General features: G+C 45.1%; 2 long non-coding RNA genes and 1 gene segment (V, D, J or C); 2 read left to right on the top strand and 1 right to left on the bottom strand.

The window, feature by feature from the left end:
* The first annotated feature begins 13,033 nt into the window (after positions 1 to 13,033).
* On the top strand, positions 13,034 to 14,776 carry LOC140709714 (uncharacterized). Its single transcript, XR_012090450.1, has 2 exons — positions 13,034 to 13,141; positions 14,384 to 14,776. It is a non-coding gene; the product is annotated as an uncharacterized lncRNA (long non-coding RNA).
* A 12,917-nt stretch (positions 14,777 to 27,693) lies between these two features.
* LOC140709708 (uncharacterized) lies at positions 27,694 to 32,646 on the top strand. Its single transcript, XR_012090449.1, has 3 exons — positions 27,694 to 28,274; positions 29,301 to 29,409; positions 29,834 to 32,646. It is a non-coding gene; the product is annotated as an uncharacterized lncRNA (long non-coding RNA).
* Positions 32,647 to 51,331: 18,685 nt separating this feature from the next.
* On the bottom strand, positions 51,332 to 55,326 carry LOC119621608 (T cell receptor beta variable 7-6-like). The segment is given in 2 exon segments: positions 51,332 to 55,082; positions 55,223 to 55,326. Coding segments are annotated over 2 exon segments (522 nt in total).
* Between the last annotated feature and the right edge of the window lie 16,763 nt (positions 55,327 to 72,089).

The following is a 72,089-nucleotide window of genomic DNA, read 5'->3' as shown; positions in this document are numbered from 1 at the left end:
TCACCCACAGAGAGATGGAAGATTCTATTGCAATATAATCATTGTACTTCTATTTATAACAAGTAATGTATAACACTATATATTATGAAAAATCAAAAGGAATAGTTTCAATATTAAAAATAAAACACTTCTTGAGTTAAAGTCCTCAGGAAAATTATTTCAAATCAAATGAGTTGGACAACAACGAAAACACTCAGAGTCTAAAAATCAGATTTCCTGAGGGAATCAAGGTGAACTGGCAGCAGTGGTGAATGCATACCTGTGTGTATCAGAACAGCAGCAATGGCAAATGGAAACAAAATAAAGGGTACATGTGGCTTAAATTAGGCAAAAGAAATGAAGTCTTATTGTTATCATGATTGTATTTATCACGTAAGGACCACAAAAGTTGCAAAGACCTTTACTTCAAACAGGAAGAGAGGTTTGATATTTTGTTGCAGAAAACCTCCAAGGTGACAGGGATAGAAGAGGCTTCAGAAGAAAGATGTTCCTGGTGATGTAGCCTCAGACCTTCCAGATGCCCCAACATATGCAGAAGAGGCATGTTTCCTGCCCTTGACAACCTCATGTATGTGGGCAGCACTGCAGCCTCCAAGACCTATAGAAGATGCATGTCTGCCCTGAAGGCCGAGGCTGAGACACCCACTCCTTGCTTGGAGAAGTGAGCTGGCTGCGAGGACTCCTAGAGCACAGTGGGCCCTGATTGTTTTCACCACCTACATTTGCAGTCACTGTGTTTCAGAAATGAATCTGTGGTCTCTTTCTACCCAAAGGACAGCCGAAGTCCAAATCCACCTCTTTCCCATGAAAAGTGAGGAGCAAAGACAGGCCTCTGTCAAGGGTCTCTGGGAACTGCAGGAGAGCGAAGGATGAGGTTTGTGAACAGGAAGGAGGTGACTGTGCCACGCTGTGGCTAAGCTGCTGGCACAGAGATACACGGCCGAGTCCTGCTGCTCTGTTCGCTGGATCGTCAGAGTGGAGAAGGATCCCTCAGGCCTCTCTGCAGAGAACCGATTATTGGGCAGCCCTGATTTGTCTGGTTGATCTTTATAATTGAAGTAAGTCAGAAACTCCGGGCCCTGCCCCAGGGCCTGTTGGTACCAATAGAGGGCTGCATGACCCGAAATTGGATCACACCTGAGAGCTACATCCTGTCCCTTCTTTATTACTTTGTACCTGGGAGACTGGGAGACTCTAGCACCTGTGTGATCTGTGGAAATAGAATTTGGCAACAGAATAAGGAAAACATTTGTAGTCATCACTCACACACAGACACACACACGCACACACGCACACACACACACTTACATACAGAAAAAAAAATGAAACTACTTTGTGTTCTGAGGACTCACCTGTCCCTAGGAAACCCAGGACCACCCAGCAGAGGAGCCTGGTGCCCATGGCAGGGTCAGGCCAGGACGGGGGGTTACCAGATCAGTGTCACTGTGAGCAGGAGCAGAGGATGACGGACGTCCTTGTCCCCACAGGGCAGTTCCCACAGTGATATCACTTCCTCTCTCAATCCCCAGGAACTCAGGGTCACAGCATTTATACTAGAACACACTTGGGTGACACTTTAAATATGTATAACCTCCGTTTTAACAATATCAATGTATGGCTCATCGTTTTGGGCTCCAGATCTGTCTGTACCCGGAGGCCTCACACTGCATCTCTGAGTTCATCTTCTCATCCTACAGCCACTCCTCTGTCTGCTGGGCATGTCCTGTAGGATGCACCAACACTGCCCCTAACATAGGGCACAAAGAGGTGAGCTCATTGTCTTTCCTGCAAAACAGGATCCCCTCTGCCATCCCCATTCATGCCCCAGACTCCTCCATTCCCCCAGTCACTGGTGCCCAATGGGACTGTCACATCACATGAGTTCCCTCATGAACTGCCCTCATGCCTTTCTTCTGGGATCACTTCCCACCTTTGTTAACTCTAACTCAGAAAAGATACCCATAGAAAATCATCTCAAGCGTAGAGTGACTTACTAATGCTCATCTATTCCATGCTCTGGACTGGGTAACTGGAAACTTCCATATGAAAAACACCAGGACCTAAAAAGTTCTAGCATCTAAGACTTGTTTTACCATTGTCCAATTTAAGACACTGATGGAAGAAAAGTACTCAGTTTACTGTTTAGGTCCAATTTATACAAATGAAATTAACATTCTTTACTCTGAAATCATGTGTTCTCCTTTGAGTAAGTTAAAAGGTCACACAAATCATGAATTAAACCTACCAGGCTAGACTGGGCCAAGAGAAGACAGAGCTTTTTTCTGGAAAGTCTGTTTCTGGGGTTAGTCAATGTGGTGCAGGAAGGAGGCTGGCATGCGAAGTATTTTTGCTTGTTGGAAGATGCTGGGATGTGTGATATCCTGGGGACTCAGCTGATCTGGGGGGAAGGGTGGTTAGGCGTGCAATATGAGGGACCAATTGTTGTCAGCAGGAGTGTCCTGGGAAATTGTCTTTCAACCATCTGAGACATGTTTTGGGCTCTTTGGCCCTCTCTGCTCTGTCTTGTTTGGGGGCCAGGTCTCTACATGGAGAGAAGGTATCTCTACCACACAGTATTCTCGCCATCTTCACAGAAATGCAGGGTAATTTCTGCAGATATGAAGATTCCACTTTGAGTTTGCTATCAAATCATTGAGCTGATCAGCTACAAATTCATGAAGCATATTTCTCATATTGCAGAGTTCAAAGAGAGACCAGAGCACTTGCTTTGCTTATAAAAGAACTGGGTCCAGGAAGGCAGCAAGAGGTGAGCTTCCCTTCAACTCCACAGGTCGCTGCACTCTGAGCAGGAGTCTGATGTCCCCGCAACTCCAGCAGGACGGAAGCTCAGGAAGGAAACAGAAGCAGGAGGCAGAGCACTGCCTCTGGGTGGAGTGAGATTCCAGGCACAGGATTAAAAGAACAGTTAGTAGCCAGTGTCTAGAACATCTGCATACAAGTTGTGTCCACAGTCACCTGGGCAGCACAGGTGTCCCCCGGAGTGGAGTCCACGGACCATGGCAGGTTGAGACAGTTGTTGATCTGGTGCCTAATCTGGGAGAATCCCTCCTGTGCTGGGTTGTATTAAGTCATTATGTAAAATTTGTATTTTACCAAATACAATTTGGTAAAATTTAGAAGATGGATATAAAACCGTCACTATAACAATTGGCAGGTCATTGTGGTCAGACAGTGAGAATCAGTGACCATCAGATACAGAGGCATCCAACAGACCTTGGAAGTCCTGTTTTTTCTGAACCCTGTGTCCAGTTCATCTTCTCAAATGCTGGCCAACAGCAGCCAGGCTGCCCCCAGTGTTTGGCAGTGCACCTGCAGGGGTGGCCCCCACACAGAGGGAACAGTTTCCCCAGAAGCAGGTTTCCTTGGCCTTTTCCTGTTCTCCCAGCTCAAAGTCCCACTGCATGGCCTGGCCTGCTCTGATCCTCTCATGTCCCTGCCACTCCAGCCTGTCCTGCCCAGACCTCCAGAAGCCCTGGCTACTGACTGGCTCCTTCACCTTCTGACTTCTCTCCTCAAGACCTTGTCTTCCTCAGCTCCTCCCATGTGCATAAAGTGTAATTCTGATCATAAATCTCTTACACTCTCAAACTTGTAGTGGCCCTGTTTTATTGATGCAAACCTAATGGAGATTTTCTTACCAGAAGTGGTTTCAAGGAACAACCTTTAAGAGTGGAATTCTAGAGGTAGATCTCTGATCTGTCTTGATTTGTTGTGGGGGAAGACCCTGAAGGAGAGCACAGAGACCTGCAGGAGGTCAGGTGCTGCAGCCACAAGAGGAAGCCTTGACCCAGGTGTGGTCGCCAGGATAGTGATTCCCCATCAATTTCCAAGACTGACCTGAGCCCAGCAATCAAAGGGGTGGGCTTTCTTTTACTTAATGCTAGATCTCTGCCAGGTTACAGTAGATGTAGTGTGTTCCTACTATTGGTTCATCCACCCACTCATCACCCACTCAGCCTGTCATTCACTCATCCATTCTCTGTGAAATGGGTCTCGCCACATGTCAGGCACCGATATTGGTAAATGCAGCAGGCACAGCCTTAGCTCTCATGGGCTAAAAAATTAAGCACAGAGACCGGTTGTGGTGGCTCACGCCTGTAATCCCAGCACTTTGAGAGACCGGGGATCATGAAGTCATGAGATCGAAACCATCCTGGCCAACATGGTGAAACACCATCTCTACTAAAAATACAAACAAGAATTAGCTGGGCGTGGTGGCGCATGCCTGTAATCCCAGCTACTTGGGAGGCTGAGGCAGGAGAATCACTTGAATCAGAGTATCAGAGTTTGCAGTGAGCAGAGATCGTGCCACTGCACTCCAGCCTGGCAACAGAGTGAGACTTTGTCTAAAAATAAAAAAATTGGGGGGAGCACAAAAATAATCAGACAAGTATCTGAGAAAGCCCAAGTGTGCCAAAGGTTACTAACACACTTGATTCTTTGAGAGCTTATGAGAGGAAAGTTGATCCGAGCTGGGAGGCATGGGAGTGCTTCCCACAGGAGGGCTGATCATGCTGAGATCTGAAGCACAGGTAGGAGCTGGTCACTAGAGAAAGGAAAGCTCACCCGGCCGGGCGCGGTGGCTCAAGTCTGTAATCCCAGCACTTTGGGAGGCCGAGACGGGCGGATCACAAGGTCAGAAGATCGAGACCATCCTGGCTAACACGGTGAAACCCCATCTCTACTAAAACTACAAAAAAAACTAGCTGGGCGAGGTGGCGGGCGCCTGTAGTCCCAGCTACTCGGGAGGCTGAGGCAGGAGAATGGCATGAACCCGGGAGGCGGAACTTGCAGTGAGCTGAGATCCGGCCACTGCACTTCAGCCTGGGCGACAGAGCGAGACTCCGTCTCAAAAAAAACAAAACAAAACAAAACAAAAAACAGAGAAAGGAAAGCTCCAGCCCAGGGCAGAGAAAATGGCCTTTGAAGTCTCTGTGATGGGAAGGAAGGAGTCACAGAAGAGGGGTTCCCCTCATGGCTGCAGTAGAGAGGGGCAGGGAGGTAGGGGGTGGAAAATGACTGCTGAGATGGGAAAGGTGGGCCACAGGAGGGTGGGGAGTGGGGGAAACCCTAGAGAGAGGAAGCAACACGGTCACCAGGGAGAGACAGGAGTCTAGATGGATGTGAAATACAAATCCTGTTTCATCCTGGGGGCCTCAGACTCAGGATGATGAGTTGAAAAGTAGGAGCTGGGGGAGCCCTAGCCCAACCCCTAAAGGAGAGCTCGGAGGATAGACCAGAGAGAGCAAGAAAGGAGACATCTGAGGACCTGGGATCAGCCCAGGCCTGGCTGAGACTGCCTGCAGAGGCACCTGTCACAGAGCGAGGCTCATACTGTCTGGGCCAGTTAGGGCCACTTGGGGTTCCAAGGTTCCTGTTCCAGAAAACTCTGCCCAGGGCATCCCTGAGTCTTGGGTGGGGGAGGAGGGCAGAGCCTCCCTGCTTTCATGTGCGGAGAGGAGACAGCTTTGTAACGCTGTGGAGTAACTGCTGGCACAGAAGTACACAGATGTCTGGGAGAGAGCAGCCGACTCCAGCCTGAGCAGGAAATCCTCTGTGTTTCTTCTGGAGACATTGTAGCCATTGGGGACTTCTCCTTTGGTAGTGATACCAGCAGTAACTGAGTAATAAATCAGTCTCAGCCCCATGCCTGGGTCTTGTCGATACCAGAACATGTAGTCATGGTTCATATTCTGGGCACACTGCACTATCATGCTCTGTCCTGTCTTCAGGACCTGGAATTTTGGTGTCTGAGTGACACCAGCATTCACTGGACCTGCAGAGAAGAACAAAGCTGATGCTGCAGCCCCAATGGAAAGGGGCTGGGCCGTGAAATCCACACAACGGTCCCTGCCCAGGACCCACCTGTCCACAGGAGAGAAAAGGCCGCACAACACAGGAGCTCAATGCTCATGGCAGGTGCTACAGGACGGAGGGGTCTTCTGGTTCTGTGCATTGATGAAAGGGCAACAGGACTCTCAAGGGAATCATTCTGAGATGTCATTCTCCCTGCCTGGGCCCCAGAGCCTTCTTGTCAGGAGAGACCACGCCCATTCCCCAGATGGTCAAATTCAAGATAAATGCACCAGTGAACAGCTGAGAATGAGAAGGACACATTTGTCTGAATTGAATCAAGTCTACAAGATTTTCATGACTTTTTGTGAACAGTTTGTAATTCAATGTCAATTTTATTTCTTCAATAATATAATACATAGCCTGGTGTTAGTTACCTATGTAGTGCTGTAGTCTAGAGTCTTAGGGAAACTCCTCTTGTCTTCCTGGTGTTTTTGATTCCTGTGTCCCAAATATTCCTTCAAGTATCCTTTTCTAATTTGCTTAATTGACCATAATCCTGTTTAAAATCCTTTGTCTATATTGGTTTTCTCTGTTATCAAGTTTCCAAATCCTAGGGGCAGGCTCATCAACATTGGACAAGGTTTGCTCTGTGTCTTCTCAATTCACTGACAGATGGGACTCCTGACAAACCCAGGTGAGCACCTTCAGCTCTACCCAGGGCTCTTGCTTTCCATATCTGGGGTGAGACCACAGCAGACAGAGCCACCTCACGCTGCTGACTGCCATCTCTGTGTGGATGATGGTGACCACCCAGTGCTGCCCATGATCTGTGGGTACAAAGGTGGCCTGATGCATGAGGGACTTGGGGAGAGAGGTCTGACTTTAAGGTAAGGAAGAATGCTCTGTTTTTATGTGAGATGTCATCTTTCATAGGGAATATCCCTTTGTGCAGGGTTACTGCCATTAATTTAGTAATAAATAAATTTTAGTAATAAAAAAGAACTCTAATAACCTATCTCGTGATTCCTTCAGGGTTTCACAAGTTTTCCCTGGGGGTTCTCCTTGTCTATTTTCTGAGCTCATCTTCTTCTCCTAGACCCAGCCAACACCCTTCCTCCAGGTCCCTCTGTCTACTGAACCAAGCTGCAGGAATTGATTCCTTCTGGCTACCCTCATTTCCATGGTTGCTCAATTATGAGTGGGGTGGTTTGGGATGGCACAGGGCAAAACAACATCAAGGGCATTATTCTTCCTAGGGCTCTGATTCACTCTCAGAACTATATGCTTCATGGTAGAACCTCATGGTACTCATCACATGTGGATCAACAACCCCCTATCCTCACCTCTCAGCTTACCACCAAGTCAGAGACTCTTAGAGTAGAAAAGGCCTTAGAAATAATCTTATTTCCATTTCCAGGTGTGTTTTGTAAGGTGAACTTGTTACTAACACAGCAATTTGTCCTTAATTTCCAAAGAAATTACTCCCTCAGGTGTGCATCTGTGCTGAGACCTAAAAAAATCCATTAGGAGAAGGGGGAGGGTTGCATCACAGTTTCACAGCTTAGAATTTGATATTACATGTCCTTTGTCTTGGACATCCTGCGGCCACTCTGCCGTGTTCCCAACTGACCCTCCCCACTGCCTGTGCTTCCTTCTCTGCTGATTCAAAGAAAGTAAGATCCTCCTAATTTTAGAATGCAGGAACATTTACCAATTTCTGCCCCGTAAGAGTCTCTCTTTGAACTCTGAGATATTTATTAAACAAACTCTGACTCTATTGGCCGTGCCATTTTTTGCTTCGCCAACAGTCTTCATAAGGTAAAGGTGAGGTACTGATGTTTACTTAACCTTGAAAATAAATTATCCCACCTTCCAACTACTTACAAAGCAAAACTGGCTAAAATCAGATGGGATTCTAGTTAATATTGTTTTCCTCTACATTTCACATATAGGAAGTGACCACTTAGTTGGTTCTCCTCCCTCCCTCATTTTAACAACAGCTCCTCACAGAGCTCCCTGGCCTAGTTTATCTACATCAGAGTCTCCGCTACATCTTGTGATGGGAATAGTTTTATCAAAGCTCAGATATTCTGGTTCCAGGCCACTAATTGCTTACCCACTCTAGTACCTCCCCACTGCCAACACCATGATGCATGTACCTGCAGTGCTATAGGGTACACAGAGTCTCTTAACCCTGGTGTCTGATCTAAAGACAACCCCAGATGGTTCTAGACTTCCCCACCCTCAAACTCCAGTGACACATCTATCAATTCCACATGGAAGCAAGACGACTGCCCTCCATCTGGCTCCACCATTTATTAGCTCTGAGACCATGGGCAAGGCTATTTGTTAACTTTCCTGGACTCTAGCCTCATCTAGAATCATCTATAAAACAAGACTAACATTCCTCTCAATGCTTTACACACATGAACTGAGATACTGTGTAGCATCTTGTAGGTTTGATAAAAGTCTATCCTTTTATCCCTTCCTGTCTCCTCATGCAGGAGAAACCAATGGAGCTCTCACACTGGCCCTGCTAGGACTATGAGTGATGGAAAAGCTGGAATCATCAGCTGAGTGCTGGGGTGAGGAGAACCTGGAAGCGTAAAGATGCCATTCGGTCACTTTAGAAAAGATGTGGCAGAATTTAGGAATCAGGCAACAGAGCACGAGTGTACCTGTCTACCCTCATTATGCAAAGTGAAGCAGCTAATAGAGCAAGTTAGATCTATATCAACCAACCTGGAACAATAAAGACCAAGGAATATTAACAGAAAACAGTGTGCATGTGGCCGGTAAATTGTACAGGTGAACCCATTTTCTGTAGGTGTACTTGAGTAGAAAGTTATGCATGAACACAGAAAAGAGGGGTGAAAGGAAGCAAACCAGAGTGTTAATATTCATTACCAATAGAAGGTGGGATTGGGTTCGAAAGCATTACTGACATTTTTGTTACATATATATTATTTAATTTGGTTATTAAAAAATCTTAACCGCATGCAAGATTTAAGTTTACACTTTTCATCAGGTGTCAGAATTTGTAGTGTATAAATGGACAAAGTACAGAAAGCTTCTGTCTATGGAACTCCCTATAAAGGCCCATTTATTTTTTGTAATAAACTGAGGAAAAAGTGTGCTCTGTAAAAATACACGAGCTCCTGGTGAACACAGCCAGTCTCTGATTGCTGAGGAGGGTGAGCATCGAGGTCAATACATTTGATGGTGAGGTCAGTTTGTGCTGATTATGAACTAATAAGGCTTCTACCTCTGAAAGCCTGATCACCACAGGGAAATGGGGGATCTCACTCCTTGTTCTAGAATAGGTTAGAATAGCCCCCTGATTGGAAAAGAAAGAGAAATGAGAACCCTCTAGTGCCTGCATTTCCAAACTCAGTGAGAGCTTGTTTCCAGTTACACATTGTTCAAGCTTTAGAAATGCTCTTTGTTTCTGATCCAAGTAGCAGTATTATTACGATGTCGATTGTAATGATATTCCAGCATTTATCAACAGCACACAGCTTTCTCAAATACAGCTTTAGTGAGTGGGTGGAAGAAAATGCTTTCCTTAGGGAAGATTTTCTGACTTTGGTCTGTTTAAGATTCAATTATTAAAAATAGCTAGTCTATTTTTGGTCTTTATTGCCTAAAGAGTTAAAACTGCATTCCTCTTTAAAGCATTAATGTAAATCATTCTGGCAAAACTGGGGCTTCGGTCTATCTGTGAGCCATCCTTAGTGATTGTATATTGGATTATTTCCACCCAGAATGGCTCTCACAATTCTTCAGGGACTAACACATAGCCCCGCTCTGTAAATGGAGCCTCTGTCTCACAACCACCCTTTCCTGACTGGCAAAGGAGGGGAACAAGCAAAGGTCTCTGCTCAGCGCCCTGCACCAAAACCAGGTGTGGGCTGGAGGAAGCTGGTGACCATGAGCTCTGTGTCTCTGGCATTGCCCACCAATTCATGGAAATGGACACCCATAATATGGCTCAGTGTATCAGGCACCGTGGCCTCAAAGTCACCCAAAGAGATATTTGTGCCTTAAGAAAAGTCTCCCTAAGAGAATGGGGAAGCCATTTGTTTTCTTCTCCATCACCTTTTAATGCCAGTGTTTGACATTATGTTTCTGATCACTCTCTCAGAGTGCTTAGGTGCCCTGTGTCTGTGAGACTCCCAAATCCAGGACACCTGTGAGGGAAGCAGATTGAAGAAGGAGACTAGGGAGGAGGGCGATGGGCAGATAGGAAATTCAGTCATGTAGAAAGGCTTGGGATCCAGTGACTCATCCATGACAGGGATTTCTCAAGTTTCCAGGACTCATTTGATCCTAGGAGATGAAGGGATAGAGGTTCCCATTTAATGTTTCCAGACATCTATGTGGGAACTCAGAGGGCCTTTCAATATCTGTTCTTTATTCTTTCAAGATTGGTCAGTGGCACCTGGAACCGTTGTTGGTACTGATAATAAAATGGGGAACAAAACATCCACAATTTGTAAAATGATGCATTTTACAGTCTAGAATGCAAGAGAAGTGTCAATTAAATTGCCACACAAAGTCAGGAAAAATGACTATGGTGCTAAATCTAAGAATATTAATGCATATTATAAGCTGTGAGCATTTACAATAAGGAAGTGCAGCCTAGGAAAACTGTTGAAAGAGTGTATGCCTAGAGATGGTGGTAGATAAACTGAGATTTGGAGAAAGAACAAAAAAGAAGAGACTTGTGTTGACACAGAGAATACAGCATGGAGTGGAAAGGCCTTAGGTGGGAGGAGCATGACGCATGAGGAATGGCCTGAACTGAGGCAGCTGTGGTTGACATGGAGGTGAGGGTGCAGAGGAAGGGAGAGGACAGCTGGGAGCAGACATCATGTGGAGGAGGCTGAGGACTGACATGAGCATGGTGTGGGGAAGATGGAGTTGTGAAGGCCGACAGGGAAAGAACATAGACCTGTATTGTCAATGCTGTCTGCAAATATACAATTTCAAAGGAACTTTCCCTTCTGAGAGCAACTGAGGAAGAGGACTTCCGAGGCCAGAGCCGTAGGAGGGGCCTGGAAGAGAGACTGCCTCCTCTCACACCACAGTGATGTGCGTCCTGTAGTCCAGCTGAGACTGGCTTGGGAGAGAAGTTCAGCACTGAGCAGTTTCCTATACACAGGACTGCTCAGAAATCTGAAGGCCCCAGCCTTGTAGGTATTGGGGAAACTCCTATGGGACAACGTCTTCATGAGATCATGGTCTCATGAAGACCAGGCCACCTATGTCTTCCACTGAACTTTGTGTGCAGAGGAAGGTGGCTGTGGGGTGAAGGCTGGTGCAAGAGGGCACAGAGGTCTGGGAGAGGCTTGTGACACAAAGGCCACATATTTGGCTTTGAGAGAAAGTTACAGACCCTCAGGGATTTCTCTGTAGTGCGGGCTGGGACGGATCAGCTGTACACCAGCTTCGGCTCCTATTAACTCCCACACATGTAGTCATGGATGGCAGTCTCAGGCATCTCTGTGCCACTTCATGTCCTGTATTTGTTCTCTGGTACCTTGGGAACTGGTCGTCCCAGCTTCTGTGAAGTTTATGATAGAAGGAAGTTGAGTGTCCAAGGAGGGACCCAATAATGTAGACCTGAAGTAAAGGCTTAGGCTAGGGTGTGGTGGGCTTAGGAATAGTCTTTAAAGGACTCACCTGCCCCCAAGAGGCAAAAGGCCACACCACTGAGGAGTCTGGTGGCCATGGCAGGGTCAGGGGAAAAATGAGGAAATTGTGGAGAGGGTTTTCAGCTTGTGCGCTGTCGACATAATTCGTGGATGTCAGGAGAGTCAATTGATGATGCCGCTGCCCCTGCCAGCCAGTGACTCTGCCCTCTGCCTGCTATTCCTCCCTCTACCTGCTGCAACCTTCAACCTACAGTACAGCCATAAACCTTCACCCATGTGGTCCCTGCTCCTGGCTGTCTTTCTTCTAACAGACAACAGCCTGACAAGGTTCATGCTCATTTGCCCTCCACCTCCCTCTCCACCGTCAGCTCAGGGTGTCCAATTTAAGGACAGGCTATTGTTTCTTCATAGAACATATGTGCTTCCCTCCCATTTCTAGGTCTCTATCTTGTTTCTCACATGAGATATATTTCAGGTATATTTACTCTTAGTGGTGAAAATCCAAACTTAAATTTTAGTAGAATAAATTGAGAAAAATATCCTTAGATGTTTATATGAGAAAGCGGTTTTTGTCTATACAAAAACAAAATTGTTTTTAGTTTTTGTTGCATTAAACTCTTGTGCATCAAAAAACTCCATAAAAATGAAAATATAAGCTGCAGACTGGGGAAAGACAAAGGGAATGCATGTAAATGATTCTTAAAAAGTGTGAAATTTAACATTCCTCAAAGTTGCTAATGAAGAGGCCTTAGTAGTGACCCCTGAAGACATCTGAGACTCTACTGCCGCCCTGCTGGTCACTAGAGGACAGTGTGAGGGCTCTGACTTACTGACCAGGATGCAGAAGGTGATGATGGAACAGGGGGGTAGGTGGAAAATGTATGGACTAGTTTGTTTCCTACTTCTGATCCTTACAAACCAGGAGACACTGGCGAAAATGACTCAATGTCCCTGAGTCTCCCATCTGTAAAGAAAGAATAAGAATGTTTGATGTGCAAGACTGTTGAAAGGTATTAAGCAGTGTAACAAAGAATCAAGCACACATCTGGGACTCTGCAGTCACTCTTGTTATGAAGTTACCCAGGAAGTGACAAGCTGCAAGAAGATGCAGTAGAGAAGCGGGCACACTGAGGGCACAGGAAACCTAAGCTCTGTTGGTTGGGAGAGCTCTGCACTCAGTAGGACAGAAGACGTGCCTTCCAAACAACTAAAAGCTTCCCTTGAAGGAGTGAAACCTGGGTGGGGCCTGCAGCTCTCAAATCAAAGCTAAGGCAGGAAGTTTATATACAGAATGTCAGTGACTCTACCAGGCTGTGCCAAGCTGCTGGCACAGAGATACAGGGCCGAGTCCCCCAGCAACAAGGCGCTCACATTCAGCTCAGAGCTATAGTTAGGGAACTGGCGACCTGAGAATCGATCAGGGAAGTTGCCTCTTCCTCTCTCTTCCTTCTCATAATACTCAAAGATAAATTGGGGTCCCTGACCCAGGGCCTGTTGGTACCAGTACACACTGCTGTGCCCAGATATAGGAGAGCATCTCAGAGTCACTTGCTGTCCTCTCATTTTGATCAGGTGTGTGGGACTTTGGGTGACTCCAGTGTCCACTGGGTCTGTGGGAAAAGCAGATGGAGGATGAGCCAGGAGACAGCCTGGAGGCCCTCCCCGAGGTAAAGTGGAGGACACAGGGATGGGAAAGCTGAGAATGGGGTTGCTGTACAGTGCACAGGACTCACCTGCTCCCAGGAGACAAAGCAGCGCCCAGCAGAGGAGCCCGGGGCCCATGGCACAGTGGGGCAGGCAGCACTGCACCTGATGCAGGGCTTGGTCCTCCTGGGGAACAGCTGAGCGAGTTCTGGTCCTTGATTTTCCTGATGGGAGGGATATCCTGTGATGTCACTGTCCTGTGTACTCCCAGTGCAGGTTTCCTTAGGTCTAGTGCTCCACAGACGCTGTGCTCTCTACCTGTCCTGCAGAGCTGGAGGGATGGGTGAAGGCAGAAGCTTCTGCGATGATACAGTTGCTCCTCTGCCTACACTGCCCCAGCTCACAGGCTGCCCAATTGCCCTGTCACCGTCCTCTGACCTAGTGCTGTGGTGCTCCATGCTGGAGCTCACACACCTGCCCATCAGTGGAGGGTGAGGAGCCTGTGATTAAACCTCAGGTTCCAGCTCTTCCTGGCTGTCCTCACAACATCTTTCTGATGCTAGATTCACACCAATGTTTCTTATTATATTTTCTTGTCCCAGACAACATTCCCAGCCCCTTTCGTCAGTGACCAGTGGTTCAGAGTCCCCAAGATTTAGTCTGTCTGATCAGATCCAAAGCAGACCTGTGTTATCTGTAAATTATTTAAGAGTACAGATTCCTCAGAAATAATTTTAGGACTTTAACAGCTCACAGCATAGAGTTTGGCATGTGGGAGACAGGACAGCAGAGGGAGGTAGGGTCACCATCTGTGCTGGTTTGCAAAAGCTATTCCCATGGCTCCCTTCCTGCTGGGTTAAATTTCCTGGTGGCTAAAAGTAGTCACACAGTAGCCTGAATGCTTTGCCGCTTAGATATTTCTTTCAGCAGATATACTAGCAAATGGCTCATCATTTCTATATTCCATAAAGTTCTAGAACAGGACACAGCTTTGCCAAGGTTTTTGCTACTTATAACAAGGATGGCATTTGCTTCAATTTCCGATACCTTGTTCCTCATTTACCCCTGAGCCTTCACCAGAAGTGCCCTTTATGCTCTGTTTTCAGGAATCTTGGCTTTTGCTAGTCTGCTCCTCCCAGTTCTTTCAACCTCTATCCATTAGCCACTTCCCATTAACCAAAGCTGCTTCTACATTTTCAGAAATTATATCAACGGCATCACTCTCGGTACCATATTTTCTTTCAATTTCTTTCCTACTGCTATAGAGAAACACTATGGACTGGGCAATTTACCAAGACAAGAGGTTTATTTGGCTTATAGATCTGGAGACTGGGAAGTCCAAGATCAAAGGGCCATAACTGATGAGGGCCTCCTGCTGTTATCCAAGGCAGAAGGAAGGGGAAGCAAGCACCGAAGTCAAAGAAAATGGCTGAATTCATCCTTTTTATCAGAAACCCATTCCCAAGACCACTAATTCACTCCCACAATAAGGGCATTGATCTCTTTCTAAGGGCAGATCCCTCCTGACCTAGTTATAGCTGTCATAATCCCAATACCATTACACTGACAAGTTTCAACATGAGCTTCTGTGGGGACACACAAGCATAGCACACACATCTACACTAAGAGTCATTATTTCCACTCTTAAGTCTATATATATATATAAAAGAAAAAAAAGAATGCATATGCCCACAGGAAAGAATCCCACAATATGTTCACAACAACTTCATTCCTAATAGTTGAAGACAGGAGTAACGTGGATCTCCATCAACAGGAGCGTGGATCAACAAGCTGTGGTATATTTATTCAATGGAATATTAGTCTTAAGAAAGAATGACCTACTGATACAACAATATGAATACACTTCAGAAATAGTAATTTTGGAGAAAAACAACTCAATAAAAATATGATTCCATTATATGAAGCTCAAGAATAGACAAAGCTACTCAATAGTGATAAAAATAGAAAAGTTTTTATCCCTAAGATAGAAATTGATTGGAAAAGAGCATGAGGACACTTTCTTGAATGATGGAAATTTTTTTTTAATAATCATTTCAGTTACTGTAGCACTGGCATATGCATTTGTCAAAATGTATGAGGATGTCCTTGTATTAATATTTGTGTTTTACTCTCTATTAATTATACCTTAATAAAAAGTATTACTAAAAATTAAACAGCTAAATTGCATAAAAGATGGGAGTCATATACAAATGTATGCTTGTATTCTGCACAGCCCAATTTAAAAATGAATCACACAAAAATAGGAAAAGACAGGAATACACCTATCTGTGTAAGATATGGAGAACGTGAGAAGTGCTCAGTGACTGAAATAGGCAACATTGAAATTTGGCAACAAAATAAGCTCAAGTGACGAGTGGGCTGAAAAATGAGTGAGGATCAATATCAAGGAAAGCTGTAGACAAACAAAAACTTTCTAAAAATATCTTCATATGCTGTTGAAATCACTCTGAGAACCCTGAGCTGCTATACATTTCATAACTTGGGAAAGTGGGCATTCATCAGTCTCACAATTGAGCCTTTCCTTTCTTTTTGCCTTTCAGCAGATTGGCCAATTGATGAACTGATTTTTTGCCCAGCAAGTAGCCTGCTCCCCTCTTTGCGAGTGGGATCCTGGGTGACCCGGGCCTCCCCCTTTGGCAGCCTCACAGAGGGGAGTTGGGCACAGCACAGACACACGGGTTCTGTCCATGGGGGGTTTGCACTCCCTGTGAAGCCCAGCTATGGACCTCCCAGTCCTGCAGTTAATGGATCCCAACTAAAGAAACCTTACCTCTAAGTGTCCGCTTTACTTGTAAGTGCTAAAGAGAGGTACAGGCTGGAGAAAAATAAAATGTTTGCTCAATATTATTCTGTAATATTTTACAAGAAAATCAATTGAGAAATTCATGCATTTTCATCCAAGGCAACATCATGAGGATAATAGCTGAATTCCTTCCTTAATCTACCCGGAGAAGACACAAACACTGCTCTATGCCCACAAATACTTTAGTAGAGACTTATTTGTAGTCTATTTTTGATAATTCTACTAGTCAATTATCTTCAGGTCCAACAGCACAGTTTGATTCATCTACTAACATTTTCCTTCCGTAGTCTGTTTACTTAGGTGTTTTAGAACTTGTTCTCAATATTTTTTGCCCTCCGGAGAACACATACTTGGTGTCCAATGGATTCTCAGCCAAGGTGATGTTATCAGTACGACTTATAAACTTGCAGAATCCCAGATCACTCAAGCACGTTAAAGGTGTTGCCTGGTGAGACCTGCAGGGAAGATGAGGTGCAGCAGAGATGCACTGGGCTCAGGGCACAACCTGCCCCTAGCTTTCCAATGTTCCTCTGAGACATTTGCTCCCCTGTACCTGCCCCTGATACCAAGGCTGCCCGGCAAAAATTCTTCAACTGTATTTGTCATTAAAGATTAGAGGGACTTCCTGCCTCTTGCACAGCTGTAGTTAGCCTAGCAATAACTGAAAACTGCTGCAACATCTGCATAATATTGGATCCAAGCCCTAATTTTTCTAAACCCTTTCCCTCCTAGACTGCTCTCCCAGATTCCCCAGAGCCCTTTCGATCTCAGCAGACCACCATGCCATCTTGTGGCCAATAAGTGAAGTTTCATCATTGTTTCTTCTGCAATGGCCCAAGGAATGCTGGGAAGTATCTGCAGAGTGAGCTGCCAGAATATTCCAGAAGTGCCATCCCGCACGTTTTATGAGCAGCTTCCCTAAACCCTAATTCCAACATTAGTTCTAACCCTAATTATTGCTTTGAGTTACCAATCTTAATATCCCACCCTCATTCTGAATAACTCTTATCACATAGCTCCAGTTATAGTCTAACTTTTTCTCCCTTAAAACTACCATCTAAAGAAAGAGGAACAGAATGAGAGGAATGAAAGGAAGTAGTATTTGGTTTTATATAGTAAGAAAACACGGACGCTGAAGCACAAAGAGATTATTTAATCTGAATCACTAAAGATAAACAAAAACGTCCTCCAAAAGTGACAATGTTACACCAAAAGTATAGATCAGCAAAAGATGAAGTCAAATGTCTATTAATGAAAAGTAAAATTGAAATATATAAAATGAGACCTCTTACAAGGCAACAAGCAATGGTGGCAGGAGCAGTACCTAATGCAGAAAATAAGGATGGATATAGCTAAGACTAGCAAAGTAGCTGCTACAGGAAATGATCACCATGTAAAATGCACATCCATTGACCTGAGCACCAAACACCGAAGAGATGATTCTGGAAGAGGCAGAGGAGCAGCGGGAGATGAGAACACGCTGGTGCTGAATAGCATCATAAGGAAGCAAATCAGCCTGGGGACTGTGGATTAGATGACTTTGCTTTCTCCTGTTTCCTGTGACAGCTGAACTGGACCATTTTCCTCTCCAAGGATTTGTTCTTGCACCCTGAGTTAAATGCCCCTGGGACTTGTTCCTCCTCAGCTTCCCATGGGCGAACTCCCTCTCCCTCCTTGTTCAGCACGGTCTGAAGGAGAGGTCATCTCTCCCTCCCCTTCAATCCCACAGTACTGGGGATTGGCACAGACCTTGCAATTAGCATTGACCTCTCATGGCATGCTCACATGCCTCCTAACTGTGCCTTTTCATTTCCACTAGACTGAAAGTTAGCTGTGGGCAATGAAAAGTAACACCTTTATCATAGAATGCACGTGACTGCTCTCAAAATTATTGCTGTTTCTTTCACTGCCTTGGGTTATAGCTGAACAGGAAAAATAGGCACAATTTCTTAATGTGACTTAACCAAAAAAAACCTTCCCAAGTGCCAAAAACAATATAACTACCAAGGAATTGCTCTCCTCATTGGTGAGATGGCAAATCAAACAAACAAACAAACAAACAAACAAAACAACAAAGAAAATATTATCAAATGCTTCAGTGGAGACCTAGAATTCCAGTCCCTCTTATACAAACATTATTGTACGGCCTCCCTCTAACTAAGAGACAGGCAGAGCCATCCCTGTGCCCTGCACCTGGCAGGAAAGCCCTGCTGGAGTCTGTGGGGAGCTGGCGAGGATGAACCTTGGTGATTCCGCCCCCAGAGCAGAGATTCTCAGGGAACTCTGGACAACTTCCAGGGACTGAGGTGGAGAGTGGCCATACTCAGTCTTGGAGAGGAGAATACTTAGGGTGTGATCCTTCTGACCTCTCAGCCTAAAGTAAAACCAGAGTCATTCCTGACAAGTGGAACTGCTTAGTTTCCAAAGCAAAATAGTCCTTGTTATAGGGTCTGTTGGTGACACAGAAGAAGTTGCTGCTTGCCCATCTCTGTTCCCAATGACTCCAGCATCTAAATATTCTATGCGAGGAAAGAAAATTTGTAAATAATGAACAGGTTCAGTGATACCTTTAGTTACACTCAAAATAGTTGTCATGCTCCAGACTGCCATGCTTGAAGGAGACAAAGAATTACGGAGCAAGAGAATTTGGAGGTTGAATAAAAATAGGCACAATTGAGGCCCCAGAAGATGATGGACTCTCAGAGCAAGAGTAGATAGGAGGAAAATTCTGAGTCCTTTTGGCCCCAAAAGACATGGCATTACAGGGACATCAGAAAATACTCCAGTGATGTGCTGCTAAACTGAGTGTCTGTGAAGGTGGGGGCATGGCTGGTAACATTTCCTAATTTCTGTTTTGTCAGCATCCCCACCATGGCAGACTTCAAGCTCCCATCATGGCTTCACTCAATAGGGAGCTGCGACAATTATGCCTATTTGGTTCTTGTGAGTCATACAAGTTGACTCCAGCACATCCCTAGACTCAAGAGCAAAGCTTTCAAAGTTCTTCAATGCTTCCTACTCAACACACTAAAAATGAGGCCACAGCAACTATAGCAAACCTCCTTATTTTCATAATAGGATCAGAGTGTGTGATCTGGGGTCTTGGAATGGACAAAGGGAAGTTTGTGCTGAGAAAGGATTTCTAAGTCCTCTCAAGCTGCCGAGATCACAGAGCAAAGAGTTATGATGGTTGGTTGGGACCTGCTAGTCTTTTACTTGAAGTAATTGCAATGAAATGTTTTTCTGCTTAACTTAAGAAAACAGAATGATTTCAATAAAGCAGAAACCCTATTCCTTTCTATTTGTTCATTAGTAACGTCTGCCGCTTGCTCCTCTTGCATGTTCATTCTCAGTATAAATTGGAAGCCCTGCTCGCTTTTATTACATGTTCTTGCACCACCGTTTACAACTGTGTACTGTGTTCTGTTCAGCCTCAGTGTCAGAGCTTGTCCACTGTTAGACCAGCTGTCTCAGGAGTCACGTCAAGGAAAGTGGCAGCAGTTAGAGAGAAAGTCGAGGAAGACAGGGAATTCCCATCTGTGCCCTGTCCTTAATCAGTCCCAAGAGACACAAGGCATCTGAGCAAGGCATCTGTGCCTCATCTTCTGACCACACAAGAAAAAAAACGGGTCCAGAGCAACAGCCCACCCGTGACCATCATTCTCTGGGGAAAGAAATTTGGTGTCTCTACCACTACAATTTCTGATCAGTGAATTTGGAAGGACTATGATGCCCTCATAGCTATGAAAGACTCAGGCACCTCTATCATGGCTGTGTCTGGGACACTGAGTCCCAGACTTGGAGAAGTGTTCTGATGCCGAGGACTCTCAGAAACCCATGATCCATAATCACATCAGCTCTGACCAGTGCGTTTGATTTCATAGACACAAACTGTAGCATCACCCACAGACAGGTGGAAGATTCTATTGCAATATTATCATTGTACTTCTATTTATAGCAAGTACTAAATAACAATATATAATGTGAAAAATAAAATAAAAAGGAATAGATTCAATATTGTAAATAAAACACTTATTGAGTTAAAGACCTTAGGAAAATTATTTCAAATCAAATGAATTGGACAACAATGAAAACACTCAGAGTCTAAAAATCAGATTTCCTGTGCGAATGAAGGTGAACTCACAGCAGTGGTGAATGCATGCTTCTGTCTATCAGGACAGCAGCAATGGCAAATTGAAACAAAATAAAGGATACATGTGGCTTAAGGTAGACAGAAGAAATGATGTCCTCTTGTTATCGTGATTGCATTTATCAAGTAAGGACCACAAAAGTTGCACAGACCTTTACTTCAAACAGGAAGAGAGGTTTGATATTTTGTTGCAGAAACTTCCAAGGTGACAGGGATAGAAGAGGCTTCAGAGGAAAGATGTTCCTGGTGATGTAGCCTCAGACCTTCCAGATGCCCCAACATATGCAGAAGAGGCGTGTTTCCTGCCCTTGACAACCTCACGGATGTGGGCAGCACAGCAGCCTCCAAGACCTATAGAAGGTGTATGTCTGCCCTGAAGGCCAAGGCTAAGACCATATATGCCCTGAAGGCCGAGGCTAAGACACCTACTCCTTGCTTGGAGAAGTGAGCTGGCTCCGAGGACTCCTAGAGTGCAGTGGGCTGTGATTGTTTTCACCACCTACATTTGTATTCACTGTGTTTCAGGAATGAATCTGTGGTCTGTTTCTACCCAAAGGACAGCCGATGTCCAAATCTACTTCTTTCCCATGAAAAGTGAGAATCAAAGAGAGACCTCTGTTAAGGGTCTCTGGGAGCTGCAAGGAGAGAGAAGGATGAGGTTTGTGAACAGGAAGGAGGCATCTGTGCCACACCATGGCTAAGCTGCTGGCACAGAGATACACGGCTGTGTGTGTAGGATCTGCTGTGTGGGCAGGATCTTCAGAGTGGAGACAGATCCCTCAGGCCTCACTGCAGAGAACCGATCACTGGGCAGCCCTGATTTGTCTGGTTGGGCTTCGTAATTGAAGAAAGTCAGAATCTCTGGGCCCTGTCCCAGGGCCTTTGATACCAATAAAGGGTTGCATGACCCGAAATTGGATCACACCTGAGAGCTACATCCTGGCCCCTACATCCTGGCCCCTCTCTGTGACTTTGTACCTTGGGGACTGGGAGACTCCAGTGTCTGTGTGATCTGTGGAAATAGAATCTGGCAACAGAATAAGGAAAACATTTGTAGTCATCACACACACACACACACACACACACACACACACACACACACACCCCTACATGCAGAAAAAAAAAATGAAACTATTTGGTGTTCAGAGGACTCACCTGTCCCTAGGAAACCCAGGACCAGCCAGTAGAGGAGCCTGGTGCCCATGGCAGGGTCAGGCCAGGACGGGGGCGTTACCAGATCAGTGTCACTGTGAACAGGAGCAGAGGATGACGGACGTCCTTGTCCCCACAGGGCAGTTCCCACAGTGACATCACTTCCTCTCTCAATCCCCAGGACGTCAGGGTCACAACATTTATACTAGAACACACTTGGGTGAGGCTTTAAATATTTATAACCTCCATTTTAACATCAATGCACGGCTCATCGCCTTGGGCTCCCGAGCTGTCTGTACCCGGAGGCCTCACACTGCCTCTCTGAGTTCATCTTCTCATCCTACAGCCTCTCTGTCTGCTGGGCACGTCCTGTAGGATGCACCAACAGTGCCCGTAACATAGGGCACAAAGGGGTAAGCTCATTGTCTTTCCTGCAAGTCAGGGTCCCCCCTGCCATCCCCATTCATGTCCCAGCCTCCTCCATTCCCCCAGTCACATGTGTCCAACGGGACTGTTCCATCGCATGGGTTCCCTCAAGAACTGCCCTCATGCCTTTTTTCTGGGATCATTTCCCACCTTTGTTAACTGTAACTCAGAAAAAATACCCATAGAAAATCATCTCAGGCACAGAGTGACTTACTAACGCTCATGTATTCCATGCCCTGGACTGGTTAACAGGGAACTTCCATATGAAAAACATTAGGATCTTGGTTCACGGCAACCTCCACCTCCCAGGTTCAAGTGATTCTCCTGGCTCAGCCTCCCAAGTAGCTGTGATTACAGGTGCCGCCACCACGCCTGGCTAACGTTTTTGTATTTTTAGTAGAGAGAGTTTCACCCTATTGGCCAGGCTGGTCTCAAACTCCTGACCTTGTGATCAGCCTGCCTCGGCCTCCTAAAGTGCTGCGATTGCAGGCAAGAGCCACCGCACCCAGTCTGACTTCACACTCTTTCAAATTTAAAAGCATAACTTATTTCAAATTGGAAATTCCCATACAAACTGACAAATGAGCTTGAAGAAGCAAACGCTCTTATGCTTGCTCAACGGGAGAATACTAGTCTATAAACCCATAGATAACCATCTCTGGCATAGTGTGACTTACTAGCACCCATCTATTGTGTGTCCAGGACACTGGGAACTTCCATATATAAAACAGCAGGACCTAAATTTCTAGCATCAAAGATTTGTTTTACCATTGCCCAATTGAAGACACTGATGGAACACAAGTACACAGTTTACTGTTTGGGTCCAACTTACACAAAGTAAAATGAATATTCTTTACTCTGAAATCATATGTTCTCCTTTGAGTAAATTAAAAGGTGACATAAATCATGAATTAAGCCTACTGGGCTAGACTGGGCCAAGAGAAGACAGAGCTTTTTTCTGGAAAGGCAAAGTTACAAATTCATGAAGCACATTTCTCATACTGCAGAGTCCAAAGGGAGACCAGAGCACTTGCTTTGGTTATAAAAGAACTGAGTCCAAGAAGGCAGCAAGAGGTGAGATTCCCTCCCGCTGTCTCCACAGGTTGCTGCACTTTGACCAGCAGTCTGATGTCCATGAAATTCCATCAGGAGGGAAGCTCAGGAAAGAGATAGAAGAAAGAGGCAGAACCCTGACTATAGGTGGAGGGAGACTTTAGGCACAGGATTAAAGAAAAGTTAGTAGCCAGTGTCTGGAACATCTACATACAAATTGTGTCCACATTCACCTAGGCAGCACAGGTGTCCCCAGGAGAGGAGTCCAGGGACTGTGGAAGATTGAGACAGTTGTGTGATCAGATACCTTAATCTGGGAGAATCCATCCTGTGCTGGATTGCGTTAAATCAACTTTGCAAAGGCAAGATAAGAATGCCATTTCTCTTACCATTCTGGGTTAGAGATGGTCAAAGATACATTAGGTAAAATTTGTTAGATAGATGTAAAACAGTCACTATTACACTAGGCAGGTCATTGTGGTCAGACAGTGAGAGACAGTGACCAGCAAATACAGAGGCATCCAACAGACCTCAGAAGACCTGTTCCTTCTGTACCCTGTGTTCAGTTCATCTTCCCAAATGCTGGCCAACAGCAGCCAGGCTGCCCCCAGTGTTTGGCAGTGCACCTGCAGTGGTGGCCCCCATAGAGAGAGAACAGCTTCCACAGAAGCAGGTTTCCGTGGCCTTTTCCTGTGCTCCTGGTTCAAGGTCCCACTGCATGGCCTGGCATGCTCTGATCCTCCCATGTCCCTGCCACTCCAGCCTGTCCTGCCCAGATATCCAGGATCTCTGGTTACTGACTGGCTCCCTCACCTTCTTATTTCTCTCCTCCAGACCCTCTTTTCCTCAACTCCTGTCACATATGCATATCGTGTAATTCTGATCATAAATCCATTACAATGTCAAATTTGTAGTGGCCCTGTTTTATTGATGCAAACCTAATGCAGATTTTCTTACCAGAAGTGCTTTCAAGGAACAACCTTTAAGCATAGAATTCTAGAAGTGGTTTTCTGATCTGTCTAGATTTGCTGGAAAAGACCCTGAAGGAGAGCACAGAGACCTGCAGGAGGTCAGGTGCTGCAGCCACAAAAGGAAGCCTTGAGCCAGGTGTGGTCCCCATGATAGTGATTCCCCATCAATTTCCAAGACCAACCTGAGCCCAGCAATCAAAGGGGTGGGCTTTCTTGTACTTAATGCTAGATCTCTGCCAGGTTACAGTAGATGTAATGTGTTCCTACTATTGGATCATCCACCCACTCATCAGTCACTCAGCCTGTCATTCACTCATCCGTTCCCTGTGAAATGGGTCTCCCCACATGCCAGGCACCAATGTTGGTAAATGCAGCAGGCGCAGCCTTAGCTCTCATGGGCTTAAAAATTGGGTGGAGAGGCCAGGCGTGGTGGCTTATGCCTGTATCCTAGCACTTTGGGAGGCCGAGATAGGCAGATCATGGGGCCAGGAGATGGAAACCATCCTGTCCAACATGGTGAATCCGATCTCTACAAAAAACACAAAAACGATTGTCATGGTGCACGCCTGTAATCCCAGCTACTCAGGAGGCTGAGGCACGAGAATCGCTAGAACCAGAGTCGGAGGTTGCCGTGAGCCGATCATGCCACTGCACTCCAGCCTGACGACAGAGTGAGACTGCGTCTCAAAAAGAAAAAAAAGAAAAAGAAATGGGTGGAGCACAAAAATAATCAGACAAGTATCTGAGAAAGCCCAATGGTGCTAAAGGTTACTAACAGACATCTGATTCTATGAGAGCTTATGAGAGAAGTTGATCTCAGCTGGGAGGGGAGGGAGTGCTTCCTGCAGAAGGGGCTGAGCATGCTGAGATCTGAAGCACAGGTAGGAGCTAACCACTAGAGGAAGGGAGGCTCCAGCCCAGGGCAGAGAAAATGCCCTTTGAAATCTCTGCGATGGGAAGGAAGGAGGCACAGAAGAGGGTCTCGCCTCATGGCTGCAGTAGAGAGGGGCGGGGAGGTGAGGGGAGGAGAAACCCAGCAAGGCCTTGGAGGATTACTGCCCAGATGAGAAAGGTGGGCTGCAGGAGAGACCATGTGAGGGTGGGGGCTGGGGGAAACCCAAGCGAAAGGAAGCAACATGGTCACCAGGGAGAGACGGGAGTCTAGATGGATGTGAACTACAAATCTGTGTTCCACCCTGGGGGCCTCGGACCCAGTATGATGGGTAGAAAAGTAGGAGCTGGGGAAGCCCTGGCCCCACCCCAAAAGGAGAGCTCTGAGAAAAGGACAGAGCAACAAAGGAGACTTATGAGGACCTGGGACCAGTCCAGTCCTGGCTGAGACTGCCTGCAGAGGCACCTGGCACAGAGCAAGGCTCATAATGTCTGGGCCACTTGGGGCCAGTCGGGGTACCAAGGTTCGTGGTGCAGAGAACTCTGCCCAGGGCATCCCTGAGTCTTGGGTGGGGGAGGAGGGAAGAGCCTACCTGACTTTATGTGCAGAGAGGAGACGGCCGTGCAGCACTGTGATGTCACTGCTGGCACAGAAGTACACAGATGTCTGGGAGAGAGCCGCGGACTCCAGCCTGAGCGGGAAATCTTCTCTGTTTAATCTGGAGACATTGTAGCCATTGGGGACTTCTCCTTTGTCAGTGATACCAGCAGCAACTGAGTAATGAATCCGCCTCAGCCCCACACCTGGGTCTTGTCGATACCAGAACATGTAGTTATAGTTCATATCCTGGGCACACTGCAGTGTCAGGCTCTGTCCTGTCTTCAGGAGCTGGAATTTTGGGGTCTGAGTGACATCAGCATTCCCTGGACCTGCAGAGAGGAACAAAGCTGCTGCTGCACCCTCAATGGGAAGGCGCTGGGCCTTGAAATCCACACAAGGGTCCCTGCCCAGGACCCCCCTGCCCACAGGAGAGAAAAGGCCGCACAGCACAGGAGGCCGATGCTCATGGCAGGTGCTGCAGGACGGAGGGGTCTTCTGGTTCTGTGTGTTGGTGAAAGGGTACCAGGACTGTCAAGGGAGTCATTCTGAGACATCATTCTCCCTGCCTGGACCCTAGAGCCTTCCTGTCAGGAGAGGCCACGCCCATTCCCCAGATGGTCAAATTCAAGATAAATGCACCAATGAACAGCTGAGAATGAGAAGGACATATTTGTCTGAATTGAAACAAGTCTCCAAGATTTTCATGACCTTTTGTAAACAGTTTGTAACTCAATGTAAATTTTATTTCTTCAATGATATAATTAACATTCTAGTGTTAGTTATCTACATACTGCTGTAGTCTAGAGTCTTAGGAAACTCCTCATGTCTTCCTGGTGTTTTTGATTCCTGCGTCCCAAATACTCCTTCAAGTATCCTTTTCTAATTTGCTTAATTGACCATAATCCTGATTAAAATCCTTTGCCTATATTGGTTTTCTCTGTTTTCAAGTTTCCAAATCCCAGGGGCAGGCTCATCAACATTGGAGAAGTCGTTTTGCTCTGTTTCTTGTCAACTCACTGACAGGCGGGACTCCTGACAAACCCAGCTGAGCACCTTCAGCTCCTCCCAGGGCCCTTTATTTCCATGCCTGGGGTGAGACCACAGCAGGCAGAACCACCTCACGCTACTGACTGCCCTCTCTGTGTGGATGATGATGACCACACAGCACTGCCTATGACTTATGGGCACAAAGGTGGCCTGATGCGTGAGGGACTTGGGGAGAGAGGGGTGGCTTTAGGGTGAGGAAGAGTGCTCTGTTTGTATTTGAGATGTCATGTTTCATAGGGCATATCCCTTTGTGCAGGATTCCTGCTATTAATTTAGTAATGAATAAAATTTACTAATAAATAAAAAGGAGCTCTAATAACATGTCTTGTGATCCCTCCAGGGTTTCACAAGCTTTCCCCTGGGGTTTCTGCTCTCTATTTTCTGAGCTCATCATTTTCTCCTAGACCCAGCCAACACCATTCCCCCAGGTCCCCGTGTCTACTGAACCAAGCAGCAGGGTTTGATTCCTTCTGGCTCCCCTCATTTCCGTGGCTGCTTAATTATAGGTGGGGTGGGATTGGGATGGCAGAAGGCAAAACAACGTAAAGGGCATTATTCTTCTTAGGGCTCTGATGCACTCTCAGAACTATATGCTTCATGGTACTCTTGGCGTGTGGATCAACACCCCCGTCCCTTCCTCATCTCTCACCTGGCCACCAACTTAGAGACTCTTAGAGTAGAAAAGGCCTTTAAAAAAAATCTTGTTTCCATTTCCAGGTGTGCTTTGTAAGGTGGAGTTGTTATTAATATTGAACACAGCTGTTTGTCCTTCATTTCCAAAGAAATTACTCCCTTAGGTGTGCATCTGTGCTGAGACCTGAAAATCCACTAGGAGAAGCAGAAGTTTGTATCACAGCTTCACAGCTTCGAATTTGGAATTACGTGTCCTTTGTCTTCGACATTCTGTATTCCCAACTGTCCCTCCCCACTGCCTTTCCTTCCTTCTCTGCTGATTCAAAGAAAATAAGATCCTCCTAATTTTAGAATCCAGAAAGCTTTACCAATTTCTGGCCCATGAGAGTCTCTCTTTGAACTCTGAGTTATTTACTAAGCAAACTTTGACTCCATTGACCGTGCCATTTTTCCCTTCCCCACCAGCCTTCATAAGGTAAAGGAGCCATATAGATGTTTATTTAAACTCAAAAATAAATTATCCCACCTCCCAACTGCTTACAAAGCAAAACTGACGAAAATCAGATGGGATTCTACTTAACATGGTTTTCCTCTACATTTCACGTATAGGAAGTGACCACTTAGTTGCTTCTCCTCCCTCCCTCATGTTAACAACAGCTCCTCATAGAGCTTCCTGGCCTAGTATGTCCACATCAGTGTCTCTGCTACGTCTTGTGATGGGAATAATTTTCTCAAAGCTCAGATCTTCTGGTTCCAGGCCACTAACCACTTACCCACTCTAGTACTTGCCCAGTGCCAACACCATAATACTTGTGCCTGCAGTGCTATAGGGTACATAGACTCTCCTAACCCTGGTGTCTGATCTGAAGACAGCCCCAGATGGTTCTAGACTTCCCCTCCCTCAAACTCCAGTGACCCCACTATCAGTTCCACACAGAAGCTAGCTGACTGTCCTTCATCTGGCTCCAACATTTATTAGCTCGGAGACCATGGGCAAGGCCGTTCATTACTGTTCCTGGACTTTAGCCTCATTTAGACTCATCTACAAAACAAGACTAACATTCCCCTCAATGCTTTATGAGGATTAACTGAGATACTGTGTAGTCTCTGGTAGATTTGATAAATGTCTATCCTTTTATCCCTCCCCCATGCAGGAGACACCAGTGGGGCTCTCACACTTGCTAGGACTATGAGTGATGGAAAAGCTGGAATCATCAACTGGGTGCTGGAGTGAAGAGAACTTGGAAGCCAAAAGAAGCCATTCAGTCACTTTAGAAAAAATCTAGCAGAATTTAGGAATCAGATAACAGAACACAAGTGTACATGTCTACCCTCGTTGTGCCATGTGAAGCAGCTAATAGTAGCAAGTTAGATCTATATCGAAAAATCTGCAACAATAAAGATCAAGGTATGTTAACAGAAAAGAGTATGCATGTGGCAGGTAAAGTGTACAGGTGAACCCATTTTCTGTAGGTGTACTTGGGTAGAAAGGTATGCATGAACACAGAAAAAAGGGGTGAAAAGAAGCATACCAGAGCATTAATATTGGTTACCCATGGAAGGTGGGATTGGATTTGAGAGCATTATTGACATTTTCAATATATATACATATATATATAATTGAATTTGGTTATTAGAAAATCTTAACCACATGCAAGCTTTAAGTTTATACCTTTCATGAGGCATCAGAATTTGTAGTGTCTACACGGGCAAAGCACAGAAAGCTTCTGTTTATGGAACCCCCATAAAGGCCCATTTATTTTTTGTAATGAACTGTGGATAAAGTGTGCTCCATAAAAGCGCACAAGTTCCTGGTGAACACAGCCAGTCTCTGACTGCTGAGGAGGGTGAGCATCGGGGTCGACACATTTGATGGTGAGGTCGGTTTGTGCTGATTATGAACTAATGGCTTCATAATCCATAATGGCTTCTACCTCTGAAAGCCTGATCACCACGGTGAAGTGGAGGATCTCACTCCTTGTTCTAGAACAGACTTTGAATAGCCCCCTGATTGGAAAAGGAATAGAAATGAGCACCCTCCAGTGCCTGCATTTCCAAACTCAGTAAGAGCTTGTTTCCAGTTTTACATTTTTCAAGCTTTGGAAATGCTCTTTGCTTCTGATCCAAGTAGCAGTATTATTACAATGTCGATTGTAATGATATTCCAGCATTTATCAACAGCACACAGCTTTCTCAAATACAGCTTTAGCGAGTGGGTGAAAGAAAATGCTGTCCCTAGGGAAGATGTTCTGACTTTGGTCTGTTTAAGGTTCAATTATTTAAAATAGCTAGTCTATTTTTGGTCTTTCCTGCCTAAAGAGATAAAACTGCATTCATCTTTAAAGCATAGATGCAAATAATTCTTGCAAAAGTAGGACTTCGGTCTTTCTGTGGAGCATCCTTAATGATTGTATATTTGATTATTTCTACCCAGGATGAGTCTCACAATTCTTCAGAGACTAACACACAGCCCTGCTCTGAAAATGGAGCCTCTGCCTCACAGTCAGCCTTTCCTATCTGGGAAAAGAAAGGAACAAGCAAAGGTCTCTGCTCAGCGCCCTGCACCAAAATCATGTGTGGTCTGGAGGAAGCTGGTTACCATGAGCTGTGTGTCTCTGGTGTTGCCAACTAATTCATGGAAATGGACACCAATGATATAGTTCAGTGTATCAGGCACAATGGCCTCAAAGCCACCCACAGAGATATTTGTGCCTTGGGAAAACTCTTTCTAAGAGAATGGAAAAGCCATTTGTTTTCTTCTCCATAACCTGTTTTTTCTTGTTTTGTTTTGTTTTTTGAGACGGAGTCTCACTGTCCCCCAGGCTGGAGTGCACTGTTGCAATTTTGGCTCACTATAAGCTCCACCTCGTGGGTTCACGCCATTCTCCTGTCTCAGCCTCCTGGGTAGCTGGGAATACAGGCACCCGCCACCTCGCCCAGCTAATTTGGTTTTTTTATTTTTCGCAGGGATGGAGTTTCATCGTGTTAGCCAGGATGTTCTCGATCTCCTGACCTCGTGGCCCGCCTGCCTTGCCCTCCCAAAGTACTGGAATTACAGGTGTGAGCCCCTGCACCCGGCCTCCATCACCTTTTAATGTCAGTGTTTAACATTATATTTCGGATCACTCTGCCAATGATTAGGTGCCCTGTGTCTGTGAGACTCTGAAATCCAAGACACCTGTGAGGGAAGGAGATTGAAGAAGGAAACAGACCAGGAGGGTGATGGGCCTCCTGATAGGAAGTTCAGTCGTGCAGAAAGGCTTGGGATCCAGTGACTCATCCATGACAGGGATTTCTCATGTTTCCAGGACTCATTAGATCCTAGGAGATGAAGGGATAGAGATTCCCATTTAATGCGTCCAGACTTCTGAAACAGTCTAAGAGGGAACCGAGAGGGCCTTTCACTATCCATTCTTTATTTTTTCAAGATTGGCCACTGGCACCTGGAACTGCTGTTGGTATTGACAATAAAATGGGGAACAAAACATCCACAATTTCTGAAATGATGAGTTTTACAGTCTAGAGCGCAAGAGAAGTATCCATTAGTCACCCAAAGTCATGGAAAATGACAATGGTGTTAAATCTATGAATACTAATGCATATTATAAGCTGTGAGCATTTATAATAAGGAGGTGCAGCCTAGAAAAACTGTTGAAGGAGTGTCTTCCTAAAGATGGTGGTAATAAAACTGAGATTTGGAACCAGAACAAAAAAGAAGAGACTTGTGTTGACCCAGAGGATATAGCATGGAGTGGAAAGGCCTTTGGTGGGAGGAGCACAACGCATGAGAAATGGCCTGAACTGACCCTTCTAAGGTTGACTGGAGATAAGGGTGCAGAGAAAGGGAGAGGACAGCCGGGAGCAGACATCACATGGAGGAGGCTGAGGACTGACATGAGCATGGTGTGGGAAAGATGGAGTTGTGAAGGCCGACAAGGAAAACAATGTACCTGTGTTGTGAATACTGTCTGCAATATACAATTTCAAATGAACTTTCCTTTCTGAGAGCAACTGAGGAAGACTTCTGAGGCAGTGTTCGGGAAACTCCTATGGGACATTATCCACTGCCCAAATAACGGTCTTGTGAAGACAAGGCCACCTATATCTTCCACTGAACTTTGTGTGCAGAGGAAGGTGGCTGTGGGGTGACTTCTGGTGCAAGAGGGCACAGAGGTCTGGGAGAGGCTGTCTGACACCAAGGCCATGTATTTGGCTTTGAGAGAAAGGCACAGACCCTCAGGGATTTCTCTATAGTGAGTGCTGGGATGGATCAGCTGTACACCAGTTTTAGCGCCTATTAACACCTACACATGTAGTCATGGATGGCAGTCTCAGGCATCTCCGTGCCACTTGATGTCCTGCATTTCTTCTCTGGTATTTTGGGATCTGGTTGTCCCAGCTTCTGTGAAGTCTATCATAGAAGGAAGTTGAGTGTCCAAGGAGGGACCCAATAATGTAGACCTGAGGTAAAGGCTTAGGCTAGGATGTGGTGAGCCAAGGAAAAGTCTTTAGGGGACGCGCCTGCCCCCAGGAGGCAAAAGGCCACACCACTGAGGAGTCTGGTGGTCATAGCAAGGTCACAGAAAAATGGGGAAATTGTGGGGAGTTTTTTAAGGTTGTGTTTTGGGAACATAAATCCTGGATGTCAGTAGAGTTAACTGATGATACCACTGCCCCTGCCAGCCAGTGACTCTGCCCCCTGCCTGCGCTTCCTCCCTCTACCTGCTGCAACCTTCAACTTACAGTCCAGTCGTAAACCTTCGCCCATGTGGTCTCTGCTCCTGGCTGTCTTTCTTCTACAAGACAACAGCCTGACAAGGGTCATGATCATTTGCCCTCCACCTCCCTCGCCACCATCAGCTCAGGGTGTCCACTTTAGGGCTCTTTTTAACAGGTTATTGCTTCTTCACTGAACATATATGCTTCCCTCCCATTCCTAGGTCTCTATCTTGTTTCTCACATGAGATCTAGTTCAGGTGCATTTATTCTTAGTGGTGAAAATCCAAACTTAAATTTTAGTAGAATAAATTGAGAAAAATACGTTTAGACATTTATATGAGACAGCAGTTTTTGTCAACATACAAACAAAATTGTTTTTCATTTTTGTTGCATTAAATTAAACTGTTGTGCATCAAAAAACACCATAAAAATGAAAATGTAAACTGCAGACGGGGGAAAGACATGGGAAATGCATATAAATGAATTTTTTTAAATGTGAAATTTAAGCTTCCTCAAAGTTGCTAATGAAGAGGCCTCAGTAGTGACTCCTTAAGACATCTGAGCCTCTACTATGGCCCTGGTGGTCATGAGGGCAGTATGAGGGCTCTGACTTACTGACTAGGACACAGAAGGTAATGATGGAGCAGAGGGGTAGGTGGAAAATGTATGGACTAGTTTGTTTCCTGCTTCTGATCCTTACAAGCCAGGAGACACTGGGGAAAATGACTCAATGTCCCTGAGCCTCCCATCTGTAAAGGAAGAATAAGAATGTTTGATGTGCAAGACTGTTGAAAAGCTTTAAGCTATATAACAAATACAAAGAATCAAGCACACATCTGGGACTCCGCAGTCACTCTTGTTCGGAAGTTACCCAGGAAGTGATAAGCTGCAAGAGGATGCAGCAGAGAAGCAGGCGCACTCAGGGTACAGGAAACCTGGACGCTGTTGGTTGGGAGAGCTCTGCACTCAGTAGGACAGTAGACATGCCTTCCAAACAACTGAAAGCTTCCCTTGAAGGAGTGAAACCTGGGTGGGGCCTGCAGCTCTCAAGTCAAAGCTAAGGCAGGAAGTTTATATACAGAATGTCAGTGACTCTACCAGGCTGTGCCAAGCTGCTGGCGCAGAGATACAGGGCCGAGTCCCCCAGCAACAAGGTGCTCACATTCAGCTCAGAGCTATAGTTAGGGAACTGGCGACCTGAGAATCGACCAGGGAAGTTGCCTCTTCCTCTCTCTTCCTTCTCATAATGCTCAAAGATAAATTGGGGCCCCTGACCCAGGGCCTGTTGGTACCAGGACACACTGCTGTGCCCAGAGATAGGAGAGCATCTCAGAATCACTTGCTGTCCTCTTGTTTTAATCAGGTGTGTGGGACTTTGGGTGACTCCAGGCTCCACTGGGCCTGTGGGAAAAGGAGATGGAGGATGAGCTCAGGAGACAGCCTGGAGGTCCTCCCCAAGGTAAAGTGGAAGACACAGGGGTGGGAAAGCTGAGAATGGGGCTGCTGTCCAGTGCACAGGACTCACCTGCTCCCAGAAGACAAAGCAGCGCCCAACAGAGGAGCCCGGGGCCCATGGCACAGTGGGGCAGGCAGCACTGCACCTGACGCTTGGTCCTCCTGGGGAAGAGCTGAGTGAGTTCTGGGCCTTAATTTTCCTGATGGGAGGGGCATCCTGTGATGTCACTGTCCTGTGTCCTCCCCATGCAGGCTTCCTTAGGTCTAGTGCTCCACGGACCCTGGACTCTACCTGTCCTGCAGAACTGGAGGGATGGGTGAAGGCAGAAGCTTCTGTGGTGACACAGTTGCTCCTCTGTCTACACTGCCCAAGCTCACAGGCTGCCCCATCACCCTCTCACCCTGCTCCCACCTAGTACTGCAGTGCTCCATGCTGGAGCTCACACACCTGCCCATTAGCGAAGGGTGAGTAGCCTGTGATTAAACCTCAGGTTCCAGCTCTTCCTGACTGTCCTCACATCATATCTCTGATGCTAGATTCACACCAATGTTTCTTATCATATTTTCCTGTCCCAGGCAACATTCCCAGCCCCTTTCCTGAGTGGCCAGCGGTGCAGAGTTCCCAAGATTTAGTCCGTCTGATCAGATGCAAAGCAGACCTGGGTTGTCTATAAATTATCAAGAGTACAGATTCCCCAGAAATAATTCTAGGGCCTCATCAGCTCACAGCACAGACCTACCCAGCTTGGGACTCAGCACCCTCAAGGCCATCCTATATGTAGTGCTCTGGACAGTTTATGTTATTACCTCCAGATCCACCCTGCCTTCAGAAACTGACCCCAGTGTATCGTGTTAACTGGCTCCTCTTTTCTCTAACTCCAGAGTGAGTTCGGCTTATGGGAGATAGGACAGCAGAGGGAGATAGGGTCACCATTTGTGCTGCTTTGCAAAATCTATTTCCTTGGCTCCTTTCTAGCTGGGTTAAATTTCCTGGTGCCTGAAGGTAGTCACACAGTAGCCTGAATGCTTAGCCGCTTAGATATTTCTTTCAGCAGATATCCTAGCTAATGGCTCATAATTATTTTATTCCATAAAGTCCTAGAACAGGACACAATTTTGCCAAGGTTTTTGCTACTTACAACAAGGATAACATTTACTTCAATTTCTGATACTTTGTTCCTCATTTCCCCCTAAGCCTTCACCAGAATTGCCCTTAATGCTCTGCTTCAGCAATCAAGTCTTTTGCTAGTCTGCTTCTCCAAATTCTTCCAACCTCTATCCATTACCCATTTGCCATTAACCAAAGCTGCTTGTACAATTTCAGGTACTTGTTATAACAACAGCATCACTCTCAGCACCATGTTTTCTTTCAATCTCTTTCCTACAGCTATAGAGAAATACCACGGGCTGGGTAATTTATAAGGACAAGAGATTTATTTGGCTTATAGGTCTGGAGACTGGGAAGTCCAAGATCAAAGGGTCATAACTGATGAGGGCCTCTTGCTGTTATCCAAGGCAGAAGGAAGGCAAAGCAAGCACCAAAGTCAGAGAAAATGACTGAATTCATCCTTTTTATCAGAAGACCATTCCAAGACCACTAATTCACTCCCACAATAAGGGCATTGATCTCTTTCTGAGGGCAGATCCCTCATGACCTTGTCATAACTGTCCCACCTCCCAATACCATTACATTGACAAACTTCAATATGAGCTTTTGTGGGGACAGGCAAGCATTGCACACACATCTAGACCGTGAGTCAGTATTTCCACTCTTAATCTACACCTAAAAGAAAATTTTAAAAAAAGAATGCATATATCCACAAGAAAGAATTCCACAAGAATATTCACAACAACTTTATTCATAAAGGTTGAAGACAGGAGTAACATGGATCTCCATCAACAGGAGCGTGGATCAACAAGTTGTTGTATTTTCATGCAATGGAAAATTAGTCATAAGAAAAAATGAACTACTGATACAACAATATGAATACACTTCAGAAATACTAACTTTGGAGGAAAATAACTCAATAAAGATGTTACATGATTCGATTTATATGGAGTTTAGGAATAGACCAAGCTAGTCAGTGGTGATAAAAATAAGAAAAGTTTTGGCCAGGCGCTGTGGCTCATGCCTGTAATCCCAGAAGTTTGGGAAGCTGAGGCAGGTGGATCATGAGGTCTGGAGATTGAGACCATCCTGGCTAACACGGTGAATCCCCGTCTCTACTAAAAATACAAAAATTAGCTATGCGTAGTGGCGGACGCTTGTAGTCCCAGCTACTCTGGAGGTTGAGGCAGGAGAATGGCGTGAACCTGCGAGGCAGAGCTTGCAGTGAGCTGAGATCACACCACTGCACTCCAGCCTGGGCGACAGACTGAGACTCTGTCTCAAAATAAATAAATAAATAAATAAATAAATAAATAAATAAATAAGGTAAGTTTTTATCTCTGGGAGAGAAATTGGAAAGGAGCATGACCTCCCTTTCCTGCATGACGGAATTTATTTTATAATCATTTCAGTTGCTGTGCACTGGCATATGCTTTTGTCAAAATGTACCAGGATGTCCTTGTATTAATATTTCTGTTTTACTCTCTATTAATTATACCTTAAATAAAATTATTACTAAAAAGTAAACAGCTAAATTGCATAAAATATGGGAGTCATTTACAAATGTACGCTTGTATTCTGTACAGCCCAATTTAAAAATGAATCACACAAAAACAAGAAAAGACAGGAACACACATACCTGTGTAAATTATGGAGAATATGAGAAGTGCTTGTTGACTGAAGTGGCAACACTGAAATTTGGCATCAAAATAAGCTCAACTGATGCGTGGGCTGAAAAACAACTGGGGATCAATATCAAGGAAAGTTATAGACAAACAAAAGCATTTTACAATATCTTTATATGTTGTTGAAATCATTCTGAGAACCACGAGCTGCTATATATTTCATAACTTGGGAAACTGGGCATTCATCACTCTCACGACTGAGACTTTCCTTTCATTTTGGCTTTCAATAGATTGGCCAGTTGGTGAACTGAATTTTTTTTGCCAAGCAAGAGGCCTGTTCCCCGCTTTGTGAGTGGGGTCCTGGGTGACCCGGGCCTCCCCCTTTGGCAGCCTCACAGAGGGGAGTTGGGCACAGCACAGACATGTGGGAATCCCTGCATGTGGGGTTTGCACTCCCTGTAAAGTCCAACTATGGACCTCACAGTCCCGCAGTTAATGGATCCCAACTAAAGAAACCTTGCCTCTAGGTGTCCGCTTTACCTGTTAGTGCCAAGGAGGGATACAGGCTGGAGAAAAATAAAATGTTTGCTCAGTATTATTCTGTACTATATTACAAGAAAATCAGTTGAGGAGTTCATGGATTTTCATCCAAGCCAAAGTCAAGATAATAGCTGAATTCCTTCCTTAATCTACACTGAGAGGACTCAAACACTGTTCTATGCCCACAAATACTTACTAGAGACTTAATTTATAGTCTCTTTGCGATAATTTTACTAGTAGATTATCTTCACGTCTAACAGCACGGTTTGGTGCATCTACTAACGGTTTGGTGCATCTACTAACATTGCCTTTCAGTAGTTTGTTTACTTAGGTGTTTTAGAACTTGCTCTCAATATTTTTTTTTCTGCAGAGAACACGTGCCTGGTGTCCAATGGAATCTCAGCCAAGGTGATGTTATCAGTATGACTTATAAACTCGCAGACTCCCAGATCACTCAAGCAGGTTAAAGCTGTTGCCTGGCAAGACCTGCAGGGAAGATAAGGTGCAGCAGAGACGCACTGGGCTCAGGGCACAGCCCACCCTCGCTTTTCCCTATTCTGCTGAGGCAGTTGCTCCTCTGCACCTGCATCAAGGCTACCAGGTCAAAATTCCTCAACTGTAGATCTCATTAAAGATTAGAGGGACTTCCCCAGTCTTGCATAGCTGTAGGTAGCCTAGCAATAATTGAAAACTGCTGCAACATCTGCATAACATGGGATCCAAGCCCTAATTTTTCTTAACCCTTTCCCTCTTAAGCGCTCTCCCAGGCTCCCCAAGGCCCTTTAGATCCCAGTGGACCACAGTGCCATCTTGTGGCCAGTAAGTGAAGTGTCATCATTATTTCTTCTCAATGGCCCAAGGAATGCTGGGAAGTGTCTGCAGAGTGAGCTGGGAGAATATTCCAGAAGTTCCATCCAGCAGGTTTTATGAGCGGCTTCCCTAAACCCTAATTCCAACATTAGTTCTAACCCAGACTATTGTTTTGAGTTACCAATCTTAATATCTCACCTCATTCTGAATAACACTTATCATATAGCTCCAGTTATAGACTTTTTCTCCTTTAAAACTACTATCTAAAGAAAGAGGAATGAAAGGAAATAATATTTGGCTTAAAATAGGAAGAAAACACAGACGTTGAAGTATAAAGAGATTATTTCATCTGAATCACTAAAAATAAACAAAAATGTCCTACAAAAATGACAATGTTGCCCCAAAAGCATAGATCACCAAAAGGTGAAGTCAAATGTTTCTTAATAAAAAGTAAAATTGAATTATATAAAAAGAGACTTCCTACAAGGCAATAAGCAATGGTGGCGGGAGCAGTACCTAATGCAGAAAATAAAGATGGATATAACCAAGATTAGCAAAGGAGTTGCTACAGGAAATGATCAACTGGTACAATGCACATCCACTAATCTGAGCAAAAAAACAAGGAAAAGATGATTCTGGCCGAGGCAGAGGAGCAATGGGAGACAAGGACACGCTGGTGCAAAATAGTGTAATAAGGAAGCAAATCAGCTAGGGGACTGTGGATTACATTACTTTGCTTTCTCCTGTCTCCTGTGACAGCTGAACTGGGCCATTTTCCTTTCCAAGGCTTTGCTGCTGCACCCTGAGTTAGATGCCCCTGGGATTTGCTCCTCCTCAGCTTCCCATGGGTGAACTCCCTCTCCCTCCTTGTTCAGCACGGTCTGAAGGAGAGGTCATCTCTCCCTCCCCTTCAATCCCACAGTATTAGGGATTGGCACAGACTTCTTAATTGTATCGACCTCTCTCATGGCATGCTCACATGCCCCCTAACTGTGCCTTTTCATTTCCAGTAGACTGAAAGTTAGCTGTGGGCAATGAAACGTAACACCTTTATCATAGGATGCACAAGTGACTGCCTTCAAAATTCTTGCTGGTTTTTTCACTGCCTTGGGTTATAGCTGAACAGGAAAAAAATGCACAATTTCTTAACGTGACTTAACCACAAAAACCTTTCCAAGTGCCAAAAACAATATAACTACCAAGGGATTGCTCTCCTCGTTGGTGAGATGGCAAAATAAAACAACAAAGAAAATTTTGTCAAATATTTTAAAGGAGACCCAGAATTCCAGTCCCTCTTATACAAACATTATTTTACGGTCTCCTTCTAACTAAGAGACAGGCAGAGCCATTCCTGTGCCCTGCACCTGGCAGGAAAGCCCTGCTGGAGTCTGTGGGGAGCTGGCCAGGATGAACCTTGGTGACTCTGCCCCTAGAGCAGGGATTCTCAGGGAGCTCTGGACAACATCCAGGGACTGAGATGGAGAGTGGCCATACTTAGTCTTCGAGAGGAGAATAGTTATGTTGTGATCCTTCTGATCTCTCAGCCTAAAGTAAAAGCAGAGTCATTCCTAACTGGTGTGGACCTGCTTAGTTTCCAAAGCAAAATAGTCCTTATTATAATGCCTGTCATTGCCACAGAAGAATAGCGGGGCTGTACGTGGTTCATAACCTAGAGTTGCTACTTGGCCTTCTCTGTTCCCAATGACTCCAGCATCTGAATATTCCATGTGAGGAAAGATAATTTGTGAATAATGAACTGGTTCAGTGATACCATTAATTACATTCAAAATACATGCCATGGTCCAGACTGGCATGCTTGTAGGAAACACAGAGCTAAAGAGCAAGAGAATTTGGGAGTTGAATAGAAATAGGAAAAATTGAGGAGCACTTAGATGATGGCTTCTAAGAACAAGAGTAGAGGGGAGGTGAATTCAGAGCCCTTTTGTCCCCACAAGACATGGCATAACAGGGACATCAGAAAATACTCCAGTGATGTGCTGCTAAACTGGGTGTCTGTGAAGGTGGGGGCATGGCTGGTAGCATTTCCTAATTTCTGTTGTCCCAGCATCCCCACCATTGCAGACTTCAATCTCCCAGCATGGCTTCACTGAATAGGGAGCTGTGACAGTTATGCCTATTTGGTTCTTCTGAGTCATACAAGCTGACTCCAGCACATCCCTAGACTCAAGAGCAAAGCTTTCAAAGTTCTTCAATGCTTCCTACTCAACACATTGAAAATGAGGCCACAGCAACTATAGCACACCTGATTATTTTCATGATAGGATCAGAGTGTGTGATCCTGGGTCTTGGAATGGACAAAGGGACGTTTGTGCAGAGAAATGGTTTCTGAGTCCTCTAAAGCAGCCAAGATCACAGAGCAAAGAATTATGCTGGTTGGTTGGCAACTGCTTGCCTTTTACTTGAAGTAATTGCAATGAAATGTTTCTCCTACTTACCTTAAGACAATAGAATGATTCCTTTAGAGTAGAAACCCTATTCCTTCCTATTTGTTCATTAGTAACGTCTGCTCCTTGCTCCTCTTGCATGTTCATTCTCAGAATAAATTGGAAGCCCTGCTTGCTTTTGTATCATGTTCTTGCAGCACCATTTAGAACTGTGGACGGTGTTCTGTTCAGCCTTAGTGTCAGAGCTTGTCCACTGTTAGGACCAGGTGTCTCAGGAGTCACATGGAGGAAGGTGGCAGCAGTTAGAGAAAAGGTCTAGGAAGACAGGGAATTCCAATCTGTGCCCTGGCCTTACTCAGTCCCAGAAGAGACAGGGCACCTGAGCAAGGAGGGATTTCATGATGGCACAATAAAGATGGGTCCAGAGAAACTCCCTCCCAGAGACCATCATTCTCTGGGGAAAGAAATTTGGTGTCTGTACCACCACAATTTCTGGTCAGTGAATTTGGAAGGACTACGATGCCCTACCTAGATATGAAAGTCTCAGGGCCCCTCTTTCATGGCTGCATCTGGGACCCTGAGTCCCAGACTTGGAGAAGTGGTCTGATGTCGAGGACTCTCAGGAACCCATGATCTGTAATCACATCAGCTCTGACCAGTGCATTCGATTTCATAGATACAAACTGTAGCATCACCCACAGACAGGTGGAAGATTCTGTTGCAATATAATCATCGTACTTCTATTTATAACAAGTACTATATAACAATTCATAATATGAGAAATAAAATAAAAAGGAATAGGATCAATATTATAAATAAAACACTTATTGAGTTAAAGACCTCAGGAAAATTATTTCAAATCAAGTGAGTTGGACAGCAGTGAAAACACTCAGAGTCTAGAAACTAGATTTCCTGAGTGAATCAAGGTGAAGGAGCAGCACTGGCGAATGCATGCTTCTGTCTATTGTTATGCCCAGACCGTTAGTTCCCCAAAGAAGACCACCAGAGTCCAGTGTCAAAGCCAAGCGGCAAGGATCTTTACTACAAGTTCGAACCTGGTCCTTCCATTCTACAGCATACAAGAGGGCCCCGAACAATGCGAGCGTTTGCTTTTTATAGCCCGAAAGTTACAGGGGAACAAAGAAATTCTTTTGGTTCCTGCGCTTTCAGTGAAACCTTGAACAGCTGTCTCTTTATCGGAGGCTTTCCAGGTGGTGTTTATACTGGGCTCAGGGAGTTTGAGAGATATATGGCGATATGTGGTGGGATGAGAGGATGGAATGTGTTTGTACTAGGCTCAGGGAGTCTTGAGCCCGGGGCTGAGGAATGTGCCCAGCTCCTTTCACTATCAGGACAGCAGCAATGGCAAATGGAAACAAAATAAAGGATACAGGTGGCTTAAAGTAGGCAGAAGAAATGAAGTCATATTGTTATCATGATTGTATTTATCAAGTAAGGATCACAAAATTTGCAAAGACCTTTACTTCAAATAGGAAGAGAGGTTTGATATTTTCTTGCAGAAACTTCCAAGGTGACAGGGATAGAAGAGGCTTCAGAAGAAAGATCTTCCTGGGGATGTAGCCTCAGACCTTCCAGATGCCAGATGTCCCAACATAGGAAGAAGAGGCATGTTTTCTGCCCTTGTCAACCTCATGTATGTGGGCAACACAGCAGCTTCCAATACCTTTAGAAGATGCATGTCTGCCCTGAAGGCCAAGGCTAAGACATCCACTGTTTGCTTGGATCAAGGAGCTGGCTCCAAGAACTCCTAGAGTGCAGTGGGCCGTGATTGTTTTCACCACCTACATTTGCAGTCACTGTGTTTCAGGAATGAATCTGTGGTCTCTTTCTACCCAAAGGACAGCCGATGTCCAAATCTGCTTCTTTCCCATGAAATGTGAGGATCAAAGAGAGGCCTCTGTTAAGGGTCTCTAGTAGCTGCAAGGAGAGAGAAGGACGAGGTTTGTGAACAGGAAGGAGGTGACTGTGCCACGCTGTGGCTAAGCTGCTGGCACAGAGGTACATGGCTGAGTCCCCCTGCTGTGTGCGCTGGATCTTCAGAGTGGAGACGGATCCCTCAGGCCTCTCTGCAGAGAACCGACCACCGGGCAGCCCTGATTTGTCTAGTTGAGCATCATTCTGGAAGTAAGTTAGAAACTCTGAGCCCTGTCCCGGGGCCTGTTGGTACCAGTAAAGGTACTCATGACCCGAAATTGGGTCACACCTGAAAGCTACCTCCTGTCCCCTCTTTGTGACTCTGTACCTTGGGGACTGTGAGACTCTAGCACCTGTGTGATCTGTGGAAGTAGAATTTGGTAACAGAATAAGGAAAACATTTGTAGTCATCACACACACACACACACACACACCCCTACACACAGAAAATAAATGAAACTACTTGGTGTTCTGAGGACTCACCTGTCCCTAGGAAACCCAGGACCACCCAGCAGAGGAGCCTGGTGCCCATGGCAGGGTTAGGCCAGGATGGGGGTGTTACCAGATCAGTGTCACTGTGAGCAGGAGCAGAGGATGACGGACGTCCTTGTCCCCACAGGGCAGTTCCCACAGTGACATCACTTCCTCACTCAATCCCCAGGACCTCAGGGTCACAACGTTTATATTAGAACACACTTGGGTGAAGTTTTAAATATTTATAAGCTCCATTTTAACATCAATGCGTGGCTCATCGCTTTGGCTTCCAGAGCTGTCTGTACCCGGAGGCCTCACACTGCCTCTCTTGAGTTCATCTTCTCATCCCACAGCTGCTCCTCTGCCTGCTGGGCACGTCCCGTAGGATGCACCAACAGCACCCCTAACATAGGGCACAAAGGGGTGAGCTCGTTGTCTTTCTTGCAAGTAAGGGTCCCCTCTGCCATCCACATTCATGCCCCAGTCTCCCTCATTTCCCCAGTCACGCGTGCCCAACAGGACTGTTCCATTGCATGAGTTCCCTCAAGAACGGCCCTCATGCCTTTCTTCTGGGATCACTTCCCACCTTTATTAACTGTAATTTAGAAAAGGTACCTTGATAGAAACTCACAGCAGTCTTTTTTCATATTCCACTTAAATAAAAGGATTTTTTAATCAATGTCACCTTAAATGAAGGAGAATGACAATTGAGCTAATTGTTATTTTTAACCACTATCTTTACTTACTCTTGTTCTCCATCTATTCTTATGGGAGGTATTTCTCTTTTCTTTCTGATTGCTTTCAAAGTATCCCCTTTGTACCTCATGTTCTACAATTTCCCTATGACTTGACTATTTGTCTTACTTGAGATTCATTTTGATTCTGGAAACTCTGAATTTGGGTCCTTAAACACCTCTAAAGAATTGTCAGCTAACATCTTATAAATATCACCTCATAACATTCTACCTATTTTATCTGTTTGGAACTGCAATCATATGCAATTCAAAATGGGAAATAATGAAAAATATGCATATTCTAATATATGGAAAATATCCATTTTTTTCTTCCCTGTTCTTAATGTCTTTTATATTTCACTTTTAATTTCCCATGCTGCATTCTAGATCACTCCTGCAGATCCATCTTTGACATCACTAAAAATCTCTTTAGGAGGAGCTGATCAACTGTTTGACTTTCCATTTTGTTTTCAGTGATTGTGTGAGACATTCCTAGATACATTATTTGACAATTTTTATGAAAGTTACTTGATGGTTTCGGACATTCTCTTTTTTCTTGTTTCAGTTTCCCCTCGTGTTCATTTAAATGTAGCTCTCCAAACTTTCATATCTTATAATGCCAAAATTTCCAGTCTTCGTTTGCACTTCAAACATTTGTTGTTTGTGTTCATGTTTCCTCGTGGCTATGTCCTAATATTCTTCTTACTGGGAATCTGTTTGTTCGATGGTAGTCTGTGACATTCCAGAGAGGCCCGGACTGGGAGTGAACAACACCAAGAATCTGTCATGTGTACAGGCATCTCCAGTCTAACTCGCAAAGGTACGGGCCCAAGAACTGTCTGGTGCACTCCAGGCTGCCAAATACACCCAAACATAGGTTAGTAGGGTCCGAAATGCTCTCTGGGAAGTCCCAAGTAAAGATTTAGAATAGAATTCAAATTTTCTAATTCTTTTTAGAAAAACTCTCTTCATAAATAAATCCCATTAAGCCATGTAGTCATCATGACATTTTCTTCCAAGGGATATTACATACACACACACACACACACACACACACACCTCTGTGTATGTATACTTTTGTGTGTGTGTGTGCATATATATACACCCATATATACACATAGATCTTAAATATAAAAATGGCCAAACCTATGGATATCCCTACTTCTTTCCTTTTTTTTCTGAAACCCAAAACTTCAAAAAATAACTTAGGTATTAGAGATATTGGAATTGTATTATATTTGTAGACTTCAGACTCTTTCTTTTTTTTTTTAGACAGAATCTTGTTATGTTGTCTAGGTTGGAGTGCACTGTCATGATCTTGGTTCATGTCAACCTCCACCTCCCAGGTTCAAGCGATTCTCCTGGCTCAGCCTCCCAAGTAGCTGGGACTACAGGTGCCGCCACCACGCCCGGCTACTTTTTTTGTATTTTTAGTAGAGACAGGGTTTCACCATACTGGCCACGTGGACCTTGTGATCAGCCTGCCTCGGCCTCCCAAAGTGCTGGGATTACAGGCATGAGCCACTGCACCCGGCCTGACTTCACACTCTTTCAAATTTAAAAGCATAACTTATTTCAAACTGGAAATTCCCATACAAACTGACAAATGAGCTTGAAGAAGCAAACACTCTTATGCTTGCTCAACGGGAGAATACTAGTCTATAAACCCATAGAAAACCATCTCTGGCATAGTGTGACTTATTAATGCTCATCTCTTCTGCGCCCAGGACACTGAGAACTTCAATGTGAAAAACACTAGGGCCTAAATTTCTAGCATCAAAGATTTGTTTTACCATTGTCCAATTTAAGACACTGATGGAAGAGAAGTACTCAGTTTACTGTTTAGGTCCAACTTATACAAAGTAAAATGAATATCCCTTACTCTGAAATCATATGTTCTTCTCTGAGTAAATTAAAAGGTGACATAAATCGTCAATTAAGCCTACTGGGCTAGACTGGGCCAGGAGAAGACAGAGCTCTTTTCTGGAAAGGCTAAGTTTCCAGGGTTAGTCAATGTGGTTCAGGAAGGAGGCTGTTACGCAAAGATTTTTCCTTGTTGGAAGATGCTGGGATGTGTGATATCCTGGGTACTCAGCTGATCTGGGGAGAAGGGTAGTTAGGCGTGTAATATGAAGCACCAAATGTCATCAGCAGGATTGTCCTGTGAAAATGTCTTTCAACCATCTGAGACATGATTTGGGCTCTTTGGCCCTCTCTGCTCTGTCTTGTTTGGGGGCCAGGTCTCTACATGGGGAGAAGGTATCTCTACCACACAGTATTCTTGCCATCTTCACAGAAATGCAGGGCAATTTCTGCAGATCTGAGGATTTCACTTTGGGTTTGGCATCAAATCTCTGAGCTGCTCAGCTACAAATTCATGAAGCACATTTCTCATACTGCAGAGCTCAAAGGGAGACCAGAGCATGAAGGGGTGGCCTGCCCCTCCACACCTGTGGGCGTTTCTCGTTAGGTGGAACGAGAGACTTGAGAAAAGAAATGAGACACAGAGACAAAGTATAGAGAAAGAAAAATTGGGCCCAGGGGACCGGCACTCAGCTTACAGAGGACCCACGCTGGCCTGCTCTCTGAGGTCCCTCAGTATTTATTGATCATTATCTTTACCATCTTAGAAAAGGGAAGTGGCAGGATAATAGGATCATAGTAGGGAGAAGGTCAGCAGTAAGACATATGAATAAAGATCTCTGTGACATGAATACGTTTAAGAAAAGTGCTGTACCTTGATATGCATATGCAAGCATCTCCGTAAACCTTTTTAATACATAAAGAGCAGCATTACCGCAGGCATGTCCCACCTTCAGTTCTAAGGCAGTTTTCTCCCTTCTCAGTAAATAGAACATACAATCGGGTTTTACACCCAGATGTTCCATTGCCCAGGGATGGGCAGGAGACAGATGCTTTTCTCTATCTCAACTGGCAAATGAGCTTGAAGAAGCAAATGCTCTTGTATTAATCCTCCTCAGCAGGGACCCTTCACAGGTGTCAGGCTGGGGGACAATCAGGTCTTTCCCTTCCCATGAGGCCGTATTTCAGAGTGTCACATGGAGAGAAACCTTGGACAATACCTAGCTTTCCTAGGCAGAGGTCCCTGTGACCTTCCACAGTGTATGTGTCCCTGGGTACTTGAGATTAAGAGAATGGTGATGACTTTTCACAAGCATACTGCCTTCAGGCCCTTGTTTAGCAAAGTACACCCTGCACAGCCCCAAATCCGTTAAACCTGGAGTCACCACAGCACATGTCTCTTGCAAGGACAAGGTTGGGGGCAGGGTTACAGATTAACAGCATCTCAAATACGGAACAAAATGGAGTCTCTTATGTCTACTTCTTTCTATACAGACACAGTAACAGTCTGATCTCTTTTTCCCCGCACACAGTACTCATCGCATGTGGATCAACACTCCCCCATCCTCACCTCTCAGTTTGCCAACAAGTTACAGACTCTTAGAGTATAGAAGGCCTTAGAAAAATCTTGTTTCCATTTCCAGGTGTGCTTTGTAAGGTGGAGTTGTTATTAATATTTAACACAGCTATTTGTCCTTCATTTCCAAAGCAATTACTCCCTCACGTGTGCAGGTGTGCATCTGTGCTGAGACCTGAAAAACCATTAGGAGAAGGGGGAGGGTTGCATCACAGCTTCACGACTTAGGGAGGCCGAGACGGGCGGATCACGAGGTCAGGAGATCGAGACCATCCTGGCTAACACGGTGAAACCCCGTCTCTACTAAAAATACAAAAAACTAGCTGGGCGAGGTGGCGGGCGCCTGTAGTCCCAGCTACTCCGGAGGCTGAGGCAGGAGAATGGCGTAAACCGGGAGGCGGAGCTTGCAGTGAGCTGAGATCCGGCCACTGCAGTCCAGCCCGGGCTACAGAGCAAGACTCCGTCTCAAAAAAAAAAAAAAAAAAAAAAAAAGAATTTGATATTACATGTCCTTTGTCTTTGATATCCTGCGGCCACTCTGCTGTGTTCCCAACTGGCCCTCCCCACTGCCTATGCTTCCTTCTCTGCTGATTCAAAGAAAATAAGATCCTCCTAATTTTAGAATGCAGGAACATTTACCAATTTCAGGCCCATGAGTGTCTCTCTTTGAACTCTGAGTTATTTATCAAACAAACTGTGACTGCATTGGCTGTGCCATTTTTCCCGTCATCACCAGACTTCACAAGGTAAAGGAGTCTTATAGATGTTTACCTAACCTCAAAAATAAATTATCCCATCTTCCAACTACTTACCAAGCAAAACTGACTAAAATCAGATGGGATTCTAGTTAACATTGTTTTCCTCTACATTTCACATATTAGAAGTGACCACTTAGATGCTTTTCTCCCTCCCTCATGTTAACAACAGCTCCTCATAGAGCTCCCTGGTCTAGTTTATTCACATCAGTGTCTCTGTTACATCTTGTGATGGGAATAATTTTCTCAAACCTCAGATCTTCTGGTTCCAGGCCACTAACCACTCACCTGCTCTAGTATCTCCCCATTGCCAACACCATGAAGCATGTACCTGCAGTGCTGTAGGGTACACAGACCCTCCTACCCCTGGTGTCTTATCTGAAGACAACCCCACATGGTTCTAGACTTCTCCTCCCTCGAACTCCCATCGATCAATCCCACACAGAAATAAGCAGACTATCCTTTATCTGGCTCCATCATTTATTAGCTCTGAGACCATGGGCAAGGCATTCATTAACCTTCCTGGACTCTAGCCTCATGTAGACTCATCTATAAAACAAGACTAACATTCCTCTCAATGCTTTATGAGCATGAACTCAGATACTGTGTAGTCTCTGATAGGTTTGACAATTATCTACTCTTTTATCCCTCCCTGTCTCCTCAAGCACGAGAAACTGATAAAGCTCTCAGACCTTCTAGGACTATGAGTGATGGAAAAGCTGGAATCATCAACTAAGTGCTGGGGTGAGGAGAACCTGGAAGCATAAGGTGCCATTCAGCCACTTTAGAAAAGATCTGGCAGAACTTAGGAATCAGGCAACAGAGCACAAGTGTACCTGTCTACCCTCATTATGCAATGTGAAGCAGCTAATAGGAGCAAGTTAGGTCTATATAAACCAATCTGGAACAATAAAGAACAAGTCTATTAACAGAAAAGAGTATGCATGTGGCAGGTAAAGTGTACAGGTGAACCCATTTTCTTTAGGTGTACTTCGGTAGAAAGTTATGCATGAACACAGAAAAGAGGGGTAAAAGGAAGCAAACCAGAGTGTTAATATTCATTACCAATGGAAGGTGGGATTGGATTTGAGAGCATTATTGACATTTTCATTATATATATTATTTAATTTGGTTATTAAAAAATCTTAACCACATGCAAGCTTTAAGTTTACACTTTTCATCAGGTATCAGAATTTGTAGCATCTAAAAGGGCAAAGTACAGAAAGCTTCTGTTAATAGAACTCCCTATAAAGGCTCTTTTTTTTTTTTTTAAATAAACTGAGGATAAAGTGTGCTCCGTGAAATGCACGAGCTCCTGGAGAACACAGCAAATCTCTGACTGCTGAGGAGGGTGAGCATCGAGGTTGATACATTTGATGGTGAGGTCAGTTCGTGCTGATTATGAACTAATAAGGCTTCTACCTCTGAAAGCCTGATCACCATGGGGAAGTGGAGGATCTCACTCCTTGTTCTAGAACAGACTTTGAGTAGCCCCCTGATTGGAAAAGGAAGAGAAATGAGCACCCTCTAGTGCCTGCATTTCCAAACTCAGTGAGAGCTTGTTTCCAGTTATACATTCTTCAAACTTTAGAAATGCTCTTTGTTTCTGATCCAAGTAGTAGTATTATTACGATGTTGATTGTAACGATATTGCACGGTTATCAACAGTACACAGCTTTCTCAAATACAGATTTAGCGACTGGGTGGAAGAAAATGCTGTCCTTAGGGAAGATGTTCCGATTTTGGTATGTTTAAGGTTCAATTATTTAAAATAGTTAGTCTATTTTTGGTCTTTATTGCCTAAAGAGGTAAAACTGCATTCGTCTTTAAAGCATAGATTCAAATCATTTCGGCAAAATTTGGGCTTCCACCCCAATTTTGGGCCTCCACCTACCTCTCCGCCATCAGCTCCGGGTGTCTACTTTAGGGCTCTATTTGACAGGCTGTTGCTTTTTCACTGAACATATGTCCTTCCCTCCCATTCCTAGGCCTCTGTCTTATTTCTTACATGAGACATATTTTAGGTACATTTATTCTTAGTATGAATATCCAAAATTAAATTTTACTAGAATAAATTGAGAAAAATATGCTTAGATATTTATATGAGAAAGTGGTTTTTGTTTACACACAAACAAAATTGTTTTTTAGCTTTTGTTGCATTAAATTAAATTCTTGTGCATCAAAAAACACCATAAAAATGAAAATGTAAACTAAAGACTGGGGAAAGACACAGGGAATGCATATAAATGATTTTTAAAAAGTGTGAAATTTAACATTCCTCAAAGTTGCTAATGAAGAGGCCATAGTAATGACCCCTGAAGACAACTGAATCTCTACTGCAGCCCTGCTGGTCACTAGAGGGCAGTGTGAGGGCTCTGACTTACTGACCAGGATGCAGAAGGTAATGATGGAGCAGGGGCTAGATAGAAAATGTATGGACTAGTTTGTTTCCTGCTTCTGATCCTTACAAGCCAGGAGACATGGGAAAATGACTCAGTGTCCCTTAGCCTTCCATCCATAAAGGAAAAATAAGAACGTTTGATATGCAAGATTGTCGAAAGGCTTTAAGCTATATAACAAATACAAAGAATCAATCGCACATCTAGGGCTCATCGGTCACTCTTGTTCTGAAGCTACCCAGGAAGTGATAAGCTGCAAGAAGATGCAGCAGAAAAGTGGGCACTCTCAGGGCACAGGAAACCTGAGCTCTGTTGGTTGGGAGAGCTCTGCACTCAGTAGGACAGAAGACGTGCCTTCCAAACAACTAAAAGCTTCCCTTGAAGGAGTGAAACCTGGGTGGGGCCTGCAGCTCTCAAATCAAAGCTAAGGCAGGAAGTTTATATACAGAATGTCAGTGACTCTGCCAGGCTGTGCCAAGCTGCTGGCACAGAGATACAGGGCCGAGTCCCCCATCTCCGAGGCGTTCACATTCAGCTCAGAGCTATAGTTAGGGAACTGGTGACCTGAGAATCGACCAGGGAAGTTGCCTTTCTCTCTCTCTTCCTTCTCATAATACTGAAAGATAAACTGGGGCCCCTGACCCAGGGCCTGTTGGTACCAGTACACACTGGTGTGCCCAGAGATAGGAGAGCATCTCAAAGTCACTTGCTGTCTTCTCATTTTGATCAGGTGTGTGGGACTTTGGGTGACTCCAGCGTCCACTGGGCCTGTGGGAAAAGGAGATGGAGGATGAGCCAGGAGACAGCCTGGAGACCCTCCCCAAGGTAAAGTGGAGGACACAGGGGTGGGAAAGCTGAGAATGGGGCTGCTGTCCAGTGCACAGGACTCACCTGCTCCCAGGAGACAAAGCAGCGCCCAGCAGAGGAGCCCGGGGCCCATGGCACAGTGGGGCAGGCAGCACTGCACCTGACGCAGGGCTTGGTTCTCCTGGGATAGAGTTGAGTGAGTTCTGGTTCTTGATTTTCCTGATGGGAGGGGTACCCTGTGATGTCACTGTCCTGTGTCCTCCCCATGCAGACTTCCTTAGGTCTAGTGCTCCACGGACTCCCTGGACTCTACCTGTCCTGCAGAGCTGGAGGGATGGGTGAAGGCAGAAGCTTCTGTGATGATACAGTTGCTCCTCGGCTCACAGGCTGCCCCATCGCCCTATCACCCTCCTCTGACCTAGTGCTGCAGTGCTCCATGCTGGAGCTCACACACCTGCTCATCAGCGGAGGGTGAGGAGCCTGTGATTAAACCTCAGGTTCCAGCTATTCCTTGCAGTCCTCACATCATCTTTCTGATGCTAGATTCACTCCAATGTTTCTAACTATATTTTCTTGTCCCAGGCAACATTCCCAGCCCCTTTCTTCAGTGACCGGTGGTGCAGAGTTCCCAAGACTTAGTCAGTCTGATCAGATCCAAAGCAGACTTGGGTTGTCTGTACATTATTAATAGTACAGATTCCCCAGAAAAAAAATTCTAGTGCTTTAACAGCTCACAGCATAGAGTTTGGCTTATAGGAGACAGGACAGCAGAGGGAGGTAGGGTCACCATCTGTGCTGGCTTGCAAAATCTATTCCCTTGGCTCCCTTCTTTCTGGGTTAAATTTCCTGGTGACTGAAAGTATTCACACAGTAGTCTGAATGCTTAGCCCCTTAGATATTTCTTTCAGCAGATATCCTAGCGAATGACTCATAATTTTTATGTTCCGTGAAGTCCTAGAACAGGACACAATTTTGCCAAGGATTTTGGTACTTACAATAAGGATGGCATTTACTTCAATTTCTGATACCTTCTTTCTCATTTCTCCATGAGCCCTCACCAGAACTGCCCTTAATTCTCTGTTTTCAGCAATCTAGGCTTTTACTAGTCTGCTCCTCCCGGTTCTTTCAACCTCTATCCATTAGCCACTTCCGATTAACTACAGCTGCTTCCACGTTTTCAGATATTATAGCAACAGCTTCACTCTTGGTACCATATTTTCTTTCAATTTATTTCCTATCGCTATAAAGAAATTCCACAGACTGGGTAATTTATAAAAACAAGAGATTTATTTGGCTTATAGATATGGAGACTGGGAAGTCCAAGATCAAGGGTCCATAACTGATGAGGGCCTCCTGCTGTTATCCAAGGCAGGAGGAAGGGGAAGCAAGCATCCGAAACAGAGAAAATGGCTGAATTCATCCTTTTTATCAGAAGACCATTCCCAAGACCACTAATTCACTCCCACAATAAGGGCATTGATCTCTTTCTGAGGGCAGATCCCTCATGATCTAATTGTAGCTGTCCCACCTCCCAATACCATTACACTGGCAAATTTCAACATGAGCTTTTGTGGGGACACGCAAGCATAGCACACACATCTACACCGTGAGTCTGTATTTCCACTCTTAAGTCTATATCTGAAAAAAGAAAAAAAAGAAGAATGCATATGTCCACAAGAAAGAATTCCACAAGAATGTTCACAACAACTTTATTCATAAAGGTTGAAGACGGGAATAACGTGGATCTCCATCAACAGGAGCGTGGATCAACAAGCTGTGGTGTATTTATGCAATGGAACATTCGCCATAAGAAAGAATGACCTACTGATACTACAATATGAATACACTTCAGAAATACTAATTTTGAAGAAAAATAACTCAATAAAAATATGATTCCATTATATGAAGCTCAAGAATAGACAAAGCTAGTCAATGGTGATAAAAATAGAAAAGTTTTTATCTCTGGGATAGAAATTAATTGGAAATGAGCACGAGGATGCTTTCTTGAGTGATGGAAATTTTTTTATTTTTTTATTTTTTTATTTTTATTTTTTGAGACAGAGTCTCGCTCTGTTGCCCAGGCTGGACTGCAGTGGCTGGATCTCAGCTCACTGCAAGCTCCGCCTCCCGGGTTTATGCCATTCTCCTGCCTCAGCCTCCTGAGTAGTTGGGACTACAGGCGCCCACCACCTCGCCTGGTTAGTTTTGTTTTTTGTATTTTTTAGTAGAGACGGGGTTTCACCGTGTTAGCCAGGATGGTCTCGATCTCCTGACCTCGTGATCCATCCATCTCGGCCTCCCCAAGTGCTGGGATTACAGGCTTGAGCCACTGCGCCCAGCCAAAGGTTTTTTTTTTGTTTTTTTGTTTTGTTTTGTTTTGTTTTTGAGATAGAGTCTCGCTCTGTCACCCAGGCTGAAGTGCAGTGGTGCAATCTTGGTTCACTGCACCCTCTACCTCCCAGGTTCAAGTGACTCTCCTGCCTCAGCCTCCTGAGTAGCTGGGATTACAGGCACCCACCACTGCGGCTGGCTAACTTTTGTATTTTTAGTAGAGACAGGCTTCACCGTGTTAGCCAGGATGGTCTCGATCTCCTGACCTCATGATCCGTCAGCCTCAGCCTCCCAAAGTGCTGGGATTACAGGAATGAGCCACCACGCCTGGCCAGGAAATTTTTTTATAATAATTTCAGTTATTATTGCACTGGCATACGCATTTGTCAAAATGTACCAGGATGTCCTTGTATTAATATTTGTGTTTTACTCTCTATTAATTATACCTTAATAAAAAATATTACTAAAAATTAAACACCTAAATTGCATAAAAGGTGGGAGTCATATACAAATGTATGCTTGTATTCTGCACAGCCCAATCTAAAAATACTTAAAGACAGGAACACACCTATCTGTGTAAGATATGGAGAATGTGAGAAGTGCTCAGTGACTGAAATAGGCAACACTGAAATTTGGCAACAAAATAACCTCAAGTGACCAGTAGGCTGGAAAACAAGTGAGGATCAATATCAAGGACAGCTGTAGACAAACAAAAACTTTCTAAAAATATCTTAATGAGCTGTTGAAATTCTGAGAACCATGAGCTGTTATACATTTCATAACTTGGGAAATTGGGCATCTGCCAGTCTCACCATCGAGCATTTCCTTTGTTTTTGACTTTCCACATATTGGCCAATAGGTGAATTTATTTTTTTGCCCAGCAAGCAGACTGCTACCCTCTTTGTGAGCTGGGTTCTGGGAGACCCAGCACTCCCCCTTTGGCAGCCTCACAGAGGGAGTTGGGCACAGCACAGACACACGGGGTTCCCTGCACGTGGGGTTTGCAGTCCCTATAAAGCCCAGCTATGGACTTTAGTCCTGAAGTCAAGGGATCCCAACTACAGAAATCGTGCCTCTAGGTGTCCGCTTTACTTGTAAGTGCTAAAGAGGGATACAGTTGGAGAAAAATGAAATGTTTGCTCAATATTATTCTGTAATATTTTACAAGAAAATAAATTGAGGAGTTCATGCATTTTCATCCAAGGCAAAGTCATGATAATAACTGAATTCCTTCCTTATCTAGCCTGAGAAGACTCAGACACTGCTCTATGCCCACAAATACTTACTGGAGACTTATTTATAGTCTCTTTTCGATAATTCTACTGGTAGATTATCTTCAGGTCTAACGGCACAGTTTGGTGCATCTCCTAACATTTTCCTGCAGTAGTCTGTTTATTTAGGTATTTTAGAAATTTTTATCATTATTTTTTTGCCCTCCAGAGAACACGTACTTGGTGTCCAGTGGAATCTCAGCCAAGGTGATGTTTTCAGTACGACTTACAAACTTGTAGAATCCCAGATCTATATACTATATAACACTATATATTATGAAAAATAAAATAAAAAGGAATAAATTCAATATTATAAATAAAACACTTCTTGAATTAAAGGCCTCAGGAAAATTATTTCAAATCAAATGAGTTGGACAACAATGAAAACACTCAGAGTCTAAAAATCAGATTTCCTGAGGGAATCAAGGTGAACTGGCAGCAGTGGTGAAGGCATACTTCTGTCTATCAGGACATCAGCAATGGCAAATGGAAATAAAATAAAGGATATACGTGGCTTAAAGTAGGCAAATAAATGAAGTCTTGTTGTTATCATGATTGTATTTATCAAGTAAGGACCATAAAAGTTGCAAAGACCTTTACTTCAAACAGGAAGAGAGGTTCAATATTTTGTTGCAGAAAACTTCCATGGTGACCGGGATAGAAGAGCTTCGAAAGAAAGACTTTCCTGGGTATGTAGCCTCAGACCTTCCAGATGCCTCAACATATGCAGGAGAAGAGGCATGTTTCCCTCCCTTGATAACCTCATGGGTGTGGGCAGCACTGCAGCCTCCAAAACGTATAGAAGATGCATGTCTGCCCTGAAGGCCTAGGCTGAGACACCCACTCCTTGCTTGAAGAAGTGAGCTGGTTCCGAGGACTCCTAGAGTGCAGTGGGCCGTGATTGTTTTCACCACCTACATTTGCAGTCACTGTGTTTCAGAAATGAATCTGTGGTCTCTTTCTACCCAAAGGACAGCCGATGTCCAAATCTACCTCTTTCCCATGAAAAGTGAGGAGCAAAGAGAGACAAAAAGTAACGGTCTCTTGGAGCTGCAAAGAGAAAGAAGGATGAGGTTTGTGAACAGGAAGGAGGCGACCGTGCCATGCTGTGGCTAAGCTGCTGGCACAGAGATACACGGCCGAGTCTCGCTGCTCTGTTCGCTGGATCGTCAGAGTGGAGAAGGATCCCTCAGGCCTCTCTGCAGAGAACCGATCATTGGGCAGCCCTGATTTGTCTGGTTGAGCTTTGTAATTGAAGTAAGTCAGAAGCTCTGGGCCCTGTCCCGGGGCCTGTTGGTACCAATAGAGGGCTTCATGACCCGAAATTGGATCACACCTGAGAGCTACATCCTGTCCCCTCTTTGTGACTTTGTACCTTGGGGACTGGGAGACTCCAGCACCTGTGTGATCTGTGGAAATAGAATTTGGCAACAGAAAAAGGAAAACATTTGTAGTCATCACACACACACAGACACACACACACACACACACACACACACACGTCTACATACAGAAAAAAATGAAACTACTTAGTGTTCTGAGGACTCACCTATCCCTAGGAAACCCAGGACCACCCAGCAGAGGAGCCTGGTGCCCATGGCAGGGTCAGGCCAGGACGGGGGTGTTACTAGATCAGTGTCACTGTGAGCAGGAGCAGAGGATGACAGACGTCCTTGTCCCCACAGGGCATTTCCCACAGTGACATCATTTCCTTTCTCATTCCCCAGGACATCAGGGTCACAGTATTTATATTAGAACACACTTGGATGATGCTTTAAATATTTTTAACCACCGTTTTAACAACATCAATGCATGGCTCATCGCCTTGGGCTCCAGAGCTGTCTGTACCCGGAGGCCTCATGCTGCATCTCTGAGTTCATCTTCTCATCCCACAGCCGCTCCTCTGTCTGCTGGGCATGTCCTGTAGGATGCACCAACACTGCCCCTAACATAGGGCACAAAGGGGTGAGCTCATGGTCTTTCCTGCAAGTCAGGGTACCCTGTGCCATCCCATTCATCCCCCAGCCTCCTCCATTTGCCCAGTCACACGTGCCCAATGGGACTGTCCCATCACATGGGTTTCCTCACGAACTGCCCTCATGCCTTTCTTTTGGGATCATTTCACACCCTTCTTAACTGTAACTCAGAACAGATACCCATAGAAAATCATTTTAGGCATAGAGTGACTTACTAACGCTTATCCATTCCATGCCCTAGACTGAGTAACTGGGAACTTCCATATGAAAAACACCAGGACCTACAGTTCTAGCATCTAAGATGTGTTTTACCATTGTCCAATTTAAGACACTGATGAAAGAAAAGTACTCAGTTTACTGTTTAGGTCCAACTTATACAAATAAAATGAACATTCTTTACTCTGAAATCGTATGTTCTCCTGTGAGTAAATTAAAAGGTCACATAAATCATGAATTAAACCTACCAGACTACACTGGACCAAGAAAAGATAGAGCTTTTTTCTGGAAAGGCTAAGTTTCCAGGGTTAGTCAATATGGTTCAGGAAGGAAGTTGGTATGCAAAGTACTTTTCCTTGTTGGAAGATGCTGGGATGTGTGATATCCTGGGTACTCAGCTGATCTGGGAGGAAGGGTGGTCAGGCATGTAATATGAGGGACCCAAAGTTGTCAGTAGAATAGTCCTGGGAAGTTGTCTTTCAACAATTTGAGACATGTTTTGGGCTCTTTGGCCCTCTCTGCTCTGTCCTGTTTGGGGGCCAGGTCTCTACACGGGGAGAAGGCATCTCTACCACACAGTATTCTCGCCATCTTCACAGTAATGCAGGGCAATTTCTGCAGATCTGAGGATTTCACTTTGGGTTTGCCATCAAATCATTGAGCTGATCAGCTACAAATTCATGAAGCACATTTCCCATACTGCAGAGTCCAAAGGGAGACCAGAGCACTTGCTTCGGTTATAAAAGAACTGGGTCCAGGAAGGTAGCAAGACGTGAGATTCCCTCCCACTGTCTCCACAGGTCGCTGCACTCTGTCCAGGAGTTTGATGTCCATGCAACTCCATCAGGATGGAAGCTCAGGGAGGAGACAGAAGCAGGAGGCAGAGCCCTGCATCTGGGTGGAGTGAGATTTCAGGCACAGAATTAGAAGAAAAGGTAGTAGCCAGTGTCTGGAATATCTACATACAAATTGTGTCCACATTCACCAGGGCAGCACAGGTGTCTCCAGGAGAGGAGTTCACGGACCGTGGCAGGTTGAGACAGTTGTGTGATCAGATGCCTTAATCTGGGAGAATCCATCCTGTGCTGCATTGTGTTAAGTCAACTTTGCAAAGGTAAGAGTCTGACTTTCCCAGAATGCCATTTCTCTTATCACTCTTAGAGATGGTCAAGGATACATTTTATAAAATTTAAAAGATAGATATAAAAACCATCACTATAACAATTGGCAGGTCATTGTGGTCAGACAGTGAGAGTCAGTGACCAGCAGACACAGAGGCATCCAACAGACCTAGGAAGTCCTGTTCCTTCTGCAACCTGTGTCCAGTTCATCTTCCCAAATGCTGGCCAATAGCAGCCAGGCTGCCCCCAGTGTTTGGCAGTGCACCTGCAGGCATGGCCACCATACAGAGGGAACATCTTCCCCAGAAGCAGATTTCCTTGGACTTTTCCTGTGCTCCCGGCTCCAGGTTCCATTGCATGACCTCACATGCTCTGATCCTCTCATGTCCCTGCCACTCCAGCCTGTCCTGCCCAGAGTTCCAGAAGCCCTGGTTACTGACTGGCTCCTTCACCTTCTGACTTCTCTCCTCAAGACCTTGTCTTCCTCAGCTCCTCCCACATGTGCATAAAGTGTAATTCTGATCTTAAATCCGTTACACTCTCAAACTTATACTGTCCCTATTTTATTGATGCAAACCTAATGGAGATTTTCTTACCGGATGTGGTTTCAAGGAACAACCTTTAACGATGGAATTCTACAAGTGGCTCTCTGATCTGTCTGGATTTGTTGTGGGGAAAGACCCTGAAGGAGAGCACAGAGACCTGGAGGTCAGGTGCTGCAGCCACAAGAGGAAGCCTTGAGCCAGGTGTGGACGCCAGGATAGTGATTCCCCATCAATTTCCAAGACCGACCTGAGCCCAGCAATCAAAGGGGTGGGCTTTCTTTTACTTAATGCTAGATCTCTGCCAGGTTACAGTAGATGTAGCGTGTTCCTACTATTGGTTCATCCACCCACTCATCACCCACTCACCCTGTCATTCACTCATCCATTCTCTGTGAAATGGGTCTCCCCACATGCCAGGCACCATTGTTGGTAAATGCAGCAGGCACAGCCTTAGCTCTCACGGGCTTAAAAATTGAGTGGAGAGGCCAGGAGCGGTGGCTCATGCCTGTAATTCAGCACTTTGAGAGACCGAGGCAGGCGGATCATGATGTCAGGAGATCGAGACCATCCTGGCCAAGATGGTGAAACCCCGTCTCTACTGAAAATACATACAAGAATTAGCTGGGCATGGTGGCGGGCGCCTGTAATCCCAGCTACTCAGGAGGCTGAGGCAGGAGAATTGCGCGAACCCGGGAGGCGGAGCTTGCAGTGAGCAGAGATCAGGAGAATTGCTTGAATCAGAGAGTCAGAGGTTGCAGTGAGCAGAGATCACACCACTGCACTCCAGCCTGGCGAAAGAGCAACATTCTGTCTCAAAAGAAAAAAAAAAAAAAAAAAAAAATTGGGGGAAGCACAAAAATAATCAGACAAGTATCTGAGAAAGCCCAGCTGCACCAAAGGTTACTAACAGGCATGATTCTATGAGAGCTTAGGAGAGGAAAGTTGATCTCAGCTGGGAGGGGAGGGATTGCTTCCCGCAGGAGGGCTGATCATGCTGAGATCTGAAGCACAGGTAGGAACTGGCCACTAGACAAAGGAAGGCTCCAGCCCAGGGCAGAGGAAACCGTCGTTGAAGTCTCTGTGATGGGAAAGAAGGAGTCACAGAAGAGGGGTTCCCCTCATGGCTGCAGTACAGAGGGGTGGGGAGGTGGGGGATGGAGGATGACTGCAGAGATGGGAAAGGTGGGCCACAGGAGGGTGGGGGCTGGAGGAAACCCTAGAGAGAGAAAGCAACACGCTCACCAGGGAGGGACGAGAGTCTAGATGGATCTGAAATACAAATACAGTTTCATCCTGGGGGCCTCAGACTCAGGATGATGAGTAGAAAAGTAGGAGTTAGGGAAGCCCTGGCCCAACCTCAAAAGTAGAGCTTGGAGGACAGACCAGAGAGAACAACAAAGGAGACATCTGAGGACCTGGGACCAGCCCAGGCCTGGCTGAGACTGCCTGCAGAGGCACCTGGCACAAGAGCTATACTCATACTGTCTGGGCCACTTGGGGCCACTTGGGGTTCCAAGGTTCCTGTTGCAGAAATCTCTGCCCATTTCATCCCTGAGTCCTAGGTAGGGGATGAGGGTAGAGCCTCCCTGCCTTTATGTGCAGAGAGGAGACGGTCTTGTCACCCTGTGGAGTAACTGCTGGCATAGAAGTACACAGATGTCTGGGAGGGAGCAGCCGACTCCAGCCTGAGTGGGAAATCCTCTGTGTTTAATGTAAAGACATTGTAGCCATTGGGGACTTCTCCCTTGTAAGTAGTACCAGCAGCAACTGAGTAATAAATCAGCCTCAGCCTGGGTCTTGTCAATATCAAGACATGTAGTCATGGTTCATATCCTGGGCACACTGCAGTGTCATGCTCTGTCCTGTCTTCAGGAGCTGGAATTTTGGGGTCTGAGTGACACACACCAGCATTCACTGGACCTGCAGAGAAGAACAAAGCTGATGCTGTAGCCCCAATGGAAAGGGGCTGGGCCATGAAATCCTTGCAAGGGGCCCTGCCCAGGACCCCCCTGCCCACAGGAGAGAAAAGGCCACACAGCACAGGAGCCCAATGCTCATGGCAGGTGCTACAGGACAGAGGGGTCTTCTAGGTCTGTGCATTGTTGAAAGGGGAACAGGACTCTCAAGGGAGTCATTCTGAGACCTCATTCTCCCTGCCTGGGCCCCAGAGCCTTCCTGTCAGGAGAGGCCACGCCCATTCCCCAGATGGTCAAATTCAAGATAAACGCACCAGTGAACAGCTGAGAATGAGAAGGACACATTTGTCTGAATTGAATCAAGTCTACAAGATTTTCATGACCTTTTGTAAACAGTTTGTAACTCAATGTCAATTTTATTTCCTCAATAATATAATTCAATAGTTTGGGTGTTAGTTATCTACATAGTGCTGTAGTCTAGAGTCTTAGGGAAACTCCTTATGTCTTCCTGATGTTTTTGATTCCTGTGTCCCAAATACTCCTTCAAGTATCCTTTTCCAATTTGCTTAATTGACCATAATCCTGATTAAAATCTTTTGTCTATATGGGTTTTCTCTGTTAGAAAGTTTCCAAATCCCAGGGGCAGGCTCATCAACATTGGAGCAGTCGTTTTGCTCTGTTTCTTGTCAATTCACTGACAGATGGGACTCCTGACAAACCCAGCTGAGCACCTTCAGCCACACCCAGGGCTCTTGCTTTCCATGCCTGGGGTGAGACCACAGCAGGCAGAACCACCTCACACTGCTGACTGCCCTCTCTGTGTGGACGATGATGACCACACAGCACTGCCCATGATCTGTGGGCACAAAGGTGGCCTGATGCGTGAGGGATTGGGGAGAGAGGGCAGACATTAGGGTAAGGTAGAATGCTCTGTTTTTATGTGAGATGCCATGTATCATAGGGAATATCCCTTTGTGCAGGATTCCTGGCTTTAGTTTAGTAATAAATAACATTTAGTAATAAAAAGGAGCTCTAATAACCTATCTTGTGATTCCTCCAGGGTTTCACAAGCTTTCCCCAGGTGTTTCTCCTTGTCTATTTTCTGAGCTCTTCACCTTCTCCTGGACCCAGCCACATCCTTCCCCCAGGTCCCTATGTCTACTGAACCAAGCAGCAGGGTTTGATCCCTTCTGGCTCCCCTCATTTCCATGACAGCTTAATTACAGGTGGGGTGGGTTTAGGATGGCACAGGGCGAAACAACATAAAGGGCATTTTTCTTCTTAGGGTTCTGATTCACACTCAGAACTATATGCTTCATGGTAGAGACTCATGGTACTCAGGGCGTGTGGATCAACACTCCACCATCCTCCCCTCTCAGCTTGCCAACAAGTTACAGACTCTTAGAGTAGTAAAGGCCTTAGATACAATCTTTTTTCTGTTTCCAGGTGTGCTTTGTAATGTGGAGTTGTTATTAATATTTAACACAGCTATTTGTCCTTCATTTCCAAAGAAATTACTCCCTCAGGTTTGCATCTGTGCTGAGACCTGAAAATCCATTAGGAGAAGGTGGAGGGTTGCATCATAGCTTCTCAGCTTACGTGTCCTTTGTCTGCGACATCCTGCGGCCACTCTGCCATGTTCCCAACTGTCACTCCCCACTGCCTATGCTTCCTTCTCTGCTGATTCACAGAAAAGAAGATCCTCCTAATTTTAGAATGCAGGAACATTTACCAATTACTGCCCCATGAGAGTCTCTCTTTGAACTCTGAGATATTTATTAAACAAACTCTGACTCCATTGTCCGTGCCATTTTTTGCTTCGCCAGCAGCCTTCATAAGGTAAAGAAGTTGTACAGATGTTTACTTAACCTTGAAAATAAATTATCCCACCTTCCAACTACTTAAAAAGGAAAAGTGACTAAACTCTGATGGGATCGTAGTTAATATTATTTTCCTCTACATTTCACATATTGGAAGTGACCACTTAGTTGGTTCTCCTCCCTCCCTCATTTTAACAACAGCTCCTCACAGAGCTCCCTGGCCTAGTTTATCCACATCAGAGTCTCTGCTACATCTTGTGATAGGAATAATTTTCTAAAAGCTCGTATCTTCTGGTTCCAGGCCACTGATTACTTACCCACTCTAGTACCTCCCCACTGCCAACACCATGATGCTTGTACCTGCAGTGCTGTAGGGTACACAGACTCTCTAAACCCTGGTGTCCGATCTGAAGACAACCCCAGATGGTTCTAGACTTCCCCTCCCTCAATCTCCAGTGACCCATCTATCAATTCCGCTTGGAAGCAAGCTGCCCATCCTTCCTCTGGCTCCACCATTTATTAGCTCTGAGACCATGGGCAAGGCTATTCATTAACGTTCCCAGACTCTGACCTCATTTAGACTCGTCTGTAAAACAAGACCAACATTCCTCTCAATGCTTTATGTGGATGAACTGAGATACTGTGTAGCCTCTGGTAGGTTTGACAAATGTCTATCCTTTCATTCCTCCCTGTCTCCTCATGCGGGAGAAACCAGTGGAGCTCTCACACCTGCTAGGACTGTGAGTGATGGAAAAGCTGGAATCATCAACTAAGTGCTGGGGAGAGTAGAACCTGGAAGAGTAAAGATGCCATTCAGTCACTTTAGAGACGATCTGGCAGAATTTAGGAATCAGGCAACAGAGCACGAATGTACCTGTCTACCCTCATTATGCAATATGAAGCAGCTAATAGGAGCAAGTTAGGTCTATATAGACCAACCTAGAACAATAAAGACCAAGGTATATTAATGGAAAAGAGTACAAATGTGGCAGGTAAAGTTTACAGGTGAACCCATTTTCTGTAGGTGTACTTGGGTAGAAAGGTATGCATGAACACAGAAAAGAGGGGTGAAAAGAAGCAAACCAGAGCATTAATATTTATTACCAATGGAAGGTGGCATGGGATTCAAAAGCATTACTGATATTTTCATTATATATATTATTTAATTTGGTTATTAAAAAAACCACATGCAAGCTTTAAGTTTACACTTTTCATCAGGTGTCAGGCTTTGTAGTGTCTAAATGGGCAAAGTACAGAAAGCTTCTGTCTATGGAACCCCCTATAAAGGCTCAATTTTTTAAAATAAACAGAGGATAAAGTGTGCTCCGTAAAAGCGCACGAGCTCCTGGTGAACACGGCCAGTCTCTGACTGCTGAGGAGGGTGAGCATCAGGGTCGATACATTTGATGGTGAGGTCAGTTAGTGCTAATTATGGACTAATAAGACTTCTACCTCTGAAAGCCTGATCACCATGGGGAAGTGGAGGATCTCACCCCTTGTTCTAGAACAGGCTTTGAATAGCCCCCGATTGGAAAACAGAGAAATAAGCACCCTCTAGTGCCTGCATTTCCAAACTCAGTGAGAGCTCCTTTCCAGTTTTACATTGTCAAGCTTTAGAAACGCTCTTTGTTTCTGATCCAAGTAGCAGTATTATTACGATGTCGATTGTAATGATATTCCAGCATTTATCAACAGCACTCAGCTTTCTCAAATACAGCTTTAGTGAGTGGGTGGAAGAAAATGCTTTCCTTAGGGAAGATTTTCTGACTTTGGTCTGTTTAAGGTTCAATTATTACAAATAGCTAGTCTCTTTTTGGTCTTTATTGCCTAAAGAGTTAAAACTGCATTCGTCTTTAAAACATAGATGTCAATCATTCTGGCAAAATTGGGGCTTTGGTCTATCTGTGGGCCATCCTCAGTGATTGTGTATTTGATTATTTCCACCCAGAATGGCTCTCACAATTCCTCAAGGACTAACACATAGCCCTGCTCTGTAAATGGAGCCTCTGTCTCACAACCAGCCTTTCCTGACTGGCAAAGGAGGGGAACAAGCAAAAGTCTCTGCTCAGCGCCCAGCACAAAATCAGGTGTGGGCTGGAGGAAGCTGGTGACCATGAGCTCTGTGTCTCTGGCATTGCCCACCAATTCATGGAAATGGACACCCATAATATGGCTCAGTGTATCAGGCACCGTGGCCTCAAAGCCACCCACAGAAATATTTGTGCCTTGGGAAAACTCTCCCTAAGAGAATGGGGAAGCCATTTGTTTTCTTCTCCATCACCTTTTAATGCCAGTGTTTGACATTATGTTTCTGATCACTCTCTCAGAGTGACTAGGTGCCCTGTGTCTGTGAGACTCCCAATTCCAGGACACCTGTGAGGGAAGGAGATTGAAGGAGGAGACTAGGGAGGAGGGCGATGGGCAGATAGGAAATTCAGTCGTGCAGAAAGGCTTGGGATCCAGTGACTCATCCATGACAGGGATTTCTCATGTTTCCAGGACTCATTTGATCCTAGGAGATGAAGAGACAGAGGTTCCCGTTTAATGTTTTGAGACATCTAAGTGGGAACTCAGAGGACCTTTCAATATCTATTGTTTATTCTTTCAAGATTGGTCAGTGGCAGCTGGAACCACTGTTGGTACTGACAATAAAATGAGGAACAAAACATCCACAATCTGTAAAATGATGCATTTTGCAGTCTAGAATGCAAGAGAAGTGTCAATTAAATAGCCACACAAAGTCAGGGAAAATGACTATGGTGCTAAATCTATAAATATTAATGCATATTATAAGCTGTGAGCATTTACAATAAGGAGGTGCAGCCTAGGAAAACTGTTGAAAGAGTGTATCCCTAGAGATGGTGGTAGATAAACTGAAATTTGGAGCAAGGCCGAAAAAAGAGACTTGTGTTGACACAGAGAATACAGCATGGAGTGGAAAGGCCTTTGGTGGGAGGAGCATGACGCATGAGGAATGGCCTGAACTGAGGCAGCTGTGGTTGACGTGAAGGTGAGGGTGCAGAGGAAAGGAGAGAACAGCTGGAAGCAGACATCACGTGGAGGAGGCTGAGGACTGACATGAGCATGGTGTGGGAAAGATGGAGTTGTGAAGGCCAACAGGGAAAAGAACATAGACGTGTATTGTCAATGCTGTCTGCAAATATGCAATTTCAAATGAACTTTGCTTTCTGAGAGCAACTGAGGAAGAGGATTCTGAGGCCAGAGCTGTAGGAGGGGCCTGGAAGAGAGGCTGCATCTGCTCATGTCACAGTGACATGCGTTGCCTCGCCCAGCTGAGACTGGCCTGGGTGAGAAGCTCAGCACAGAGCAGGGTTTCCCGTGCACAGAGCTGCTCCGAAATCTGAGGGCCCCAGCCTGGGCAGTGCTGGAGAGATGCCCATGGGACAATGTCTTCCACTGCCTGGATCATGGTCTCGTGAAGGCAATGCCTCCTGTATCTTCCACTGAGCTCTGTGTGCAGAGGAAGGTGGCTGTGGGGTGACTGCTGGTGCAAGAGGGCACAGAGGTCTGAGAGAGGCTTCTGACACCAAGGTCATATGTTTGGGTTTGAAAGAAAGGCACAGACCCTCTCTATAGTGCGTGCTGGGATGGATCAGCTGTACACCAGTTTTGGCACCTATTAACACCTACACATGTAGTCATGGATGGTAGTCTCAGGCATCTCCGTGCCACTTCATGTCTTGCCTTTGTTCTCTGTTATCTTGGGATCTGGTTGTCCCAGCTTCTGTGAAGTCTATCATAGAAGGAAGTTGAGTGCCCAAGGAGGGACCCCAATAATATAGACCTGAGGTAAAGGCTTAGGCTAGGGTGTGGTGAGCCAAGGGAAAGGTTTAGGGGACTCACCTGCCCCCAGGAGGCAAAAGGCCACACCACTGAGGAGTCTGGTGGCCATGGCAAAGTCACAGAAAAATGGGCAGATTGTGGGGAATTTTTTCAGTTTGTGTGTTGTGGACATAAATCCTGGAGGTCAGCAGAGTCAACTGGTGATGCCACTGCCCCTGCCAGCCAGTGACTCTGCCCTCTGCCTGCTATTCCTCCCTCTACCTGCTGCAACCTTCAACCTACAGTCCAGTCATAAACCTTCGCCCATGTGGTCTCTGCTCCTGGCTGTCTTTCTTCCAACAGACAACAGCCTGACAAGGTTCGTGATCATTTGCTGTCCACCTGCCTCTCCACCGTCAGCTCCGGGTGTCCACTTTAGGGCTCTTTTTGACAGGCTATTTCTTCTTCACCAAACATATATGCTTCCCTCCCATTCCTTGGTTTCAATCTTATTTCTTACATGAGATCTATTTCAGGTACATTTATATATACTTAGTGGTGAAAATCCAAACTTAAATTTTAGTAGAATAAATTGGAAAAAATATGCTTAGGCATTTATATGAGAAAGTGGTTTTTGTCTACACACAAACAAAATTGTTGTTAGTTTTTGTTGTATTAAATTAAACTCTTGTGCATCAAAAAACACCATAAAAATGAAAATGAAAGCTAAAGACGGGGAAAAGACACAGGGAATGCATATAAATGATAAAAAGAAAAATGTGAAATTTAACATTCCTCAAAGTTGCTAATGAAGAGGCCATAGTAATGACCCCTAAGGATGTCTGAGCCTCTACTGCAGCCCTGCTGGTCACTAGAGGGCAGTGTGAGGGCTCTGACTTACTGACCGGGACACAGAAGGTGAGGATGGAGCAGGAGAGTAGGTGGAAAATGTATGGACTAGTTTGTTTCCTGCTTCTGGTCCTTACAAGCCAGGAGACACTGGGGAAAATGACTCAATGTCCCTGAGCCTCCCATCTGTAAAGAAAGAATAAGAACGTTTGACGTGCCAGATTGTTGGAAAGCTTTAAGCTACATAACAAATACAAAGAATCAAGCACACATCTGGGGCTCAGCAGTCACTCTTCCACTGAGTTTTCCTAGGAACTGACAAGCTGCAAGAAGATGGAGCAGAGAAATGGGCACACTGAGGGCACAGGAAACCTGGACGCTGTTGGTTGGGAGAGCTCTGCCCTCAGTAGGACAGAAGACATGCCTTCCATACAACTAAAAGCTTCCCTTGAAGGAGTGAAACCTGGGTGGGGCCTGCAGCTCTCAAGTCAAAGCTAAGGCAGGAAGTTTACATACAGAATGTCAGTGACTCTGCCGGGCTGTGCCAAGCTGCTGGCACAGAGATACAGGGCCGAGTCCCCCATCTCCGAGGCGTTCACATTCAGCTCAGAGCTATAGTTAGGGAACTGGTGACCTGAGAATCGACCAGGGAAGTTGCCTTTCTCTCTCTCTTCCTTCTCATAATACTGAAAGATAAACTGGGGCCCCTGACCCAGGGCCTGTTGGTACCAGGACACAGTGTTGTGCCCAGAGATGGGAGAGCATCTCAGTGTCACTTGCTGTCCTCTCATTTTGATCAGGTGTGTGGGACTTTGGGTGACTCCAGCGTCCACTGGGCCTGTGGGAAAAGCAGATGGAGGATGAGCCAGGAGACAGCCTGGAGGCCCTCCCCGAGGTAAAGTGGAGGACACAGGGGTGGGAAAGCTGAGAATGGGGCTGCTGTCCAGTGCACAGGACTCACCTGCTCCCAGGAGACAAAGTAGCGCCCAGCAGAGGAGCCCGGGGCCCATGGCACAGTGGGGCAGGCAGCACTGCACCTGACGCAGGGCTTGGTTCTCCTGGGGAGGAGCCAAGTGGGTTCTGGGCCTTGATTTTCCTGATGAGAGGGGTATCCTGTGATGTCACTGTCCTGTGTCCTCCCCACGCAGGCTTCCTTAGGTCTAGTGCTCCACGGACCCTGGACTCTACCTGTCCTGCAGAGCTGGAGAGATGGGTGAAGGCAGAAGCTTCTGTGGTGACACAGTTGCTCCTCTGCCTACACCTCCCCACTCACAGGCTGTCCCATCACCCTCTCACCCTCCTCGCACCTAGTGCTGCGGTGCTCCATGCTGGAGCTCACACACCTGCCAATCAGCGGAGGGTTTGGAGCCTGTGATTAAACCCTCACATTCCAGCTCTTCCTGACTGTCCTCACATCATATTTCTGATGCTAGGTTCACACCAATGTTTCTTATCACATTTTCCTGTCCCAGGCAACATTCTCGGCCTCTTTCCTGAGTGTCCAGTGGCGCAGAGTCCCCAAGATTTAGTCTACCTGATCAGATTCAAAGCAGACCTGGGTTTTCTGTATATTATCAAGACTACAGGTTCCCCCAGAAATAATTCTAGGGCTTTATCAGCTCACACTACAGACCTAGGCAGCTTGGGACTCAGCACCCTCAATGCCATCCTATATGTAGTGCTCTGGACAGTTTATGTTATTACCTCCAGATCCACCCTGCCTTCAGAAGCTGACCCCAGTGTATCATGTTAACTGGCTCCTCTTTTCTCTAACTCCAGAGTGAGTTTGGCTTATGGGAGACAGGACAGCAGAGGGAGGTAGTGTCACCATCTGTGCTGCTTTGCAAAATCTATTCCCTGGGCTCCTTTCTAGCTGGGTTAAAATTCCTGGTGCCTGAAGGTAGTCACACAGTAGCCTGAAATCTCAGCCACTTAGATATTTCTTTCAGTAGATATCTTAGCTAATGGCTTATAATTATTTTATTCCATAAAGTCCTAGAACAGGACACAATTTTGCCAAGGTTTTTGCTACTTACAACAAGGATTACATTTACTTCAATTTCTGATACCTTGTTCCTCATTTCCCCCTGAGCCTTCACCAGAATTATCCTTAATGCTCTGCTTCAGCAATCAAGTCTTTTGCTAGTCTGCTTCTCCAAATTTTCCAACCTCTATCCATTACCCATTTGCCATTAACCAAAGCTGCTTCTACAATTTCAGGTACTTGTTATAGCAACAGCATCACTCTCAGCACCATGTTTTCTTTCCACCTCTTTCCTACTGCTATAGAGAAATACCACAGACTGGGTAATTTATAAGGACAAGAGGTTTATTTGGCTTATAGATCTGGAGACTGGGAAGTCCAAGATCAAAGGGCCATAACTGATGAGGGCCTCTTGCTGTTATCCAAGGCAGAAGGAAGGGGAAGCAAGCACCCAAGACAGAGAAAACGGCTGAATTCATCCATTTATCAGAAGACCATTCCCAAGACAACCAATTCACACCCACAATAAGGGCATTGATCTCTTTCTGAGGGCAGATCCCTCATGATCTAGTCATAACTGTTCCACCTCCCAATACCATTACATTGGCAAATTTCAACATGAGTTTTCTTGGGGACATGGAAACATAGCACATACATCTATACTGAGTCAGTATTTCCACTCCTAAGACTATACCTCAAAGAAGCAAAATGCATTTGTCCACAAGAAAGAATTCCACAAGAATGTTTACAACAACTTTATTCCTCATAGTTGAAGACAGGAGTAACATGGATCTCCATCAACAGGAGCGTGGATCAACAAGCTGTGGTATATTTATGCAATGGAATATTAGTCATCAGAAAAAATGACCTACTGATACACCAACATGAATACACTTCAGAAACAGTAATTTTGGAGAAAAATAACTCAATAAAATGTTATATAATTCCATTTATATGGAGTTCAGAAACAGACCAAGCTAGTCAATTGTGATAAAAATAAGAAAAGCTCTGGGCAGACGTGGTGGCTCATGCCTGTAATCCCAGAACTTTGGGAGGCCAAGGTGGGAAGGTCACAAGGTCAGGAGATTGAGACCATCCTGGCTAACATGTTGAGACCCTGTCTCTACTAAGACTACAAAAAAATCAGCCGGACGTGGTGGCAGGTGCCTGTAGTCCCAGCTACTCTGGAGGTTGAGGCAGGAGACTGGCGTGAACCCAGGAGGCGGACCTTGCAGTGAGCTGAGATTAAGCCACTGCACTTCAGCCTTCATGACAGAGCGAGACTGTCTCAAAATAAATAAATAAGAAAGTTTTTATCTCTGGGATAGAAATTGTTTAGAAAGGAGCATGAGGACACTTTTCTGCATGACAGAAATTTTGTTTTTATAATCATTTCAGTTACCATTGCACTGGCATATGCATTTGTCAAAATGTACCAGGATGTCCTTGTATTAATATTTCTATTTTACTCTCTATTAATTAAACCTTAAATAAAATGATTACTAAAAAGCAAACAGCTAAATTGCATAAAATATGGGAGTCGTTTACAAATGTAGGCTTGTATTCTGTACAGCCCAATTTAAAAATGAATCACACAAAAATAAGAAAAGACAGGAACACGCATATCTGTGAAAGTTATGGAGATTGTGAGAAGCACTTGGTGACTGAAGTGACAACACTGAAATTTGGCATCAAAATAAGCTCAACTGATGAGTGGGCTGAAAAACAACTGAGGATCAATATCAAGGAAAGCTGTAGACAAGCAAAAGCTTTTCACAATATCTTTATATGCTGTTGAAACCATTCTGAGAACCATGAGCTGCTACAAATTTCATAACTTGGGAAACTGGGCATTCATCAGTCTCACAATTGAGAATTTCCTTTCATTTTGGCTTTCAATAGATTGGCCAGTTGGTGAATTGATTTTTTTGCCATCAAGAAGCCTGCTCCCCTCTTTGTGAGTGGGGTTCTGGGAGACTCGGCACTCCCCCTTTGGCAGCCTCACCGAGGGGAGTTGGGCACAGCACAGACACACGGGATTCCCTGCACGTGGGGTTTGTACTCCCTGTAAAGCCCAGCTATGGAACACCCAGTCCTGCAGTTAACGGATCCCAACTAAAGAAATCTTGCCTCTAGGTGTCCGCTTTACCTGTAAGTGCCAAAGAGGGATACAGGCTGGAGAAAAAAGAAATGTTTGCTCAATATTTTTCTGTAATATTTTACAAGAGAATCAGTTGAGGAGTTCTTGGATTTTCATTCAAGCCAAAGTCATGATAATAGCTGAATTCTTCCTTAATCTACCCTGAGAGGACTCAGACACTGCTCTATGCCCACAAATACTTAGTAGAGACTCATTTATAGTCTCTTCGCGATAATTCTACTAGTTGATTATCTTCAGGACTAATTGGCACAGTTTGGTGCATCTACTAACATTTTCCTTCAGTAGTTTGTTTACTTAGGTGTTGTAGAAATTGTTCTCAATATTTTTTTGGCCTCCAGAGAACACCTGCTTGGTGTCCAGTGGAATCTGAGCCAAGGTGATGTTATCAGTACGACTTATAAACTTGTAGAATCCCAGATCACTCAAGCAGGTTAAAGCTGTTGCCTGGTGAGACCTGCAGGAAAGATGAGGTGCAGCAGAGATGCACTGAGCTCAGGGCACAGGCCACCCCTCACTTTTCCCTTTTGCTCTGAGGCAGTTGCTCCTCTGCACCTGCCTGGACACCAAGGCTGCCCAGCCAACATTCTTCAACTGTAGAGCTCATTAAAGATGAGAGGGACGTCCCACCGCTTGCATAACTGTAGGTAGCTTAGCAATAACTGAAAACTGCTGCAACCTCTGCATAATATTGGATCCAAGCCCTAATTCATCTTAACTCTTTCCCTCCTATGCTGCTCTCCCAGACTCCACAGAGCCCTTTACATCCCAGTGGACCACAGTGACATCTTGTGGCCAATAAGTGAAATGTCATCACTGTTTCTTCTGCAATGGCCTAAGGAATGCTGGGAAGTGTTGGCAGAGTGAGCCGCCAGAATATTCCAGAAGTGCCATCCCGCAGGTTTTATGAGCAGTTTCCCTAAACCCTCATCCCAGCACTAGTTCTAATCCTGATTATTGCATTGAGTTACCAATCTTAATATCCCACCCTCATTCTGAATAACTCTTATCACATAGCTCCAGTTATAGTCTAACTTTTTCTCCCTTAAAACTACCATCTAAAGAAAGAGGAACAAAATGAGAGGAATGAAGGGAAATAATATTTGGTTTAAAATAGGAAGAAAACACAGACATTGAAGTATAAAGAGATTATTTAATCTGAATCACTAAAAATAAACAAATGTCCTTCAAAAATGACAGTGTTACCCCAAAAGTATAGATCAGCAAAAGATGAAGTCAAATGTGTAACAACAAAAAGTAAAATTGAAATATACAAAATGAGTCCTCTTATAAGGCAATAAGCCATAGTGGAGGGAGCAGTACCTAATGCAGTAAATAAGGATGGATATTATTAAGACCAGCAAAGGGCCTGCTACAGGAAATGATCACATTATACAATGCACATCCACTGATCTGAGCACCAAAGAGGAAAAAGATGATTCTGGAAGAGGCAGAGGGCAGCAGTAGCTGAGAACACGCTGGTGCAAAATAGTATGATAAGGAAGTAAATCAGCCAGGAAACTGTGGAGTACATGACTTTTCTTTCTCCTGTCTCCTGTGACAGCTGAACTGGACCATTTTCCTCTCTAAGAATTTGCTCCTGCACCCTGAGTTAGATGCCCCTGGGATTTGCTCCTCCTCAGCTTCCCATGGATGAACTCCCTCTCCCTCCTTGTTGAGCACGGTCTGAAAGAGAGGTCATCTCTCCCTCCCCTTCAATCCCACAGTACTGGGGATTGGCACAGACTTCTCAATTGGCATTGACCTCTCATGGCATGCTCACATGCCCCCTAACTATGCCTTTTCATTTCCACTAGACTGAAAGTAGGATATGGTCAATGAAACTTAACACCTTTATCATGGGATGCATAAGTGACTGCTTTCAAAATTATTGCTGTTTCTTTCACTGCCTTGGATTATATCTGAACAGGAAAAAAGGCACAATTTCTTTCTTTTTTTTTATTTTCTGAAGTTTTATCATTTTTACAAAACAAAACAAAATGAAACAAAAACCAGGTATCAAAATCAGCAAAGAGTTTATAGAATTT

The sequence above is a fragment of the Chlorocebus sabaeus genome, chromosome 21, assembly GCF_047675955.1.
Source record: "Chlorocebus sabaeus isolate Y175 chromosome 21, mChlSab1.0.hap1, whole genome shotgun sequence".
Taxonomy (NCBI): domain Eukaryota; kingdom Metazoa; phylum Chordata; class Mammalia; order Primates; family Cercopithecidae; genus Chlorocebus; species Chlorocebus sabaeus.
This window is presented reverse-complemented; position numbering and strand designations above follow the sequence as displayed.